We start from the raw sequence: 72,089 nt of genomic DNA on the forward strand, positions 1-72,089 counted from the left end.
CAAATCCTGCGAGAAACTTCATTGTTACAAAACTTTGTAAGCCCCCCTCTTGGCACTCCTCTGTCTCTCTCTCAGAATAGAGGAGCACTGACTTCACTCTCTTCACTCACCACCATCAGAAAAAATCATCTCCTGTTTTGTAGGTCCCTAATTAAACTCATGGGTAACTCTGTGCCAGGCATGTTCTTTGGTCTTGGGTCAAATCTGGGTTGGAACACCTGGAATCTAGTGGAACCCTGTGCAGCATCCAAGGAGGAGTGGAAGGAAGAGGCTGGTAAATTGTGCTAAATACCATGACCCACCTTCCATGCAGCAGCTCCCATCCCTCACTCCCTAGCTTCATGGTAAGCAGCAGGGACTGCTGCTTGGGCTCCTGGCACAGCTTGCTGATGACAGGGTTGGACATAAAGACCTAGTCCTCCAAACTCCAGGGATGTGTGGCTCCTCACTGATCACTGCTTTTGATCAGTTATTTCAGATCGCAGGGGACCAGCTCTGAGGGCAACCATTGTTTCAACTACCATTGGGCAAAGTCAGCAGAGGAATCTTAAAGTCAGTAACTATTCTGGTTTGCTAGAGCTGCCATTATGCAATACCAGGAATGGATTGGCTTTTATAAAGGGGATTTATTTGGTTACAAATTTACAGTTCTGAGGCCATAAAAGTCTCCAAACTAAGTCATTAACAAGAGGATACCTTCACTGAAGAATGGCTGATGGCATCCAGAACAGTCTGTCAGCTGGGAAGGCATGTGCTGGCATCTGCTGGTCCTTTGCTGTGGGTTGTGTTTCAAAATGGCTTTCTCCAAAATGTCTCTGTTGTCTATTTTAGCTCTCTCTCTCTCGGCTCCTCTGCATCCTTGCTTCTTTCTCCCAGGACATTTCTCTCTAAGCATCTGGGGGTCCTCTCTTAGCTTCTCCAGGGCAACTCTGGGCTTCATCTCTTTGCTTAGCGTCTCCAAACATACTTCTGTCTGCATCTTCAAGCATCTCTAAAGCCTCTCTGTCAGTTCCTGCTCCTGTCTCTCTCCTGAGCCTCTTAAAGGATTCCAGTAATCTAATTAAGACCCACCTTGAATGGGCAGGGCCACACCTCCATGGAAATAATCTAATCGAAAGGTTTCACCCACAGTTGGGTGAGTCACATCTCCATGGAAACAACCTAATCAAAAGTCACATCCTAGTCAAAAAAATTAATTAGTCTTCCCCAACAAGATTGCATCAAAGAACATGGCTTTTCTGGGGGGGCATAATAGATCTAAGCTAGCACAGTAACTTTCCTCAAAACTACAGAAAACAATTAAAAGGCTGCATTAACAGGGAAATTACAAAATCAAGAAGCACAGCTTCACATACCATAGAAGAAGCTCCTGGCATCTTTTTTACTACTCCCCCATACCCTCCACAACATGGGGTAGAGCCAGCTCATGCTCCCATTGAGGGTCCCTGGCCTTATTCCAAAAGGAGCAGAGTGGCCCCTGTGCATATACTGAAGTGTACACATGTCTGTGCCAATCCATGAGGGGAGGGGAAGTTTGAGGGAATGAATGAAGGAACTTGTTTCAGACTGACTCTCCCAGAGTTTTTCCTGAGTGCAGAGAAGCAACTTACAGCATCTAGAACAGATTGAGAAACTGTTAAATTGGTGTGGCCTGGGGCAAAGACCTAGCTGTATTAAGTCACACAAGAAAGCACCCAGAAGGGAATGAAAGTCGAATTCAAAGAGAGTAGAGGGGGCCACATCTTAACTGAAGTAACCTATCAAAAGGTCCTATTTACAATGGGTTCACACCCACAGAAATGCTTTACGTTGGGAACATGTTTTTCTGGGGTACATATGTTCCTAACCACAATACTGTCCAATACCAAGGACAAGGTCAGAGTTCTGAAAGCTGCAAGAGAAAACCAATGAGTTGTGTACAAGGGAGTCACAATAAGATTAAATGCTGATTTCTCATCAAAAACCATGGATGCAAGAAGGCAGTTGTTCTAGTTTGCTAATGCTTCCGGAATGCAAAACACCAGACATGGATTGGCTTTTATAAAAGGGGGTTTATTTGGTTACACAGTTAAAGTCTTAAGGCCATAAAGTGTCCAAGGTAACACATCAGCAATCGGGTACCTTCACTGGAGGATGGCCAATGGTGTCCGGAAAACCTCTGTTAGCTGGGAAGGCAAGTGGCTGGCATCTGTTCCAAAGTTCTGGTCTCAAAATGGCTTTCTCCCACGATGTTCCTCTCTAGGCTGCAGTTCCTCAAAAATGTCACTCTTAGCTGCTCTTGGAGTGTTTGTCCTCTCTTAGATTCTCCAGAGCATGAATCTGCTTTCAACAGCTGTCTTCAAACTGTCTCTCATCTGCAGCTCCTGTGCTTTCTTCAAAGTGTCCCTCTTGGCTGTAGCTCCTCTTCAGAAGTTCACTCTCTGCTGCACTGAGTTCCCTCTGTCCATCAGCTCATTTATATGGCTCCAGTGACAACTTAGACCCACCCTGAATGGGCAGACCAACACCTCCATGGAAATTATCCAATCAGAGTCATCACCCACAGCTGGGTGGGGTGCATCTCCAAAGAAACACTCAAAGAATTACAGTCTAATCAACACTGATAACATCTGCCCACACAAGATTACATCAAAGATAATGGCGTTTGGGGGACACAATATATGCAAACTGGCACAGCAGTGGTACAAAATATTTAAAGTGCTGGGGAACAAAACAATTACCAACCAAGAATTTTATATCTGGGAAGATTCTTTCAGAATTGAAGGAGAGTCCCCCCTACATGGGACACAATTCCCAAGAATGAGCCTGGCCCTGGCACCGAGGGATTGAAAACCTTCTAGACCAAAAGGGGAAAAGAAAGGTAACAAAATAAGGTTATAGTGGCTAAGAGATTTCAAATTGAGTTGAGAGGCTCTCCTGGAGGTTACTCTTATGCAAACTCCAGCTAGATATTCCAAATGGCCCCAGTATGCCAAGCCCAAATAAAGAGTAGACCCAAAATACTTGGTCCCTATCTGAGATTCTATAAAAGTTTCACTCACGAAGTTTATCTCCCAGAAACTTAAATCCACCAGAGTGTTCCTATGCCAGACAAGTCCTAAAACCCAGAGGCATTAACCTCTTTAAGAATGACAACCAGATTCAGCCCCCTTCCCCATAATGTCAACACCCATTTTCAATTTGAACAAGTTAGGGTGGTCACTGCCTAGACACCCATGAAAATCAAGAAAGTGATTAAATGAAAGGAAGGGGTTGCAACAGACAAGATAGGTCTTAAACAATTGCAAACATTGAATCTTTATATAAAAAATTTTTTAGATGCTAGGGTATTAGAATAGCTAGAAGGAAATAACTGAAATGGTGAAAAACTGTAACCTATAACACTCTTTGAAATTTGCTTTATAGCTACTCATTAAATTGTACTTTAAAAGTTATCACCTTTCTGTATATATCTTATATTTTGCAATAAGGAAATAACTGAAACTGTGGAACTGTAGCCCATAACATTCTTTGAAATTACCTATATAGCTACTTGTTAAATCATACTTTGAAAGTTATCACTTATGTATAGATGTTAAGTTCCACAATAAAAAATGTATTAAAAAATTTGAAGGAGAGTAAAACATTTCCAGATAAGCAAAATCTGATGGGGTTCATTACCACCAGACCTGCCCTACAAGCATGATTTTTTCCACCTATATTCATAAGAGATATTGGTCTATAATTTTCTTTTCTTTGGTACCTTTATCTGGCTTTGGTGTACGGGTGTATGTTGACATCATAGAATGAATTTAGGAGTGTTCTCTCCTCTTCAATTGGTTGGAAGAGTTTGAGCAGGACTGGTGTTCATTCTTCAAGGAAAGTTTGTTAAAATTTACCTGTGAAGCCATCTGATCCTGGGTTTTTCTTCACTGGGAGGTTTTTGATTACCGATTCAATCTCTTTACTAGTTACTGGTTTGTTGAGATCTTTTTCTTCTTGAGTCAGTGTAGGTAGTTTGTATGTTTCTAGGAATTTGTCCGTTTCCTCTAGGGTTTCTAATTTGTTGGCATACAGTTGTTCATAATATCCTCTTATAGTCTTTTTTTTATGCAGGATTTTTTAAATTGAGATTGTTCACATACCATACAATTATCCAAAGATCCAAAGTGTACAATCAGTTGCCCATGGTACCATCATACAGCTGTGCATCCATCACCACAATTAATTTTTGTTCAATTTTTAGTACATTTTCATTACTCCAGAAAAGAAATGAAGACAGAGAAAAGGAAACAAAAATCCTCCCATACCCCTAACCAACCCCCTCCATTATTGATTCATAGTATTGGTATAGTACATTTGTTACTACTGATGAATGAATGTTAAAATACTACCAACTATAGTATATAGTTTGCAATAGGTATCTTTTTTCCTATATGCCCCTCTATTATTAACTTCTAGTTTTAGTGTCATACATTTGTTATAGTTCATGAGAGAGATTTCTAATATTTGTTCAGTTAATCATGGACATTGTCCACCACAAGATTCACTGTTTTATACATTCCCTTCTTTTAATCTCCAACTTTCCTTCTGGTGCCATATGTGACTCTGAGCTTCCCTTTTCACCACATTTACACATCATTCAGTACTGTTAGTTATTCTCACAACATGCTACCGTCACCTCTGTCCATTTCCAATGTTCACCCTAGTTGAACATTCTGCCCATAATAAGCAACCGCTCCCCATTCTTTAGCCTCATGCTATATCCTGGTAGCTTATATTTCATGTCTATGAGTTTACATAGTTCATATCAGTGAGACCCTGCAATTTTTGTCCTTTGCATTTGAATAGTCTCTGACTCTGCTGTTTCACTCAATGTAATGCCCTCAAGGTTTCTTCATTAACCCGTTTTTTTTTTAAGACAGTTTTGTTCACACACCATCCATTCTGTCCTAAGTAAACAATCGATGGTTCCCTATATGGTCACGTATTTATGTATTCACCATCTCCACTATCTATATAAGGACATTCCATTTCTTCTACAAAGTAGGAGGAAGAGTCAAAGAAGGTAGAGAGACAAGAGAAAAAGAAAAAAGAAAGAGAGAGAGAAAAACAAAACAAAACAAAACATGACAGCTAGGAAGCAACAAAAGGAAAGATAGCATTAAACTAAAGTAGAATAAAGAGTCAGACAACATCACCAATGCCAAGAGTCCCATACCCTTCTCCTATGCAGCACCCCCCCCTTGCATTTAGCTTTAGTATATTGCCTTTGTTGTATTAAAGGAAATATAATACAGTGTTTCTGTTAACTATGGTCTCTAGTTTGCATTGATTGTATTTTTCACCCAATCCCATCCCATTTTTGACACCTTGCAATGTTGACATTCATTTGTTCTACCACATGTAAAAACATATTTGTACCTTTTATCACAATCGTTGAGCACCCTAGGTTTCACTGAGTTATACAGTCCCAGTCTTTATCTTTTCTCTTTCCTTCTGGTTTCCACATGCTCCTAATCTTCCTCTTTCAGCCATATTCACAGTCATCTTTGTTCAGTGTACTTACATTGCTGTGCTACTGTCTCCCAAAATTCTGTTCCAAACCTCTCACTCCTGTCTTTTCCTTTCTGTCTTTAGTGTTTCCTGTAGACCAGGTACCTTGTTCACTAACTCTATCATTGTCTGTTTATCAGAGAATATTTTAAGCTCTCCCTCATATTTGAAGGATAGTTTTGCTGGATAAAGGATTCTTGGTTGGTGGTTTTTCTCTTTCAGTATCTTACATATATCACCCCACTTCCTTCTTGCCTCCATGGTTTCTATTGAGAAGTCCACACATAGTCTTATCAAGCTTCCTTTGTATGTGATGGATCACTTTTCTTTTGCTGCTTTCAGGATTCTCTCTTTATCTTTGATGTTTGATAATCTGATTGTTAAGTGTCTTGGCATAGGTCTATTCAGATCTATTCTGTTTGGGGTATGCTGCACTTCTTGGATCCGTAATTTTATGTCTTTCATAAGAGATGAGAAATTTTCATTGATTATTTCCTCTATTATTGCTTCTGCCCCTTTTTCCTTCTCTTCTCCCTCTGGAATACCCATGACATGTACATTCCTGCATTTTGTTTTGTCTTTCAATTCCTGGAGATGTCACTCATCTTTTTTCATTCTATTCTCTATCTGTTCTTTTGTGTGTAGGCTTTCAGGTGCCTTGTTCTCCAGTTCCTGAGTGTTTTCTTCTGCTTCTTGAGATCTGCTGTTGTTTGTTTCCATTGTGTCTTTCATCTCTTGTGTTGTGCCTTTCATTTCCATATATTCTGCCAGTTGTTTTTTCAAACTTTCAATTTCTGCCTTATGTACACCCAGTGTTTTCACTATACACTTCATCTCTTTTGCCATATCTTCCCTAAACTTTTTGAATTGATTTAGCATTAGGTGTTTAAATTCCTGTATCTCAGTTGAAGTGTAAGTTTGTTCCTTTGGGACATAACTTCATTTTTCTTAGTGTAGATTGTAGTTTTCTGTTGTCTAGGCAACTGGTTTCCTTGGTTACCCCAATCAGGTTTTCCCAGACCAGAACAGGATCAGGTCTTGGAAGGAGGCAACAGTATCCAGTTTCCCTGAGGGTGTCTTAGATGATTCATTCACCTTGTGAGGCCCCCAGTCACTGTGCTGTTCTGCCCAACAGGTGGTGCTGCATGTCAGCCTGTAGCTCCAGACTGGTGTAAGGATGTGTGGCCCATGGCTGTTTTCCCCCAGGCTCTGGGGTCTGGTTCTGAATGGAAGGCAGATAGTAAAGCTTGGTACTACCTATTTCCTCTTAGGGCAGATACGCCCCCTAGGGAGAGGTCATTTGCATTTGAATAGTCTCTGATTCTGCTATCTCCACCCTTGTCTGAGTCTAAGCACTGGGAATTGAAAATGACTGAGGCTTTCTCCACTAAGCCAAAAAAGGGACAGAAAGCCCCCCTTCAGGGCCAGTCTGTGGCCCCCCTCTGTTTCACCCATCATCCAGAGACAGCACCCAGTCCTCTGGGCTCCCTCTTCCTCCCAGAAGGGTCCTCCAGCTCTCCAAGGTCAGTTGTCACAAAAAGTCTCTGTCTGCTTGTTGGGGATTCATAGCTTGTATTGAGCTGTCCATGTTTGTTAATTAAAACCCCAGTTGGAGCTCAGCTGAGCTATATTCGCTTGTTCAGAGAGTGCTGCTCTGTATCACTGCGAGACTGCACAGTTTGGGACATGAGGGGAGGGTGCTCTTGGCTCAGGTCCACAGTTTTTACTTACAGATTTTATGCTGTGATCTCAGGCATTCCTTGGTGTATGATGAGTGGACGGTCATGTTTGTCTCCCCGCCGTTATTCCAGATTATTTACTAGTTGTTCCTGATTGTTTATTAGTTGTTCCAGGGTGACTAACTAGCTTCCACTCCTCTTTATGCTTCCATCTTCTTCCAGAAGCCCCTTATAGTCTTTTTATTTCAATGCAGTTGGTAGTAATGTTCCCCTTTTCCTTTCTGATTTTAGTTATTTGTGCCCTTTCTGCTTTTCTTTTCTTTCTTTCTTTCTTTTTTTTTTGTCAGTCTAGCTAAAGGTTTGTCAATTTTATTGATCTCTTCAATGAACCAACTTTTGATTATGGTAATGGCAGTGCTAATGTTAGCACATTGTGAATGTAATTAACAGCACTGAATTATACATTTGGATGTAGATAAAGGGGAAATTTTAGGTTTAATATGTTACTAGAATGAATTTTTTTAAAAACCATAGGCCTGTGTGATACAAACTGTGAACCCTAATATTAACCATGGATTATAGTTAATAGTAAAATTATAAAATTGTAACAATTGTACTACAATAATGTAAGGTTTTACTATATGATGGTATATGGGAACTCTGTATTTTAGGAGATTTCTGTAAACCTACAACTTCTCTGTTTAAAAAAAAGAAAGGAAAGAAGCCCTGCTGACACCTTGATTTTTTCCCCTGAGAGATCCATTTTAGACTTCTGACCTCCAAATCTATGATAATAAATTTATGTTGTTTTAAATTTATGGTAATTTTTTACAGTAGCAATAGAATAATATGGAAAACTTGCCAAATTTGGTCTTTCTGGCCTCGACTCATAGATTCCTTTAATGCCTTCCTTAAATGCCTTATTTTTAAAACAAAGGAATACAATAATTTATAAGCTTTTATTTATAATCACAACCCAGACAAGCCACTGCAGGTGGATCACTTTGAATGGTCTTAAGCTGTTCACAAATTATTTGGACATTTCTTGGTCCAGAAAGTCCCTTGGAAATGGGCCTTTCTTGGTCCCGGGAATCGTTTTTTTTTTTTTTTTTTTGTTATTTGATTTCCACATATTTTGAAATTTTCCACTTCTGCCCCGTTACTGATTTCTACCTTCATCCCATTGTTCTTGGAGAAAATACATTGTATGAGCTTACTATTTTTTAATTTATTGAGGTTTGGTTTTGTGACCTAACACACATGGTCTCTCTTGGAGAATGACCCTTGAGCACTAGAGAAGAATGTGTATTCTTCTGCTATTTGGTGCAGCATTCTATATGTCTGTTAGCTCTAGTGGTTTATAGTATTGTTCAAGTCTTCTACTTCCTTATTGATCTTCTGTCTAGGTGTTCTATCCATTATTGAACTTGTTATATTGAAGTGTCCTACTATTAATGTAGAGCTGTCCATTTCTCCCTCCAAAATTGTCAATATTTGCTTCATATATTTTGGGGCTCTGCTCTTAGGTGCATATATATCTATAATTTTTATGTCTTTTTGTTGAATTGTCTCCTTTATCTGGTTATCTTTACCAGAGATCTTTATTTCTTTATGCCACTTCGATCCACTGTATAGTGTCTTTTCCTTTCAGTCTGAAGGACTCCCTTTAACATTGCTCGTAGGGCAGGTCTAGTGGTGATGAACTCCTTCAGCTTTTGCTTATCTGGGAGTGTCTTAATCTCTCCCTCATTTTTGAAAGACAGTCTCACTAGATATAAAATGCTTGGTTCACAGTTGTTTTCTTTCAGCACTATAACTATTTAGTTCCACTGCCTTCTTGCCCCTGTGATTTCTAATGAGAAATTGACACTTAATCTTAGTGGGGCTACCTTGAACATAACACACTGCTTTCTTCTTGCAGCTTTCAGAACTCTTTCCTTGTCCTTGGTGTTTGACAGTTTGACTACCATGTGTCTGTGGATGGTTCTCTGTAAGTTTTATCCTATTTGGGATTTGTTGGAATTCTTGAATGTGCTTATTCATGTCTTTTGTTAAAATTGGAACTTCTTTCCTCATTATTTCTTATTATTTTTTATGACAATAGGAATACAGGGCTCTGGCTCTCAGGTTTCTTATTGATGCATTTTGTTCTCTCAAGGGCCATTCCAAACTGAAACCAGAAGGTGAATTCTGGAATTTCCAAAATTTGACTAGGTATCCCAAGCCTAGGAGCGTACAGGGCAGAACAAATTCCTGATGGTATGCATAGGCTGGCACATTGTACATCAACATATTTAGTTATTGTTCTCTGTGGAGTACAGATGCATTGAAGTGTCAAAGTCTGGGGTTGAGAGAGAGAGCAGGTCTTCCTTTGTATCAAAGTAGCAATACTTTCCTTATCTCTGAAAACAGAGTTCTTTATAACCCAGATGGTAGAGTCTTGACTTGTTTTAAATAACAAAAGCTAACAGTTATTTAGTACTCATCATGTACCAGGCAGTATTTTAATTTCATATAAGGTTCATTTAAATCTCACCACAACTCTTTGAGTTAGGTACTATGATCATTACCCCTGTTTTACACATGAAGAAACTGAGGTTCAGAGTGGCTAAGGAGTTTGACCAAAGTTACAGTTAGTAAATGGCAGAGCTATTATTTGAACATTGTCAATCTAGTGTAGTGTCTGAGCTTTTAACTAGTCTACTTTAAAGGTTTAAAGGTTTTTGTAAACCTTTGTAATTTAAAGGTTTAGTCATCTTAAACAAGTATAGATGTCCAGGAATTAAAATATGGGGAGGCATAGAGAATGACTAGATAGAAGACAGGACATTTTTCCACAGTAATGACTACTACAACCTAAGCAAAATAACGATGGCAATTTAATTAAAAATGAAGGGATGTTCTACAGTAACAATTTTTGAAAGGGGAAATTTCCATTTAAATTTGGAATAATATGCTTATGGTAGTTTAGTCATGGTAGCTTTACTGAAGTTGTATAGTCAGGTGAATCAAAAGAAATGATTTCTAACTGTTCTTGCCACTAACTAGCTGAGGACACTTGGTAAAGGCACTAAATTCTCAAGGCCCTAATTTCTTTACCTATGATGAAGTCCTGGACTAGATTTTCTCTAAACTCTCTTTCATCTTTATAATTATATGTAAGAATAAACAGAATTCCTGCTACTGGAGAAAATGGTATATGAAAAAAAAAAAGGATAAATGTTTCCTGGCTATAGGAGAACCAACATTGATGTACCCTTATTTGAAAAGCACTAGGCAAGTGGAAAGTTAGAAGGGACAAGATTTTTTTTTTCTCAGTAAGAGTAAATGACCTGGGCAGTAAGAACTAAGAAAGAATACTCAAAATTACAAAGAAAAGTTTAAAGAACAATCAGCAAAGAGAAGCACATCTACATGGTGCATTGTAATTTAGGGATCCACATAAACTGGAATCCCTAGACGTTTTAACTACTTTTATACAGTGCTGTATGCCATGAGAGATATCCTTAAATGAAGGTGGCTTTTGATTCAAGTCAATTCAACTCAATCTAAATTATTTGAGTATCCCAGTCTATTTACCCTGAAAATAATGAAGACAAAGCTTCAGGCCCTGTGAGTGCTGGGAGCTGCTGGGTATTTGGTGTTCTCAGTGTGAAAGGGAAACCAGGTTACAAAAAGGAAGCATTTCTACATAAATATTTCTGGTAAATTGCCTAAAGAGTTTACAGAGGAAAGGGACCTGAATAGCCAAGTCTCTAGTAATTTGCAGTGATTTCTTTTTTAATTGTGGTAATAAATATAAAGTACAAAATTTTCCATATTAAACATTTTAAATTGTACAAGTCAGTGGCATAAATTACATTTGTGATATTGTGCTACAATCAACACCATCCATTACCAAATCATTTTCATCACCCAAAACAGAATCTCTATATTCATTAAGCAATAACTCTGCATTCCCCTCTCTGTCCCAAATCCCTGGTAACCTCTAATCTACTTTCTGTTAATGAATTTCCTAATTCTAGATATTCCATATAAGTAGAATCACGCAATTTTTTAAATCATATTTTTTATTGTAGAATATAACATATATACATAGAAGTGATAACTTTCCAAGTGCAATTTAATAAGTAGTTACGGATAGCAAATTTCAAAGAATGTTATGGATTACAGTTCCACAGTTTCAGTTATTTCCTTATTGTTAGAAAGAAAGCTGTTCCTGAGAGAGAATCAACGTTCACTTGATTGTGGAGAAGAAAAGAATTTATTCATGATCTTGCAAGAATGGGCACACAATCAAAATATGGTGGCTGGCACTCTGAACAATAGAACACAGCACTATTTATTTCCTAAAGCTAACACCCAAGTCCCTCCCCTGTTTCTCCATTGGCTGGATACTCCAGAGGTTATAGCCTATTCAACAGGCCTAACTAACCCATGCAAATTTGAAACATTTGAAATAAGTCTCCACCCCTGACTATAACTGTTATGCCCATATAAGGCACTGACACCACTCCTATGCTGATGTGGCCTCTCTCCTTTGTTCTTTAATTGCAGAACCAGTTTGAGCTATTTTGATAACAAGTTACAAGGCTATTTCAGGAGTTTTTACACCTGAGTATTCATTTCCCCTATTCCATATCACCTTGTGTGAAAGCTAAACTTAATTTTATTCTCACATTTATTGTGAAATATAACATATATGCAAAAAGGTAATATCTTTCAAAATATGACTTAACAAGTAGTTAAATAGGAAATTTCCAAAAATGTTATGAGATACAGTACCATAGTTTCAGTTATTTCCTTATTGTGAAATATAAATTATCTACAAAAAGGTGATAACTTTCAAATTACAATTTAACAAGGAGCTATAGAACAAATTTCAAAAGATGCTATGGGTTAAACAAGTTACGGTAGTCACTGCCTAGACATACAATTTTTATTCCTTTGTATCTGGCTTACTTCACTCAACATGAGGTCTTCAAGGTTCAACCACATTGTAACATATATTAAAACTTCATTAATATTAATATTCCATTGTACATATATGCCAATTTTCTTCATCTATTCATCTGCTTATGGGCACTGGGTTGTTTCCACCTTTAGGTTATTGTAAATAATGTTGCTATGAACATTGCTATACAAGTATCTGATTCTTTGGGTTATATATTTAATAGTGGAACCACAAGGTCATGTAATTCTATACTTAACTTTTTGAGGAACCTCCAACTTTTCCACAGTAGCTGCACCATTTTAATTCCCACCAGCAATGTACAAAGGTTCCAGTTTCTCCTCATAAACCCATGATATTTTCCATTTTAAAAATAACACCATCCTACTGAGTGTGAAGTGGTATCTCATCATGGTTTTGATTTGTATTTCCCTAATGACTAATATTGTCAAGTATCTTTTCATGCTACTAGACATTTGTATATCTTATTTGGAGAAATGTCTATTCAAGTCCTTTACCCATTTAATAGGGTTGTTTGTCTTTTTGCTCTTGAGTTGTAATAGTTCCTTATACATACTGGATGTTAAACCCTTTCAACTATTTCCTCCCATTCTGTGGGTTGGCTTTTCACTTTCTTGGTAATGTGCTTTGATGTACAAAAGCTTTTAATTTTGATGAAGTCCATTTTATTTTTTCTTTCTTTGCTTATGCTTTTGGTATTATATCTAATAATCCATTGCAAAATATAAAATCCTGAAGATTTCCCACTGTTTTCTTCTAAGAGTTTTATGATTTTAGTTCTTGTATTTATGCCATTGATCCATTTTGAGATTATTTTTGTATATGGAGTGAGGTAGGAGTCCAATTCCATTCTTTTTTACATGGATATAAGTTTTCCCAGCACCCTTTGAAGAGATTATTTTTCTCCCATAAAATGGACTTGTCATTCTTGCCAAAAATCAGTTGGCTATAGGTGTGACTGTTTATCTCTGGACCCTCTAGTTCTGTTTCATTGATCTGTGTACTTGTCCTTATGCCAGTACCACAGTGTTTTGATTACTGTAGCTTTGCAGTAAGTTTTGAAATCAGGAAGTATGAGTCCTCCAACTCTGTTCCTTTTTTTCAAGATTGTTTTTTTCTTTGGGGCCCCATGAAATTGTGTATGAATTTGAAGAATTGGCCTTTCCATATCTGCAGAAAAGGATACTGGAATTTTCATAGGGATTGCATTAAATCTGCAGATCAACCTGGGTAGTATTAACATCATAACAGTATTAAGTCTTTCAATCCAAGAGCACAGCATATCTTTCCATTTATTTAGGTGTTCTTTAATTTCTCTCAGCAATGTTTTACACTTTTCAGGTATAACAAGTCTTTCACCTCCTTGGTTAAATTTACTTCTAGATATTTTATTATTTTACATGCTATTTGTAAATGGAGCTGTTTTCTTGATTTCCTTTTCAGATTGTTCATTGCTCTTGTATAGAAACATTACTGATTTTTCAATGTTGACCTGGTACCCTGCAACATTGCTGAATTTGTTTATTAGCACTAGTCATTTTCTTATGAATTCTCTGGGATTTTCTGTATATAGGATCATGTCATCTGTGAATAGAGATAATTTTACATTTCTTTTTCAATTTGGATGCCTTTTTTCTTTTTCATGACTAATTGCTCTAGCTAGAACGTGCACTACAACATTGAATAGCAGAGATGAAAATGGGCATCTTTGTCCTGTTCTTCATCTTAGAGGGCAGTATTTTGCTATTGAGTATGATGGTAACTGTGGTTTTAAAAAAATTATACTTAATTTTTTAATTTGAGATGCTGCAGCTTTACAGAAAAATCGTAAAGAAAATCCAGAGTTCCCCTTTCACTGTTTGTATTGTAGAGTCTTATGGCTGTTTTTTTTTTTTTAATTTTTATTCTAGTAATATATATACAATCTAAAATTTCACCTTTAACCACATTCAGGTATATAATTCAGTGGTAGTTAATTATATTCATAATGTTTTGTTACCATCACCATTATCCATTAGCAAAATTTTTCCACTACTAGAAAATGTGTACCAGCTAAGCATTAACTCCCCATTCCCTAACCCCATCCCAGCTCCTAGTTTCCCAGCTCCTAGTTTCTAACTAGTTTCAGCTCCTAGTTTCTAACTCAATGAATTTGCTTTTTCTGACTATTTCATTTCAGTAAGATCATATAATCTTTGTGCTTTTTTGGCTGGTATATTTCACTACATGGTGTGTCTTCAGGGTTTATCCGTGTTGTCACATGTATCAGAGGTTCATTCCTTTTTATGCCTTAATAATATCCCATTGTATGTATATAACACATTTCTTTACCCATTCATCTGTTGATATTCACTTAGTTGCTTCCATCTTTTGACAATTGTGAATAATGCTGGTACGAACATAGGTGTGCAAATACCTGTTCAAGTCCCTGCTTTCAATAATTTGATTATATGTCTAGAAGTGGGATAGTTGGGTCACATGCCAGCTCTATACTTAACTACCTGAGAAACAACCAAATTGTTTTCCACGGAGTCTGCACAATTTTACATTACCACCAGCAATGAATGAGTGTTTCTATTCTCTGCCTCCACTCCAATGTTTATTTTCCTTTTTAAAAAGTGTAATCATTCCAGTTTGTGTGCAACGGTATCTTGTGGTTTTGATTTGCATTTCTCTAATGACTAACAACATTGAACATCTTCTCATGTCCTTTTTGGCCACGTGTATATATCCTTGGGCCAAATATCTACCATTGCCCATTTTAAAATTTGTGTGTTTTATTTTGTGATTGAGTTGTATGATTTCTATAAATATTCTGGATATTGAATGCTTATCCTATTTGTGGTTTCAAAACATTTTCTTTGATTCTGTAGGTGTTCCAGTTTGCTAATGCTGCTGAAGTGCAAAACACCAGAAATGGATTGGCTTTTATAAAAGGGGGTTTATTTGGTTACACAGTTACTGTCTTAAGGCCATAAAGTTTCCAAGGTAATGCATCAGCAATTGGGTACCTTCACTGGAGGATGGCCAATGGTGTCCGAAAAACCTCTGTTAGCTGGGAAGGCACGTGGCTGGTGTCTGCTCCAAATTTCTGGTTTCAAAATGGCTTTCTCCCAGGATGTTCCTCTCTAGACTTCAGTTCCTCAAAAATGTAACTCTTAGGTGCTCTTGGGGTGTTTTCCCTCTCTTACCTTCTCCAGAGCAAAAGTGTGCTTTCAACGGCCATCTTCAAACTGTCTCTCATCTGCAGCTCCTCTCTTCTCAGCTCCTGTGTGTTCTTCAAAGTGTCCCTCTTGGCTGTAGCAAGCTCTCTCCTTCTGTCTGAGCTTATATAGTGCTCCAGTAATTTAATTCAGACCCACCCTGCATGGGTGGGGCAACACCTCCATGGAAATTATCCAACCAAAGGTCTTGTTCACAGTTGACTGAATCGCATCTCCATGGAAACACCCAAAGGATTCCAAAATCTAATCAACACTAATACCTCTGCCCACACAAGATTGCATCAAAGATAATGGCATTTTGGGGGACATAATACATCAAACTGGCACAGTAGGTTATCTCTTGATTTTCAAGATGAAGTCTTCTGATACACAAATGTTTTTTACTCTCATTTGTCTATTTTTCCTTTTATTGCTTGTTCTTTTGTTATAAAAGCTTAAGAAACCATTGCTGAACACAAGGTCCTGAAGAACATAAGATGCTTCCTTATGTTTTATTTTAGGATTTTTAAAGTTGTGATTTTTATATTTAGGTCTTTGATACACTTAAGGGGTATGAGGTAGGAGTCTACCTTCATCCTTTTCATTTGAATATCCAATTTTCCTGGCACCGTTTGTTGAAGAGGCTATTCTTTCCCAATCAAGTGGTATTTGCTCCCTTGTCAAAGATTAATTGGCCATAGATGTGAGGGTTTATTTCTGAACTCTCAATTTTATTCCATTGGTCTATATGTTTGTTCTTGTGTCAGTACCATGCTATTTTGATTACTATAATTTTATAGTAAGTTTTAAAATTGGAAAGTATGAGTCTTCCAACTGTGTTCTTTTTCAAGATGTTTTTGACTGTTTGGGGCCCCTTACTCTTCCAAATAAATTTGATGAATAGCTTTTCTATTTCTGCAAAGAGGGTTATTGGAATTTTGATTGGCATTGTGTGTAATCTGTAAATTGCTTTGGGTGGAATTGTCATCATTGCCATATTTAGTATTCCAATCTATGAACATGGAATATTCTTCCTTCTATTTAGGTCTTCTCTGATTTCTTTTAGCAATGTTTTGTAGTTTCTGGATATAGATCCTCAGGTTTATTCCTATATGGTTGATTCTTCTAGTAGCCCTTATAATTGGAATTTTTTTCTTGATTTCCTCTTCAGATTGTTCATTACTAGTGTATAGAAACACAATTGACTTTTGTTTGTTGATTTTGTACCCCACCATTGTGTTAAATTTGTTTATTGGCTCTAATAGCTTTGTTGTGTGTGTGTGTGTGTGTGTGTGTGTGTGTGTGTGTGAGTGTGTGTATTTTTCAGGGTTTTCTATATATAGGAACATGCCATCTGCAAATTGAGAAGTTTTACTTCTCCCTTTCTTTTCTTGCCTAGTTGCTCCGGCCAGAACTTCTAGAACACAGTTGAATAATCTGGTGATAGTGGACATGCTTGTCTTGTTCCTGATCTTAGGGGGAAATCTTTCAGTCTTTCACTATAATTACTGTGTTGTTAGCATGGGTTTTTCATATTTGCTCTTTATCAAATTGATAAAGGGTTTCTTTTCATTCTTAATTTGTTAAGTTTTTTCAAGAAGGGTTGCTGGGTTTTGTCAAATACCTTTTGTGTGTCAGTTGAGCTGACATGCAGTTTTTCTCATTTAGTCTATTAATGTGGTGTATCACATCGATTTATTTTCTCATGTTGAACCACCCTTGCATACTTAGAAAAAGCCCACTTGGTCATCATGTGTAATTCTTTATTGTGCTGTTGGATTTGGTTTGTTAGTATTTTATTGAGGATTTTAAAATCTGTATTCATAAGGGATTTTGGTCTGTAATTTTATTTTCGTGTGGTATCCTGACCCAGCTTTGATATGAGGATGATCTTGGCCTCAAAGAATGAGTTAGGGAGTGTTCTCTCCTATTCAGTTTTTTGGAAGAGTTTGAGCAGGTTTGGTGTTCCTTATTCTTGGGATGTTTGGTAAAATCCTCAGTGAAGCTGTCTGTCCTGGGCTTTTCTTTGTGAGATGTTTTTGATTACTGATTCAATCTCTTTACTTATTGGTCTGTTGTGATCTTCTATTTCTTCTTGAATCTTTGTAGACAGTTTGTGTGTTTCTAGGAGTTTGTTCATTTCCTCTTGGTTATCTAACTTGCTGGCATACAGTTGTTCATTATATCCCCTTATAATCTTTTTTATTTCCATGGGGTCATTAGTAATATCGCACCTTTCATTTTGGACATGTTATTTGCATCCTCTCTCTTTTTTTCTTTGTCAGTCTAGCTAAAGTTTTGTAAATTTTCTTGATCTTTTCAAAGAAACAATTTTGGGTTTTGTGCTGGTTTGGAACTGCTATGTATCTCAGAAAAATGATGTTCTTTTAATCCATTCTTGTGGGTGCAGACCTATTGTTGAGTGGGACCTTTTTTTTTTTTTTTTCTTTATAGTTGTCCCATAGTTTATTTATTTATTTATTTATTTTAAATTTTATTTTGACATAAATTCAAAGTTACAGGAACAGTTGCAAAAACAATACAAACCCCATACACAGAACTCCAGCATACCCTGACCCCCCCTCCCCCGATACCCTGATCCACCAACTTTAACATGCTGTCACATGAGGTGGAAGTTTTTTTTTTTTTTTTTTTAATCATTTTATTGAGATATATTCACATACCACGCAGTCATACAAAACAAATCGTACTTTCGATTGTTTACAGTACCATTACATAGTTGTACATTCATCACCTAAATCAATCCCTGACACCTTCATTAGCACACACACAAAAATAACAAGAATAATAATTAGAGTGAAAAAGAGCAATTGAAGTAAAAAAGAACACTGGGTACCTTTGTCTGTTTGTTTCCTTCCCCTATTTTTCTACTCATCCATCCATAAACTAGACAAAGTGGAGTGTGGTCCTTATGGCTTTCCCAATCCCATTGTCACCCCTCATAAGCTACATTTTTAAACATCTGTCTTCGAGATTCATGGGTTCTGTGTTGTAGTTTTTTTTTTTGTTTTTTTTTTTTTAATCATCATTTTATTGAGATATATTCACATACCACGCAGTCATACAAAACAAATTGTACTTTCGATTGTTTACAGTACCATTACATAGTTGTACATTCATCACCTAAATCAATCCCTGACACCTTCATTAGCCCACACACAAAAATAACAAGAATAATAATTAGAGTGAAAAAGAGCAATTGAAGTAAAAAAGAACACTGGGTACCTTTCTCTGTTTGTTTCCTTCCCCTACTTTTCTACACATCCATCCATAAACTAGACAAAGTGGAGTTTGGTCCTTATGGCATTCCCAATCCCATTGTCACCCCTCATAAGCTACATTTTTATGCAACTGTCTTCGAGATTCATGGGTTCTGGGTTGTAGTTTAATAGTTTCAGGTATCCACCACCAGCTACCCCAATTCTTTAGAACCTAAAAAGGGTTGTCTAAAGTGTGCGTAAGAGTGCCCACCAGAGTGATCTCTCGGCTCGTTTTGGAATCTCTCTGCCACTGAAGCTTATTTCATTTCCTTTCACATCCCCCTTTTGGTCAAGAAGATGTTCTCCATCCCACGATGCCGGGTCTACATTCCTCTCCGGGAGTCATATTCCACGTTGCCAGGGAGATTCACTCCCCTGGGTGTCTGGTCCCACGTAGGGGGGAGGGCAGTGATTTCACCTTTCAAGTTGGCTTAGCCAGAGAGAGAGGGCCACATCTGAGCAACAAAGAGGCATTCGGGAGGAGACTCTTAGGCACAAATATAGGGAGGCCTAGCCTCTCCTTTGCAGCAACCGTCTTCCCAAGGGTAAAACTTATGGTAGAGGGCTCAACCCATCAAACCACCAGTCCCCTATGTCTGTGGTCATGTTAGCAACCATGGAGGTGGGGTAGGCGAATACCCCTGCATTCTCTACAGGCTCCTCAAGGGGGCACTACATCATTTTTTTTTCCTTGTTTTTCTTTCTTTCTTTTTTTTTTTTTTAACTTTCCCTTCTTTTTTAAATCAACTGTATCAAAAAAAAAAGTTAAAAAGAAAACAAACATACAATAAAAGAACATTTCAAAGAGACCATAACAAGGGAGTAAGAAAAAGACAACTAACCTAAGATAACTGCTTAACTTCCAACATGTTCCTACTTTACCCCAAGAAAGTTACATAATATAGCAACCTTTCTGTGAACTTGTTCCTACTATATCCATCAGAAATTAACAGACCATAGTCATTTCTGGGCATCCCCAGAACGTTAAAAAGCTTATCTGTTCTTCTTGGATTATTGTTCCCCCTTCCTTAATTACTCTCTACTGCTAGTTCCCCTACATTCTACATTATAAACCATTTGTTTTACATTTTTGAAAGTTCACATTAGTGGTAGCATATAATATTTCTCTTTTTGTGCCTGGCTTATTTCACTCAGCATTATCTCTTCAAGGTTCATCCATGTTGTCATATGTTTCACAAGATCGTTCCTTCTTACTGACGCGTAGTATTCGATCGTGTGTATATACCACATTTTATTTATCCACTCATCTGTTGAAGGACATTTGGGTTGTTTCCATTTCTTGGCAATTGCGAATAATGCTGCTATGAACATTGGCGTGCAGATATCTGTTCGTGTCACTGCTTTCCGATCTTCCGGGTATATACTGAGAAGTGCAATCGCCGGATCGAATGGTAGCTCTATATCTAGTTTTCTAAGGAACTGCCAGACTGACTTCCAGAGTGGCTGAACCATTATACAGTCCCACCAACAGTGAATAAGAGTCCCAATTTCTCCACATCCCCTCCAGCATTTGTAGTTTCCTGTTTGTTTAATGGCAGCCATTCTAACCGGTGTTAGATGGTATCTCATTGTGGTTTTAATTTGCATCTCTCTAATAGCTAGTGAAGCTGAACATTTTTTTCATGTGTTTCTTGGCCATTTGTATTTCCTCCTCAGAGAACTGTCTTTTCATATCTTTTGCCCATTTTATAATTGGGCTGTCTGTACTATTGTCATTGAGTTGTAGGATTTCTTTGTATATGCAAGATATCAGTCTTTTGTCAGATACATGGTTTCCAAAAATTTTTTCCCATTGAGTTGGCTGCCTCTTTACCTTTTTGAGAAATTCCTTTGAGGTGCAGAAACTTCTAAGCTTGAGGAGTTCCCATTTATCTATTTTCTCTTTTGTTGCTTGTGCTTTGGGTGTAAAGTCTAGGAAGTGGCCGCCTAATACAAGGTCTTGAAGATGTTTTCCTACATTATCTTCTAGGAGTTTTATGGTACTTTCTTTTATATTGAGATCTTTCGTCCATTTTGAGTTAATTTTTGTGTAGGGGGTGAGGTAGGGGTCCTCTTTCATTCTTTTGGATATGGATATCCAACTCTCCCAGCCCCATTTGTTGAAAAGACCATTATGGCTCAGTTCAGTGACTTTGGGGGCCTTATCAAAGATCGGTCAGCCATAGATCTGAGGGTCTATCTCTGAATTCTCAATTCGATTCTGTTGATCTATATGTCTATCTTTGTGCCAGTACCATGCTGTTTTGGCAACTGTGGCTTTATAATAAGCTTCAAAGTCAGGGAGTGTAAGTCCTCCCACTTCGTTTTTCTTTTTTAGAGTGTCTTTAGCAATTCGAGGCATCTTCCCTTTCCAAATAAATTTGATAACTAGCTTTTCCAAGTCTGCAAAGTAGGTTGTTGGAATTTTGATTGGGATTGCATTGAATCTGTAGATGAGTTTGGGTAGAATTGACATCTTAATGACATTTAGCCTTCCTATCCATGAACATGGAATATTTTTCCATCTTTTAAGGTCCCCTTCTATTTCTTTTAGTAGAGTTATGTAGTTTTCTTTGTATAGGTCTTTTACATCTTTGGTTAAGTTTATTCCTAGGTACTTGATTTTTTTAGTTGCTATTGAAAATGGTATCTTTTTCTTGAGTGTCTCTTCAGTTTGTTCATTTCTAGCATATAGAAGCATTACTGACTTATGTGCATTAATCTTGTATCCTGCTACTTTGCTAAATTTGTTTATTAGCTCTAGTAGCTGTATCGTCGATTTCTCAGGGTTTTCTAGATATAAGATCATATCGTCTGCAAACAATGACAGTTTTACTTCTTCTTTTCCAATTTGGATGCCTTTTATTTCTTTGTCTTGCCGGATTGCCCTGGCTAGCACTTACAACACAATGTTGAATAACAGTGGTGACAGCGGGCATCCTTGTCTTGTTCCTGATCTTAGAGGGAAGGCTTTCAGTCTCTCACCATTGAGTACTATGCTGGCTGTGGGTTTTTCATATATGCTCTTTATCATGTTGAGGAAGTTTCCTTCAATTCCTACCTTTTGAAGTGTTTTTATCAAAGACGGATGTTGGATTTTGTCAAATGCTTTTTCAGCATCTATTGAGATGATCAATTGATTTTTCCCTTTCGAGTTTTTAATGTGTTGTAATACATTGATTGTTTTTCTTATGTTGAACCATCCTTGCATACCTGGAATGAACCCCACTTGGTCATGGTGTATCATTTTTTTAATGTGTCTTTGGATTCGAATTGCAAGTATTTTGTTGAGGATTTTTGCATCTATATTCATTAGGGAGATTGGCCGGTAGTTTTCCTTTTTTGTAGCATCTTTGCCTGGTTTTGGTATTAGATTGATGTTAGCTTCATAAAATGAGTTAGGTAGTGTTCCATTTTCTTCAATGTTTTGAAAGACTTTGAGTAAGATTGGTGTCAGTTCTTTCTGGAAAGTTTGGTAGAATTCCCCTGTGAAGCCATCTGGCCCTGGGCATTTATTTGTGGGAAGATTTTTGATGACTGATTGGATCTCTTTGCTTGTGATGGGTTGGTTGAGTTCTTCTATTTCTTCTCTGGTCAGTCTAGGTTGTTCATATGTTTCCAGGAAATTGTCCATTTCTTCTACATTGTCCAGTTTATTGCCATACAGTTGTTCATAATATCCTCTTATAATTTTTTTAATTTCTTCAGGATCTGCAGTTATGTCACCTTTTTCATTCATTATTTTGTTTATATGGGTCTTCTCTCTTTTTGATTTTGTCAGTCTAGCTAGGGGCTTGTCAATCTTGTTGATCTTCTCAAAGAACCAACTTTTGTTGATATTTATCCTCTCTATTGTTTTTTTGTTCTCTATGTCATTTATTTATGCTTTAATCCTTGTTATTTCTTTTCTTGTACTTGGTTTAGGATTGGTTTGCTGTTCATTTTCTAGCTTCTTCAGTTGATCCATTAGTTCTTTGATTTTGGCTCTTTCTTCCTTTTTAATATATGCGTTTAGTGCTATAAATTTCCCCCTTAGCACTGCTTTTGCTGCATCCCATAGGTTTTGGTATGTTGTATTCTCATTTTCGTTCGTCTCTATATATTTAGCAATTTCTCTTGCTATTTCTTCTTTAACCCACTGATTGTTTAGGAGTGTGTTGTTTAACCTCCAGGTATTTGTGAATTTTCTAAGTCTCTGATGGTTATTGACTTCTAATTGTATTCCATTGTGGTCAGAGAATGTGCTTTGAATAATTTCAATCTTTTTAAATTTATTGAGGCTTGTTTTATGTCCCAGCATATGATCTATTCTGGAGAAAGTTCCGTGAGCACTAGAAAAGTATGTGTATCCTGGTGATTTGGGATGTAATGTCCTGTATATGTCTGTTAAATCTAATTCATTTATCAGATTGTTTAGGTTTTCAATTTCCTTATTGGTCTTCTGTCTGGTTGATCTATCTATAGGAGAGAGTGATGTGTTGAAGTCTCCTACAATTATTGTGGAAACATCAATTGCTTCCTTTAGTTTTGCCAGTGTTTCTCTCATGTATTTTGTGGCACCTTGATTGGGTGCATAGACATTTACGATTGTTATTTCTTCTTGCTGAATTGCCCCTTTTATTAGTATGTAGTGGCCTTCTTTGTCTCTCAAAACATCCCTGCATTTGAAGTCTATTTTATCTGAGATTAATATTGCTACACCTGCTTTCTTTTGGCTGTAGCTTGCATGAAATATTTTTTTCCATCCTTTCACTTTCAGTTTCTTTGTGTCCCTGTGTCTAAGATGAGTCTCTTGTATGCAACATATTGATGGTTCATTTTTTTTGATCCATTCTGCTAATCTATATCTTTTAATTGGGGAGTTTAATCCATTTACATTCAACATTATAACCGTGAAGGCATTTCTTGAATCGGCCATCTTATCCTTTGGTTTATGTTTGCCATATTTTTCCCTCTCTCTATTAATATCCTTTATTGTACCCATACAGAATCTCTTTAGTACTGAACCTTTCTCCAAGTCTCTCTGTCCTGTCTTTGTTTCTCTGTCTCTAGGGCTCCCTTTAGTATCTCCAGTAGGGCAGGTCACTTGTTAGCAAATTCTCTCAGCATTTGTTTGTGTGTGAAAAATTTAAGCTCTCCCTCAAATTTGAAGGAGAGCTTTGCTGGATAAAGTATTCTTGGCTGGAAATTTTTCTCACTCAGAATTTTAAATATATCGTGCCACTGCCTTCTTGCTTCCATGGTGGCTGCTGAGTAGTCACTACTTAGTCTTATGCTGTTTCCTTTGTATGTGGTGAATTGCTTTTCTCTTGCTGCTTTCAGAACTTGCTCCTTCTCTTCTGTGTTTGACAGTGTGATCAGTATATGTCTTGGAGTGGGTTTATTTGGATTTATTCTATTTGGAGTTCGCTGAGCATTTATGATTTGTGTATTTATGTTGTTTAGAAGATTTGGGAAGTTTTCCCCAACAATTTCTTTGAATACTCTTCCTAGACCTTTACCCTTTTCTTCCCCTTCTGGGACACCAATGAGTCTTATATTTGGACGTTTCATATTATCTATCATATCCCTGAGGTCCATTTCGATTTTTTCAATTTTTTTCCCCATTCTTTCTTTTATGCTTTCATTTTACATTCTGTCATCTTCCAGGTCACTGATTCGTTGTTCAACTTCCTCTAGTCTTGTACTATGAGTGTCCAGAATCTTTTTAATTTGGTCAACAGTTTCTTTAATTTCCATAAGATCATCCATTTTTTTATTTAGTCTTGCAATGTCTTCTTTATGCTCTTCTAGAGTCTTCTTGATTTCCTTCATATCCCGTACTATGGTCTCCTTGTTCATCTTTAGTTCTTTGAGTAGCTGCTCTAGGTGCTGTGTCTCTTCTGGTATTTTGATTTGGGTGCTTGGGCTTGGGTTATCCATATCGTCTGGTTTTTTCATATGCTTTATAATTTTCTGTTGTTTTTGGCCTCGTGGCATTTGCTGAACTTGATAGGGTTCTTTTAGGGTTTGTAGACCTATTGAAGTCCTTATCTCTATTTTGTCAGATCTACAGCTTCGTGGAGTACACTTTCTCTAACTAACCAGCAGGTGGCGTCCACGAGCCACCTGTTCTCCACAAGCCAGTTCTCCCCTGCTTAGCCTTTTTGGTGAGTGGGGGAGTGAGTCTTGTGGGGCCCAATTGGTGTACCAAGCTTGCGTGTGTAGTTGGTGTTGCCTGCCCTGTATGTGGGGTGTGTTTCTGGGCAGTCAGGGAGGGGGGGTGGCCCTAACAATCAAATCTCCCTGGTGATCCTAGAGTTTTAAAGCTGGTGCAATAGTCTAATCCTTCAGTTCAGTCCTGCCACAGTTTGTCTCTGCCACTGACCCACAAGTCCTTGGTATTGGCGTATGGCTCCTGAGACTTGCAAGTGGGCCCCTCTTCCAGGCTGTGCACCCCGGGTCCTCTGTTGAGGGGTGACTGTGCTATGTCACAGGTGAGTGCCGTCCCCTCAGGGCAGTTCTGGGCTGCTGGGCTGTGTAGGGAGGCTCCCAGTCTGCTGAAATGATGGCTGAATGGGGCTTTATCAATTCACACTGCTCTACCTTCCCAACTCTGGGACTACCAGCTGAGGTTGCAGGGAAGGCTAATGTCCACACCCAGTTTTGTGGTGTGTGCCTGTTATTTGAAGCACTTCCGTCACACTGGGTTGTCTGGGGCAGTTCTGGGCTATGGGGCTGGCGATGGGCAGGAGTGTTTCCTGTCCACCAGGATGATGGCTGTGGGCGGACACCCCCCTTTTCTTGGGAAGTTGTGGTGTTTAGTGAATTTTCTCAGCCACTGAATTATTGCCTTTTGTCTCAGAGCTCTCTTAGTTCTGCTCTTGACTTGAAGTGCCCAAATTGAAAGTCTTTGAAGCTTTCTGTATTGGGCTTCTTAGAGTAATTGTTTTAGAAAAAGAAAAAAGGATTAAAAAAAAAAAAAAAAAAAAGGGTCCTCCTCAGAGATCTAATGGGTTATTGAAATGCTAAGAGACAAAGCAAGCAGGGCCATTAAGGAAAGGTCCACAGGGCAGAGAGATCGGCTTTTCTTCGGGATTTGCATATGCGCCTCAAGGCCTGAGCTCCGCCCTTCCCCTTTCTGTGTTCACCAGAACTCTAAAAATCCTCTGCTTTTATTTTGGAGTTTTTCGTGTTGTTTTTTTTTTTCTATGCCTGTCTCCTCTCTGCTGGGCTGGCTGCTCACAGATTCTCTGGTGTCTGGTCTCTGTCTATCTATGGTTGGAGTCTGGATCAGTAGAATGAGTTTCCGATAAGAGCAGCCACTGCAGTTCTCCCTTCTCCTTCCCGGAGCTGACAGCCCCTCCTCCCACGGGACTGAGCCTGGCAGGGAGGGGCGCGGGTCCCCTGGCCGCAAAAACTTACAGATTTCGCCGATCTCAGCAGTTCGACATTTTCATGAGTGTTGTATGAAGTATGCCCAAAGACAGATTGCTCTGTGGTGTCTAGTCCACGCAGTTCCTGGCTTTCTACCTACTTTCCTGGAGGAGTAACTAAAACATACAGCTCACCAGTCTTCCATCTTGCCTGAGTGGGACCTTTTGATTTGGTTTTTCCATGGAGATATTACACAGTCCATTCTGGGTTGGTCTTAATCCTTTACTGGAGTCCTTTATGAGAACCCATGGAGAGAGAGAGCTTAGAGAGTAAATGCCCCAGGAGAAGAAAGGACCCAGAGAAACTGAGAGTGCCATTTTGAAACCAGGACCCAGGAGAAAAGGACAAGCAGAAATTGCCATGTGCCTTCCTGGGTGACAGAAGAACCCTGGATGCCAGCAGCCTTTCCTCATACAAGATGTCTTCCTCTTGATGCCTTAATTTGGACATTTTCATGGCCTTAGAACTGTAAATTTGTAATCTAATAAAACCCCATTGAAAAAGTCAACCTATTTCTGGTATATTGCATTTCAGCAGCTTTAGCAAATCCAAACAGGTTTCTTTTATTCTCCATTGTTTTTAAATCCCCAAATTCCTTTTTCTCTGCTATAAGTTTTGTTTTTTCCTTCCTTCTGCTTACTTTGGGTTTAGTTAGCTCTTCTCTTTCTGGATCCCTCAGTTGAGATTAGGTCTCTAATGTGAGATCTTTCTCCTTTTTTAATGTAAGAATTTAGAACTATAAATTTCCCCCTCAGCACTGCCTTTGCTGCATCTCATAAGTTTTGGAATATTGTTTTTTCATTTTTGTTTTCCGCAAGGTATTTCCTAATTTCCCGTTTTTTCTTCTTTGACCCGTTGGTTATTTAAGAGTGCATTGTCTCATTTCCACATATTTGTGAATTTTCCAGTTCTCCATCTGCTACTTATTTCTAGCTTCATTCCATTGTGGTTAGAGAAAATACATTGTATGATTTTAGTAATTTTATTTTTACTGAGACTTATTTTATGACTTAACATATAGTCTATCATGGAGAATGATCCAAGTGAATTTGAGAATTATGGTTGTTTTGGTTTTTTTTCTGCTGCTGTGGGGTGGAGTGTTTTATGTATGTCTTGTTAGAATTTGTTGGTTCATAATATTTTGCAAGCTCTCTGTTTCCTTATTTTCTGCCTAAATGTTTCTTCCATTACTGAAATGGTGTACTGAAGTCTCCAAGTGTTTTATTGAACTTTCTTCTTTAATTCTATCAATGTTATTTCATATATTTATGGACTTTTTGTTAGATGAACATATGTTTTTAATTGTTATATTTTCTTGAATTATTTGCCCTTTAATCAATACATAATATTCTTCTTTAACTCTTGTAAAAGTTTTTTTTTGTTTGTTTGTTTTTTTTACTTGAAGTCTATTTTTCCTGATATTAGGTTTGTTATGCAGGTTTCCTTTATTACTATTTCATACACTATTTTTACATCCTTTCACTTTCAACCTATTCATGTCTTTGTATGTAAGGTAAGTCACTTGTAGACAGCATAATAGTGGATCGCACTATTTATTCCATCTATCAATTTCTCCCATTTGTTAGAGAATTTAGTCTGCTTACATTTAAAATTAATACCAATAAGGCAGGATTTGCTTCAGCCTTTTGTCTTTTGTTTTCTCTGTATCTTATACCTTTTGTGTACCTTATTTTGTCCTGCTTTCTTTTGTGTTTACTTTTTCTGCTTTCTTTTGTGTTTAATTCATCTTTTATAGTGAATCATTTTGATTCCATTTTCATTTCCTTTACTGTATATTTTAAAAATATTTTCTTTTTGGTTATCATGTGGTTTACATTTCACATTCTAAATCTACAACAGTTTAGTTTGAATTCATATCAACTTAACTTCAACAGCAACATAATCTCTTCTCCCACACCCTTTCATCCCATCTTTATGTTTTTCTTGTCATAAATAACATGTTTATAATCTGTGTGCCTAATAACATAGATTTATGGTGGTTTTTATGCACTTAGATTTTAGATCATGTAAGAAATAAAAAGTGGAGTTAAAACTAACAATACAATAATACTAGCATTTATATTTACCTATGTATTTATCTTTATTATGGATCTTTATTTCTCTGCACAGCTTTAAGTTACTGTCTAGTGTCCTTTCCTTTCATCCTGAATGTCCCTCTCTAGCAGATCTAGTGGTAATGAATTCCCTCAGCTTTTGTTAACCTGGGAATGTCTTGGTTTCTCCCCAATTTTTGAAGGATATTTTTGCCAGATATAGAATTCTTGGTTGCGAGATTCTCCTTTCAGTACTTTAAATATGTCATCCCACTGCCTCTGGCCTTCATGGTTTCTGATGAGAAACCAGCCTTCAGTCTTACTGAGGATCACTTGTACATGGTGAGTTGCTTCTCTTTTCCATCTCTTAGAATTCTCTTTGTGTTCGGCATGTAACAATTTGAACACAACAAATCACAGTGTGGATCTCTTTGAGTTTATCCTAATTGGTTCAGTTTTATTGAGATATACTCAGTTTTATCTGAATATATCTGAGATATAGTCACATATCATACAGTCATCTGTGATGTACAATCAGCTGTTCACAGTGCCATCATATAGTTGTGCATTCTAATTGGAGTTTGTTGAGCTTCCAGGATGTGTATATTCATATCTTTTTTACGTTTGAAAATTTTTGACCATTATTTTTTCAAATATTCTTTCTGCCCTTTTCTCTTTCTCTTCTTCTGGGACTCCCATAATTTGCATGTTGGTAAAGTTCTTGGTGTCCAACAGGTCTCTTGGGTTCTGCACATGTTTTTCATTCTTTTTCTTTCTGCTCATCAGACTGAACAATTTCAATTATACTATCTTCAAGTTCACTGATTCTTTCTTCTGTCTGTTCAAATCTGCTGTTGCACCTCCCTAGTCAATTTGTAATTTCAGTTCTTGTACTTTTCAGCTTGTGCTTGTTTGGAGCTGTTACATACCCCAGAAAAGGCCATACTCTTTTAATTTATTCCTGCAGGTGCAAACCTGTTGTGGGTGGGATCTCTTGGTTAGGTTCTTTCAATTGAGATATGACCCAGCCCATTCAATGTGGGTCTTAATGCTTTTACTGGAGTCCTTTATCAGAGGATAAAAGACAGAAAAATCCCAAAGAACAGAAAGAAAAAGCTCCTAGAGGAGCTGAGAAAGGAAACCACTGAAGTCGGAAGCTGAAAGCAATGAAACTAGGAAAGAAGGACCAGCAGACACCAGCCATGTGCCCTCCCATACGACAGAGGTGTCCCAGATGCCAACAGCCTTTCTTCAGAGAAGGTATCATCCTGTTGATGCCTTAATTCAGACATTTTCACAGCCTTAGAACTGTAAATTGTAAGTTCTAATCCCCATTGTAAAAGCCAACCAAATTTTGGTATATTGCATTCCAGCAGCTTTAGCAAACTGAAACATAGCTCTAGAAATTTTTAATTCCTTTTTATAATTTCTCTTTATCAAATAATTTCTCCTTTTGTTTATTTATCATTTTCCTGAATTCCCTTAGTTCTTTGTTCATGTTTTCCTTTAGCTCATTGAACTTATTGAGGATTTCTGACATCTTTTGGTAGTAATTCCAATGTCTGAACTTCCTCAGGAATGGCTTCTGTCACTCTATTTTGCTCCTTTGAATAAGCCACCTTTTCCTGTTTCTTTTTGTGCCTTCTGATTTCTCATTGTAATTTAGATTTGAATATTTGAATAACTCTGGAAGTCAGTTCTCCCCTTTCTCTAGGGTTTTTGTTTTTGTTGTTGTTGTTTTGTTTTGTTTTTGCTTTTTGTTTTATTGAAGCCTATGGTATTTTATGTGTTCAGGATTTTTTTCCAAACTACTTATGCAAAGATTATATTCTTTAACATGTGAAGTCATTGAAGTCTCTGTTCCTTTTGCTTTTAGTAAGCTTGTGGAAATATGGAGATTTCTTTGGATGGAGGAGCTAAGAAAACAAACAAAATAATGGAAAATACACCTCTCCCAGTCTTTGTAGATTGCTTTTGTGCTGGGACTCTCCTTGAGCACTCAGCCAACTTTGCCCCGAGTCTAAAGAAGAATCCGAGGTGGAAGCTTTGGGTCCTCTGAGCTTGCATTTAGCCCTCAGCCCTGTGAATGTGCATGGGCTTTATACATTTCTCCATATATATGTATACTTCAAATACCCCACTTTGCCAGGTACTTCTCTGCATTCTTTCCTCCCAGGCTCAGAGCTCTATTGTTTATCTTATCTGCACACATTTTGCCTCAAGTGGCTGTGCTTTGATTTTCTTAGAGTGTTTTAGTGGTCATGTCAACTGCTTCTCCATCTAGAGTGAGTTCCAGGACAGGTGAGACAGAGAAGAGCATCAGTCCTTCAGGATGCCACATGGCAGGGTGGAATAGACATATATACACCCCAGTCTGTGACTAATGTTGGCTCTTTTCCCTCTGGACCTGAGTCCAGGTATGTGCACTGGAGCCTAAGCTGCTTCAGCGTCAAACCAGGGGATGGACGGGAGAAAGGCTAAAGAGTCATGAGGTGTTCCTACCATTTCTAAGTTATCTGTTCTTCATTCAGCATTCATTTGGTTGCTGTAAACCTTTACCTGTTTTCTGGGGTTCTGTGAAAGTTGGTTCTTCAGTTTCTGCTTGTTTTTCAATGTTTCTTTGGGGGGATGGGATTTTGGAATTTCTTACTGTGCAGTCTTGCTGACATCTTGTTTTGATTTCTTTTTGCATTTTACATAGTCACTTTTAAAAATCTAATTTTGTATTCACATATTCCATTATTTTTCCTAAGGGACTTCCTCCCCCCATTATATGAGTCAGCTCCAAAAACCTGGATCTGCTATGTCTATGAGTTATGCCCATAACCAATCAAGGTACAAAGATGAATAGTCCTTGTCCTCAAGGAGCTCATGGACTCGTGGGAAGAAGAGTCCAGACCTATAAAACAGAATTAAGTGGTAGTCCAGTAGTACAAAGTTTAATAGGAGTCCATAAAATAATGATTAATAATAATGATAAATAATATTATTATTATTAATTTGTTTTCTGGTGATGCTAGGCTGAGAAAAACACTCTAGGAGGCATGAAGAAATGCTGAACCTCTGCGAAGCAGCCCATAGTCTGGTGCTTCTTAAACCAGTGCCTTACTTACCTTTTTGACTGTGATATACATTGTAGCAGACAGTAATGTTCATCACATTACTAAATGCTCCCTTTTATTTCTCAGCCTCCCTTGCAGTTACGTTGGAGTCATGTGCCTATCCTGGTCAATGAGCTTTTAGAGGAAGTGATTGTGTTGTTTTCGATGTAAGGTTTTGCACCCACTTTAGATACGATTATATGCCAGAACGCAAAGAACTTCAAGATGGAGTAGTTGTAAGATGGAAACACACTAGATCCCTGAAGGTCTGGAGGACTCCACCAAGAACACCAATCTCACCCACATCAGACTTTATGGGAGTGACATATGAAATACTTTCATGTTAAATTACTGAACTAAAGGGAGGAGGATTTACCACATTTTAGCCTAGTCTAGAATATCCAGACTAATTCACACAGTAATAAATGCATTTCACATTTTGATATACTACATGTCTATATATAATTGAATTAAAAATTTTAAAATATCACTTATCTTTCCTATTTCTGACATACTCTGATTTTTCTACTTAGTTTCAGAAATGGTTATCATACTAAAATAATTTCAAATCTTTCTTGGTCTCACCTAGTGTGGAAAAAAAAAAGTCTAATCTGACACAGAACTGGTGTGCTATGAAAAACTTTCAGGTATGTTCAATTATTTAGAAAAACAATTAGAAGTTTAACAATAAATGCAATGGTACGTTGATAAAAGAAATGGATAACACAGAAACATGATTCCATTTCATGATTCTATTTCATCTTATAAAATTATTGCATTTTGGGTTTTTGCCCTGTATTTCGATTTAATGCACATTTATCTGAAAATGTTTTCGGATGTTCTGCAAAACAGGTGGATCTCGGGTATGAGACGAAAACACTGCTGCTCTAAAAGTTTGCTCTTTCATAACTTCAAAAGAACTCCATTAAGAACGCATGGATTTGTTGCCCACAGGTCTTCGAAGGTCCGTGACACCAAAACAATCTTCATTTACTTCTCTTGTCAATCGCGGAGAGGACTGAAGTCTAGTTAACAAATTATCATGCTTTATTACGATGCCTTCTTGAAGTCTTGGAGGCTTTGAACATAGACCACCACCTATCAGAAATAAGCCGCTTCTCCCGAGTTAGCCCAGCAGAAGACCCAACCTCGCCGGCTTTAAACCGGACTCTGTACGAAGCTCTCGCGAGAGCTTTCCGCCCGCCGCGAGCCTTCGGAGCACCCGTTCCCGTCTGCAATTCCTGCGCGGCCACATGCTGTCTTTTCTCTGCCGGCTCCCTCTGCAACCACGGCGCGGGCCGGAACTTTTGTCCTTAGGAACGGGTTTACAAAGCTGCGTGCTGCCGACCGGCAACGACGAGAACAGGGTGCCATCCTCTTCCTCTTGCCGTCGCCGCCGCGGAGAGCCAAGCTGATCAGATAGAGGAACACGGTTACTCGGCTGGCTGGGTCTATGGTCGCTCCGTGGGCCGCTCCGCCGGCTGGTGTTTTTTTATCAGGGCAAGCTGTGTTCCATGGCTGGGAACTTCTGGCAGAGCTCCCACTAGTAAGTGTTCTCCGTTTTCCCGCCCGGGGCCGGTTCTTGGAGGGCGGTGAGGACGGGGCCTGCAATTCCTCTCAACCTGGTCCGGGTTCTCGGCTTCTAGCGCCGCGGGGTCTTCCCAGAGGGTAGCGGCGGCCGGAAGCGGGATTAGCTTTTCTGAATCTACTCCCTTTTCCCCGCCCTCTGACCGGGTTTTGGAGTAAGATCTGTGAGGTGGAATGATGGGGGAAGGAGGTTCCGTCTCCGGGGAAGCAAGGTTAGGCGTGCAATTTAAGATTCTTGGATTAGCTAGGCCTGTGGGGGTGGGATGTGATGGGATGAGCACCGGTGTGGAAAGTGTGTCTCAGTTCTGGACTGTGAATCTGGTCCTCGGGACAGTTGTGGTTCGCCTTTGCCTGGGAACTCGTCAGAGGATCGGCGAGTCATTTACCCTCTACCTTAGTGGATTTAATAATACTCCAAGGAGGGGAGAGAGTCCAGCTTGTTTTTTTCTCACTAATCGATACCTGCCTCTATTTTATGCCTAAATGGAATTTTATGCTGGTGAGGTGTAGGGCAGATGCTCTCGAATTGTATCCATTTCATTAATCTGTGTCTTATATTTTGTTTTATAAATGTATTTTCCAGTGATTTTGTTTGCTGCCTTGTTCAGCCCTTTTCATGAAAATGTTTTGTTTCTGTCAGTGACCTTGGGAAGAGCTAGAGTAATATTAAAAACACTTCTTTCTAAATACATTTGTTTAAGCAGGCAGGAAGGGGGTGATGGGCTTATTAAACATTAATTAGACTTTCCACTGTGTAAGTGAAAGATGAACAGAACCTGATAAAGAAGATTATGTCTTAGAGTAAATAATTTTTATTACTAAGAGAGCATTAGTAATTGTAATTTTAACTTAGATTCCGTGAATAGCATCAGTTCTTATTGTTCATTTTTTTTGGAGGGGGGCTTTACAGAAGGGAAAAAAAAGGAACGATGGGCTTGGAAAGCTGTTTTTAGAAAAGTGGGTCTTTCTCTTGTTAGAAAGTGAATCTCTGGACATGAATCACAGAGCTTCATTTCACTACTGTTTGTTGCCATTTTTATTTTGTGGTGTTTTCTACTCACTGAAATAAATGCTTGGGCAAGTTTAAAATATAGAAAGTTTAGGTAGCTATTCTTGTAAACTTTGAAAAAAGCTGGAAGAACTGTTGGTTGTCAAGTTAGAATGGTTTTTCAACTTAAAAAAAGAGCCTGCCCCCTCCTGTTAAGCATTCTCAATATTTTATTTACTGTTGTTATTATTAAAATATATATTTCTTTACTTCTCAAATGTAAAATTGTAATATGAAATGTGCCTTTTTTGTAAACTACCTCCCAATTCAATGTTCATGGAGGAAGGGGCCATTTGACCTCAATCAACTCCCTTGAGAATCATGGAGTCCCTGATCTGCAAAAGGTGACAAGTATGAAAGACAAGACAATGAAGTCTTGAAAAACAGACAAGATTATGACAAGTCACTGCTTTAGGTGCATAGCAAAAATTTTGGTTAAAGAGAAAAGTTGACATGCATCTCTGAAATCAGCATGGCAATATTTTTTTTTAGTAGCACATGAAATAATGCTGAATCTTACAGTAAATGGAATTCTAAATTTGATGAATTGCAGTATTTATAAATCTTCTTGGTTTTTCCTCTTTACCAAGTGCTGTGGGGAAAACTTGAAAAATATTTGCTTGTGAAGTTTATTTTATAGAGACTTCGAGGAGATGAAATGAATGATAATTTCAGGCCAGAGCAAATCACAATCTACTCCAGAAAGTTGAAGTAGAACAAAACAATCTCTGAACAAAATGCAGTAAAACTGGCACTAAATAAATATTTGCTGGTTTATCAAATGAATGAATGAACAGGTAACAAAAATAAAAACTTCAAAACCAAATCTGGTTACTTTATTGTATCAAAAAGGAAACTGAAAATACAGTTACATTTTATACAGAAAATAACATAATGAGATCAGTATATATCCATATCTATGAGACATAGCCAAAGCTGAAATTATAAGAAAATTATAATTACATGAAAATTAATATCCTGAATAAAAGTCAAATACTCTATTTAAGGATATTAAAGAGGAAACTGAAGTAAACTTAAGGAAAACAGAAGAAATACTTAATAAAGTTAACACACACTAGTGTATTAAAAGGGGAAAAAAGGTCAAATTTTAAGAGCTAGTTCCTTTAGAGGGAAAACTAAAACACTAGACCATAAATTGTTGGTAGTTAGATTAAAGATAAAAGGGATGTTACAGAAATACAAAATGACGTTTAATAAAATTTAACATTTATTCTTGACTAAAGCTCTTACTAAAACAAATAGGGAAGCTTCCTTAATATGATTAAAACATAGTAAAGCATCAGCAAGAAATAGTTTAATGGTGAAACATTAGCAAAATTAGAGTGCCAATTCAGCATCGTTCTGCAAATGCTAATCAATGTAGTTAATAGGAGAATGGGATTAAAATGACAAAATTATCATTATTTAGAGATAAAATTAATTTAATTGGAAAACTGAGTTAATTGAAAATTATTAGAAACTATTTAAGTTGATCAGTTACAAGATAACTAAACTCAAAGGCTTTCTACTAAAATATAGAAAAATGTCACAATAGCAACAGAAAATATAAAATATTTAAGAATAAACTTAGTAAATGTTCAAGACCTATAGCAAGTTTGAACTCTAATATTGTAAGATGTCATTTCCCCCATATACATCTTCAGATTTAATACAATCCCAAAGAAAATTTTGATACAGTTTTCTTTTTTGGGGGGACTTACATAATGATTTTAAAGTTCAGGTCTTAGAATAATAACTGCAATGGTGTAGCCAGAAATTTTCTGAAAAACAGTAGCAAAGAAGTATTTTCCCTACTAGATTTTAATTATTTAATTTTATATGTTTTGAAATTTAGGATGGCACAGAAATAGGAAGAACAAAGGAAAAAGTAGGAAGTTGTGAAAAAAGATCCACATATGATGGAATTATGTCAGGAGATGCTTTGATGGCATTTGGATAACCATTTGACAAAACATTTAGCTGGATCCCTACTTTACACTGTTATCAAAATAACTTCCAGATCACAAATTGAAAGAAAAAAGCTTTAAGGGTATAGAAAATATGGGTGAATATGTATATCTGTATCTATCTATATCTATCTATCTATCTGTATATATATACACACACACATTTTTTTTTTTCTTTAATCATTTTGCATCAGTGAAGGTTTCCCAAGCATGATGAACATAACTTCATCAAAGTAAAAGTTGGGTAAACTTGAATAAATAAGTGATTCAAATTTCTGTATTGCAACTAATATTGAAAGGTCATGATAAAGTTGAGAATGTTTGCAGGATGTTTGATAAATAATTTATGTTCTATAATATACAAATTTTAATAAGAAGAATCTGTATTACGAAAATGGTCATATTAGAATTACAGTGTACCAAATAAATAAATTTGGCCCATAAAGCATGGAAGGATGTTTAACCTCAGAAGTAAACTAAGAAAAAAAATCCTGTAGAGGTACAACTTGTTGCCTTTAAATTGTAAAGTATGTAAAAGATTGACAGTAATCCATAGAGTTAAATATTTTAAGACATGCTGATGAATTATTAATAGGAATAGAAATCAAAACTTTTTTGAAGGGCAAATTGATAGTGTGTATCAAAGTTAATTGCAAAAGTGGCCCATCAGTTCAACCTCTGGGAGTTTGTTTCCAGTAGATTATTAATGAAATGTGCAAGGATGAATGGTAAAGACAGTCATTAAAGCATTATTTGTAATAGTGAAAAATGATAACCTATGTGCCATCAGAAAGGGATTAGTTAAATAAATAATGTCCCATTTGTAATGCTTTTAAATGCAATTTAAAAGGATACTGAATAAATAATTCTTTGACATAAAAACACTTCCCATACATACTGAATGACAAAAGAGGTTGTAAAGTAGTTTTGGGGGTCGTGTCAGCTTCATATCTGCAGTTAAAAATAGTACATTGACTAGAGGCAGGAGGAGGCTATCGTGTAATAAATTCCAAAGCAGCTCTTAACAAGATTGTAATTTGTGAAGTAGGGAAATTAAATACCTTGGTTGATCATGAACAACTGAAAAAATATATACTTCATCAAATCTCAGGCACCATCACTTGTAAGATGCATCAGTATTTTATGTACCACTAAGAAAGAATAAACATGTTGCCAATTAAAATGCTAAGACATAATTGATTGAAAGATGCATCTTGATAGTTGAGTCTTGGTTCTACTTAGTATAAACTGGTAACAGAGAGAGACCTAGGAGGAAAAGAGAGAAGATTAGACCTGAATTTTTTTCAGGGCATATTTTTACTTATTAGTGAGATAATTCTCAGTGTTGGAGTTTCAATTTTACCTCTTGTACATTGTACCTTTCAGAATATGAACAACCCTGTACAGTCTCAGAATGTTATCTGACTTTAATTGACTTTTTTTTGAGCATGTCTTAACATTTTTGCCTGCAGTTTGCAATGGATTTTGGATAAACAAGATCTGTTGAAGGAGCGCCAAAAGGACTTAAAGTTTCTCTCAGAAGAAGAATATTGGAAATTACAAATATTTTTTACAAATGGTAAACTTTTTCTTCAATTGGTTTAAATGGTACAGTTGGTTACCTCAGAATTAAAAATTTTTATATACTAATTTGTTATGAACTGTTTTAGTCCATACTTAGCATTTTAATTTATACACGAGTTAACATTTTAATTTAAACATGTATTCTTTTTTACAACTCTAATTTATTTGTCTTTCAATAAGTCATCTAAATAAACTTTTTAATGAATCTTACATGTTAGAGGCACTCAAGACAATTTGAAAGTGTTAATCTCCCTAAGTTTTTATAATATATTATTAATCCCAATTTAATGTTTGGCTAAAGCAAAGTACTTAGAGGATAAATGAGTCTTTGGATATTAATCGTCCTATATTGGCCATACCTAACTTTGCTTTGGAGGGATGAGATTTGAGAGCCAGATGATCCTGCCCCTGTCACGTGGTAAGCTTTATCACATGATCTTTTGACCTTCAGTTTACTCTTCTGCAAACCTAATTCTCCATTGTTTTGAGGCTTGATTATGTTTTTTTTTAAAATAAACTTTATAGAGTGGTAATTACAACTAGTTTGATAGATGTCTAATGTTTTTTATCTTTATTATAAAGATAATATGAAAAAAACATTAAAAATAATTAGAAGATGGGAAGTAATTATCATTCAGCCTCTTTAATGCAAGAATAATTTTCACTAGGGAAAATTTCTATTTTTTTTTGTTTATGTGGACTCAAACCTTTTTTAACAAATTTGCAAATTCCAGTGCTGGACTGCTGTGATCCAAGTAGAGCTTTGTAGCATGTGTAGGTTTTTCCCGTTTTAGAAAAATGAATTTAGCCACATGGAAATTATTGCTTAATGTTACTATTATAATGATACCAGAAGAAACATTTAAAACTTTGTTTTTGTTTTAGTTATCCAAGCATTAGGTGAGCATCTTAAATTAAGACAACAAGTTATTGCCACTGCTACAGTCTATTTCAAGAGATTTTATGCCAGGTAAGGCTGCTTTATTTTGAGAATATGTTGTACCTACTTGAAACTCTTATCCAATGTTGATTAACCTTAGTATAAATGAATCATGTTTGTGACAGAGTTATCTTGACTTTTTTCCAGTGAGTTTTCTATATGAATGACATTTAATTTTGTTTTATAATATTTTAGGTATTCTTTGAAAAGTATAGATCCTGTATTAATGGCTCCTACGTGTGTATTTTTGGCATCCAAAGTAGAGGTATGAAATAATTTTCTGTTCTTCATCAAAGTATAGTCAATGTGTATTGGTTAATATGTTTCAGTTTTCACATTTCCCTTGGTAAAAATACTAATAGAGGGTGATTTATGCAAAATACTGAAATTAGTACCAAATCAAAGAAACTATATATATATATCTTATGTATTCATTTAATAAATATTTATATAGCACTTACTATGTACCAAATAGTATTCTAAGTCCTTTTGTAAATATTAACTGATGTAATCTTCTTAACAAATTATGAGATATGTAATAGTATTGCCCCTATTTTACAAATGAGAAAACTGAGGCACAGAGAGGTTAAGAAACTTGCCCAAGATCAAGCAACTGATAAATGGTAGAGCCAGTATTTGAACCCTGAGAGTCTGGCTCCTGATCCCCATGCTTTGCTCTGCTGCCTCTAAGACTTTTTGTTTGACACTAAGTAATATTCAGTAAGTTCCATAGCTTCTCTGTTGTAACCTGAGAATGTCTCTCCTCCGTATGCTTTGTGTGTCGTACTGTCCTCCCTCCCTGCCTCCTGATGATTAAGTTTGGGTGGCGAGGATAGAGAAATTAAATGAGTGAGAGAAGAGGTGGAAATTTGTGGCTCAGACTGAATATCTGCTCAATATATTTAACCTTTCCAGTGTTTTTTAGAGAGCTCAGATAAAATCCAGACAGTAATAGCAGCTTTTGGCTGTTTTTCATCAACTAATCCATGAAATCTTTCGTGTTCTGAAACCTTTATATTATGTCTATATTTGGGGGCATTGTCATTAGAATAGCAACTGTGTTCTTGAATATTGCCCGTGATTTTAACCAAGTGAGTTTACATTCCTTTTGGTATCCATTTTGATTTAGTTTTGCTTTAGCCATTATTTAGCATTATCCATGACATCCTTCCTACCTGTTACCTAAGTAATGAGAGTTCACTGTACCAGAAATAATATTATGAAAAACTTTTAGAATTTAAGGTTTTTTGATTGTAGGTGGTAGTTTAAGGAAGGAGAACCAGCTTGTTAAGTTCTTCAAAGGAAAGGAAAGGATTTTATAAAAGGCCTTTATTATAGGGTGGTTTTTCCAAATATTATATACTTTTGTATATGTGAAACCAACCAGTATGGGATATCAGGACAAAATCTTTATAAACTTATACTCGTCCAAGAAAATAAATTCTTGGGGATTTAAATTTATCTTGTTCGTCAAATATCTTTTTTTTTAATATACATTATTTTATTGTGAAATATAACATATACAGAAAAGTGATAACTTTCAGAGTACAATTAAGTAGTTAGAGAGCAAATTGCAAAGAATGTTATGGGTTACAGTTCCACAATTTCAGTTATTTCCTTACTGTGAAATAAAATGTATACACAGAAAGGTGATAACTTTCAAAGTGCGATTTAACAAGTAGTTATATAGGTAATTTCAAAGAATGTTACAGGTTACAGTTCACAGTTCCAGTTATTTCCGTATTGTGAAATAATAACATATACAGAAAGATGATAACTTTCAAAGTACAATTTAATGAATAGCTATAGAGCAACTTTCAAAGAATGTTATGGGTTACATTTCCACCATTTCAGTTACTACCTTCTAGTTATTCTAATACCATAGCAACTAAAAAAATAATAAATTAAATTAAAAAACCACATTTATATAAAGATTCAGTATTCATAATCTTTTGTTAAATCCTACTTGTCTGTTGCTGTCCCGTCCTCTCATTTAATCACTTTCTTGATCTTCAGGGGATATCTAGGCAGTGACCACTGGCTGTGACTTGTTCATATTGAAAAGGGGTGTCGACATTATGGGAAAGGGGGATGCATCTGGTTGATGTTCTTGAAGAGCCTGTTCCATCTGGGTTTGGGGACTTAGCTGGCATAGGAACACTTTGGAGGATTTAAGTTTCTGAAAAGTAAACTTGGTGAGTGAAACTTTTATAGAGTCTCAGATAGGGACTAGGGTATTCTTTAGGTTTGCAGGACTACTGTGTTTAAATATCTTTTGTTTGATCATTAACTGCGTAGAACTTTGTTATATGATTTACTTAGTGGAAATTTTCACTTAAGGATTTTGGTTAAGAAAGAAGTATTAGTGGAAAAGTAATCCATCAGATTAGTTTTAGCATTTTAAAATCTGTAACTATGACCAGAACTTTCTGTTTTTTGTCCAGTTATATGGGAATTGTATAGAAATGGTGCTTAAGGCAATGTCTCAGGCATTTACTTTTTAGTTTCAGTTATGGTTGAACAGTTAAACGGAGTGTAAATATATACAAGCACATACATGCATACACAAAAGGATGTAGGTTGAAGGTAATTGACTATACTGGATATTGAGTTTAGTTTCTTTGGTTGAGTAAGGAACTAATCTTGATTTTTTTGTTTTACAATGAAGTGAAGACTTTTGGAATCTTATAAGGTTAATCTGAAATTAAATGAGACAGTATTTGTAAGGTGGGTCACCTGATGAATGTTATTTTTATAATGTGGTATATTAAGTTAAAAGGGAAAATGGGAACTGACATTGGCATCTTACACTATATCATTCTTGTCTCCTTGTTCTGAAAAGGATAATAATTGCTTGGATAGTCTTTGTATAGTTATATTAAAGTTTATCTTTTCCAGATATTCACCTGTTTTATTGTGCCTGTTTTTCTCCAGATTCCACTGAATAGGAAGCATACTTGATATTTATTCTTGCAATTAAGTGTAAAATCTAAAAAGTCTTCATGTTAAAATTTGTCTTAAACTGTAGTAATTTTAAGGAAGGGTGATAACATTTAGAGGTTTGTTTAAGCACTTGAGAACTCAAGTAGGTAGAAGATGAGCAGAGTATAAACATAGTGGGAACGTAGGAAATACTTTTTTTTTAATAGACCCTAGATACCCGTATGTTCATTTGGTTATTATGTATGTGATCTCATCCACTTTTCTTTCTCTAGGAATTTGGAGTAGTCTCAAATACAAGATTGATTTCTGCTGCTACTTCTGTATGTAAGTACAAAAAGTATGTCCTGCTCTAAATATGTCTAAATACTAACACATTTATACTTGGAATGTCCAAGATTAAATTTAACTCTTTCCAGTATCCATTTACTCTCCTTTCCCAGGACCACCTTCATTTCCCTCAAAAATTGATTCTCAAGAAAGCTGTATTGGTCATAGATGTTTTTCAGATAATGAGACCTGTGAGAGTTTATTTGGGTTTATTTTAAATATCTCCAGCACACCTTTGTGGTTAGTATGCTTCACTAAAAATAAAGTCAAAATTTGGAATTTTTTTTTGTTTTTTGTTTTTTTGACCATATACAGTATTATCACTAAGATATTACTTTTAATATTAAAAATGGATAGTAATCATAAATTCAGAAAATCATCTCAGTGGCTCTTAATTTTCCAATAAGGGTAGAGATTCATCTCCTAATTTTATTGTATTGTATTGCTTCCTAATGACTAACCATTATGTCATTCTTATGGGTGGAGTCAAGTATTTCTTTAGCAACTGTAATGTGTATCTTTGCTAGAGAATTATGTATTTTCCCTCCATATTGAAAAACATGGCACAGAAAAAAATACTGACCATATAGTCAGAGTTGATTTTTAGCCCCTTTTGTGTCTCTAAGCAGCTCCATAACCTTGAGCAAGTTGCTTTATCTCTTTATCTAAAAAAGTTGAAGGCTTAGCTGCCTGTGAGTCATGGCACTAAAGGAGATAACATTGGAGAGTAGTAATTATAAAGTATTGTACACAAAATATTAACATTATGCTATGCGCTATCTTCATAAGTCAAGCAAACAGTTATCACTTAACTAAAGACAATTCAGACTATCTTTTTTTTAAACTTCTGTGATCTACCTAAGGGAGGCAGAGGAATGCGTTTTGTGTTTTTAAGATTGTGAGCCATACTGACTAATCTTCATATTTATGGATCATTCCCTTTTTTTAGAAGAATGTAATTATCTAATTCATTGTTTAAAATTCTCTGTTCTATTTCATATCTTATTCTATTAAGGATAGTAGATTAGTAATCAGTTGTACTATAAAATTTAATATATCAGCATACATCACATTGATGAAGTATTGAATTACCCTCTGGAGATTCCAGTTATTGAAAACTGTAAAATGGCTGGAAGAAGATCTACCAGGATGTTAGCAGTACTCATCTCTGGGTTGTAGATTATAAGTGCCTTATTTTCTTCTTAAGTCTCTGCTTTACAAATTTTTTGAAGGTGTATATTAAAAAAAATAAGATACCTTATACCAGAGTTTGTCCATTTATATTTTTCATGGCAAGGCTTAAAAGTACATTAATAAACGTGTTTGGTTATCAGTAATAGGAAAGTTTTATAGTAAACTATTGTGTTATTAGATAAATTTTATAGTGTATTGTATAGGCCTGAACTCCCTGGGTTTCAAATGTTAGTTCCATTGCTTTCTATTTGACAAATTGAGCAAAATTCTTAACCTCTCTGTGCCTTAGTTTTCTCATAAGCAAGATGAGGATATTAAATATATATGTCATAGAGTTGTGAGGATTAAATCAGTTAAAGTGTGTAAAGCTCTTAGAATATCATGTTGCTCAGGAAATTTTAGAGGCTATTATCATCATCATCATCAACCATTTAATTATCCCTGGAAGATACCATATTGGATACACTCGTGGATATAAAGATAAATCATTTGAGGAATTTAAGGACAAGAAAATAAGTCATAATAAAAATATTAATACAGAAGAAAATAAATGGTATAAGAGTTACAGATAATGCTGGAATGTTTTGACTGGTAAAAGATTACTTGTTAGATGAATCCAGAAAGGCTAAATAGATTCTGGTCAAGAAGGACAGATAGAATTTGAACCTCAGAAAATGCAAGGAAAGGCAGTATAGGAACGTTGAACTGAACAGCGGGTAAAGATAATGAGTTACATTAAGTGAATGGTGAGAAAGGAAATAGTGGAAAAGCATTCTTACCTGGCTAAAGCTAGATAATAGAGGACCTTCAGTGCTAGATGAAGAAATAATGCAATTTGTTGTCTTGTCAATGGTGGTACCTTTGAAAACTATATTAAACATGAAGGTGATGCCAGAATTGTGCATTAGGAAGGTGAATCTGGCAGAGTTATGTAAGAATGACTGGAGAAGAGTATGAGTAGAAGTAGATAAATTTTGATGTTATCCAAGTAATCCAGGTGAGTGCTAATGAAGGCTTAAACTAATATATTGACAGGAGGTAAGGGGAACAAGCTGGATTTAGTCAGCAGGTCTGGGAAAAGAAAGCTCTCTAAGGAGAGTCAAAATCAGTTTTTGAGGGAAATGAAGGTGGTACTGGGAAAGGAGAATATATGGATCTTGGAAAGAGTTAAATTTAATCTTGGACATTCCAAGTGTAAATAGTAGAACATCCATATAAAAATGTGAGACCAATGATATAGAAATTTGAGATTTAATAAGTTTTTTAAAAGAGGTAGAGTTGCAGTGTCTTGTGTTGCATAGAAGAAGGTGAGAACGACAAAAAAAGACCTTGTTTTAGTGACCTTTGAGAGAAAATAAGTATCATTAGACACTATGGGGGGTGGGAGTAGAAGCCAGATTGCAAGGAATTAAGAAGTAAGTAGATGCTGAGAAACGGAGAAGCTAACTTGAAACAACCTGAGTGAGGAGGGTAAGGCGAACGTTGCTGACCTAAGTAACTTTCGAAATAGATTTGGTAAGACTAAAGACAAAAAGAACTGCATATAAGCATGATACCCTGGCTGATAAAGTTGCTTTCCACAGAGGTATGTGATAACAGTTCTAATACTGCTAATCATGTATACTGGAATTGAACTGTTAAGTAAGTGGGATGGTGGGAATTTAAAGATAAGCAAGGAGAGGAATCTAGAATGATCCATGTGGTAATGGACTAGAGTTGGAGGTGTTAGTATTAACTCATATTCAGCTTAATATCAAGAGGTGATTACCTGCAGAAATATTAATAGGTCTGTATATGTATACAAGTCATATAGACACATGTATTTCTTTGGTCTGTCAGCTACAAGCAGTGACATCCTTACCTACAAGTAGTAACAATGAGCATATTTAGTGCCCAGAGCTTGGTTTCTGATACCGTACAAGATGGGCCTGGAGTACCAGAAAGTAAGGAAGTATAAAAAAAAAGTCTGCTTTGATGGGGATATATTAATGAGACACGTGAGCAAGTTCCCAGTGGCCAATGCTGGAAAAATTTGAGCAGTAAAACAAAGTAGTATTAAATTGTAACCCAAATTAAAGTATAATATAAATATATGAGTCCATATTGATGTAAACAAATGATTAATAAATAATTGTGGGAGAAGAAACAAATCTCTCTGCGGAAGAGTTTCAAATAATTTATGTAGACACTATGCCCTGAAGTAGAGGGAGCATAAATCCATTCCTTGAGTGTGGGCTGCACATAGTGACTTCTTCCAAAGTACTATATGGAAAGGGAGGGAGAAGAGTAACTTGAGAGTGGAGAAACGTGATAAACTACTTCAGACAAGTCATCAAAATCAGTCATTAATCATACTAATAATGTGGATCCTTGGTATCATGTGTTGAAAATGGCACTTTACCTCTGTGATCTTCCTTTCCAAAAATTTATAACCCCAGTCTGATTATGAGAAAAATATCAGATATATTCCAGTAGAGAGACAGCCTACAATATACCTGTCCACCACGCTTCAAAACTGTGTCAAGGTCATCAAAACCAAGGAAAGTCTGAAGTATTGTCACAGCCAAGAGGAGCCTAACAAGAGCTGACAACTAAAAGTAATGTGTTAATGGTGGAACCGAAAAGGGATGTTAAGTAAAAACTAAGGAAATCTAAGTGCTATGGACTTTAATTTATAATTTATCTTTATTGGTTCACTAATTGTAACCAACACACCACACTAACGTAAGATGTTAATAGTAGGAGAAACTGGGTGGGGCTGTGATATATGAAAACTACACTATCTTCCTAATTTTGCTCCAAATATAAAATGGTTCTAAAAATAAAGTCTGCTTTTTAAAAAAGAAGAGGAATTGAATTAGTTTGAGGTTCTTTTTTTTTTTTAATTTGAGCATTAGTAAGTGATGGGACAGATTTACTGGAGAATGAAAGAGTAAGCTGAAAAAAAATATTGGGGAGTATTAATTGAGTAGATGGAATCAAATGCCTAAGTGTTAAGGGAAGCTATGGCGAGGAGGGATGCATTTTCCTCCTAGTCATAAGAAAAAGATTAGAAAATAGAAAATTAAATTGCAGAGCAATTTTAGGGTAGAGAAGGAGAAAAGCTGATAGCATCATATAAATCTAATCTCAGCAGTTAGGTGGTGTTAGGGATGTAGATCTGTTTTATGTATAAGAATATTAATTTTACCGTGTTTGGTTAGAATTATATAAGTACCTGTTTTACTTGTTTACACAATGTTTACATCAAAAGGATTTGTAAAACTCAGAAACCTTAATAGGAATGTTTGGAAAATTAATTAAAGGAAAGAGGAAAGGAAAGGTTAAGTGAAGTATAAATTTCCTAATGCCCAGTTTAGGTGGTTCTAGGTTTCAAATATTGGAAGATGTTACCTATCTAAATTAGCTGTTAAGATATTTAGGATACTCAATTTACCTAACAAATCTTTTTGAAAACAATTAGTATAAATGAAATTTCCTTTTAATCTCAGTGAGATCACCTGGACATTGTACAAAAGAAAGGGCTCAAGTTGTAGATTCTTTAGAACTTGCCAGTATTCACTTGATTGAAGTAAATGTTGCATCATAATGGCTTGAATACAGTTTTCTCAAATAGTACTTAAATATATAATACATTTTTGAGGATCTTTGAGGAGGTGGGGGATTGATGTTACTTTTTTTTTCATTAATATTTTCTTAAGAAGCAAGAATAATAGTAATTATGTAAGTGAGTAGAGTGAGTGTTCGGTGTGTGTGTATGAGAGAGAGAAGGCAAGAGATAAAAGTCCTAGAGACTTGTACACATACTCATGCTTTTATTAAAATATGTTTTTCATTAAATAATAGCTATTCATTGTAAAAAGTTTAGAAAGCACAGATTAGTAGAAAAAATCATCCTTAAATCTCAGAGGTAACCACTGGTAACATTTTTTTGGTGTATTATCCTTCCAGTAATAAATATCTTTGTAAACACATTACAGTCTGTGTTCTTTCCAAGCTAAATCACTGGAGAATAGACCAGTGCCTTACTAGAGCTGGAAAGATTTTAGAGATGATAAAAATCAGTGATTAAAAAAAAAAAAATTAATCATTTTATTTATTTTTTAAGCATCAAATTCTTTCTTAATATATGAAATATAAAATTGAGGCTGTCTAATTGTAATATAGGTGGGGCCTAGAACTTCCTACACCTGGTATCCCCCCTGCCCTCCTCCCCTTCCCTGAAAAATAAAGACAAAAAACTGGCTCTCTAACATCTCCAAGAGCCCCTATTGAAATGATTTAGCCCTTACTCTAATTTTCTACTCTATGTTAAAGGATTTTTTGCTTTATTCACTTGCCCATTTTCTCAGTTTGTTTTTTTTTTTCCTGCAGTAAAAACTAGATTTTCATATGCCTTTCCAAAGGAATTTCCTTACAGGATGAACCATGTAAGTATATTGTATGAAACAAAACTACCTGTCATTGCTATACGAAAACTAGCTCCATTTTATATTAGAATAAACTGAATAATCTCACAGAAATTGCCATTTCAGATACTTCAAGAATATAGACATCAGTTCAAAGTTAAAACTAAATAGCTTGTACCATTTAAAAAAAAAACTTCTTAACAGTGGTTATCAACCCTAGCTGCCGGTTAAATCACCTTGGCAACTTTTTAATAATTTTGATTTCAGGGTGTCTCCAGTCCAATTAAGTCAGAATTTTTTGATCGGGACCCAGGCATTGCTATTTTCTGAACGTTCCCAGTTGATACTGATGTGTTGCCAGAGTTGAGAACTACTATAATGGAACAACTTGAAGACCGTATTTTAAAAATTGATATTTTATGAGATAGATTTCTGTTGACATTTTAATAGGCATGCCCTTATTCTCCTACCTTGCAAGAGATTTGTTCCTTCTATTTAAATTGTATTTTTCAAATTACATTTTTGGTTTTCTTTGTATTTACTGATTTATAATATATCAAGAATAGCATTTACGTGGAGATGACTGATTTTTTTATTCACTGAGTAGAGAGAGTATTGGAAATCTGAAGTTTATACAGGTTATTTTAAATAAAAATAATAAGAATGCTTATAAAGCAAATTCCAAATCCTGATAGGGTTTGGAATGCTTTATAATTATAATTGCGTATATTACATGATAGTAAAAAGTAATTTTTATTGTATACATTTATTCTAATGTAAGCTATTTTTATTGATTTTTTTAAGTTATAGTAAAAATTTGTGATAAATTACTACAACATATCTAAATTTTATGTTAGACTAAGCAGATTCATCTAATTTGGGTTCATTTTGACATTTGATTGATAATCTTTCTTTTTTTCCCTAACAGATATTAGAATGTGAATTCTATCTTTTAGAACTAATGGTAAGTATACTTCTTTTCTGTGATTAATAGAGTAAAACTTATTTTCAAATAATAAAGTCAGAAACTATTTAAAGAAGTGATCTGTAGGGAGATCTGTTTTAAAACCATTCAAGTGGTACATTGTGGTAAAATAATAGTAGCCCAGTAGCCCATCACCTGTGTCCTCACTGAAGCCTGTAAAATAATTCAGGTGTCCTACTTATGATGGGGAAACTTTTCTGTTCTATAGTAAATAACTGTAATAAAAGGATTAAGAGGAAACCAGTCAGGACATTAAACCACTGTAAATTATTTGCACAATTTGTGTATGTGTGCGGTGTGATTTAAAGATAGATTATGTCTTTGGCAGAATTCTGCTCCTTCAGTTGGGAATTATGGATTTATAGGCTAATAAGAGGTTTCAGTGTGTTGCAGATGTGACACTTTGAGTCTCTAAGGGAATGGATGCTGACTGACTGCCAACCGATTTACCAAGGTATATTCCAGAGAGAGCACTGCCTTCACTATTATAGTAGAGTTTAGGGCTATCATACTGCTTGTGTCAGAGATTAAAAGGGAAGCAAGCATGAGTTAGAAAAATTCATTTTGAAATACACAATTACAAATTAGTTGGGTAATGATATCATTTTTGTGTTGTAATAAATCTGTTTTTATACATACACATTTTTTAAACTGTTTCTAGGATTGTTGCTTGATAGTGTATCATCCTTATAGACCTTTGCTCCAGTATGTGCAGGACATGGGCCAAGAAGACATGTTGCTTCCCCTTGCATGGTAATTAGAACAGAAGTTATTAATAGTGTAATGTGTTATTAGGTAGGAGGGTTGAACTAAATATGAAGCTTTGTATTTTTAAAGTCATTAAACTAGTGCCCCAAGGTATTTTATGCTGAGCAAAATATCTGCTTGTTAAGTAGTACATTTAAGTGGTATAAATGCTAAAATGATAAAGATCTTAAATTATCTCTTGGATAAATATTTCTATTAAAATTTAATTTTTTATGGAAAACAGGCTTTTCATGGAAATTACGACAAATTGTTTTTAAAATAATCAGAATTTTTCTGTTGGTATTCAGCATACATATAGATTCATTGTGTAATTTCTGGTTTTCTGATTTCTTTCCAATTCTTGAAAAATTAGAAAAATGTGTTTATTTTGTATTATGTTTTCTTGTGAAGTTTTAAAATCCAAAATATATTTGGCTATAATTTTATTCATTAAAATATGCTTATTCATTATCACATTCATGTATCCATCTTTTTGCCTTGATATTTTCACCTTTTATATCTGTACTTCAGTAAAATAAAGATGGGCAATCTGGCGCTCTCTGGGGAGAAATGAAGAATCATATGAGGTAGTTCTGCCTTTAGTAATATTATTTATATTTCTATAGGAGAATAGTGAATGATACCTACAGAACGGATCTTTGCCTACTGTATCCTCCTTTTATGATAGCTTTAGGTATGTAAATATGGTGTACGTTTATTAATTAAGTTGTTATAAACCTATTTAGGTCATCCTAAAATAAATTTCACCCTATTGTACTTTATGTTTTTATGTTCCATGAAGTAATAGACTAATCCTTGCATGTGAACTTTCAATAATATGAACTGCAACTGTCACAATTCAGGATTATTGTCCCCCCACCCCCCTTTTTTGGTAAGTTTTTTTAAAAAATCTTTTAAAATAATTTTAATCCTTGTCTGAATGGAACATTTTTGTTTGTTTAGGGGTAAAAGTTCAGAATTAAACTGCTAATGTTCATTTTGACTCATTTAAAATGACTGGGCCTACCTTTTATTTCCTGAGCCTGAGTCCCCAGAGGTTGAGTAAAGGAGCCTTGATGCCTTGATCAGGGAGAAGTTAGCCACAGTTCTACTGTGTGTGGAAAACAGTGCTGTAAAGGGTTTTGGAAAACAGTGCTATAAAGGGTTTGAACATAGTCTTTGGGCTCAGATGGTCCTAGGTTTAAACTTTGCCCCTTTACAATTGTGGGAAAGTTATCTAACCTTTCTGAGTTTGTTTCCGTAATTGTAAAATGAGGAATACTAGTAACTCTTATAGAGTTGTTGCAAGAATTAAATGAGATGTCTTACAAAGCACCAAATAATGCCTGGTATATATTAGGCACTTGTTAGTTTCTGTTCCCTTTCTTCTATTGATTTCTATGATTCCAGTCTTTTGATTTTCCCCCCGTCCTTTTACTTATTTTCATTGGTTTCTTTTTTTTTTTTTCCCTTAAGTGTTGATATTCCTCAGCCTTCTTACATCAGAGATGGCACATAAGTTATACTTAATTTGTAGTACCTAAGGGCTTCTAGTAGGCACTATATTTGGAAGGATACTCAGGCAGTGTCTGGGTCAGTGGGAAGGAATGCTGGGATCTTTGTGGGTAGGAGGGAGGGAATAGCAGGACATGTGCCACATCTTTGCCATCCCTGTTGTTTGTGTTCTTCTGGGTAGTCTCATGGTAGCCCAGGGCTTCTACTATTTCTTAAGTGGTGAAACATTTAAATTCTTTGATCTAGCCAGAATCTTGCTTCTGAGCTCCAGTTCTTTATATCCATCTCCATTTTAGATAACTCCACGATATTTCACCAGTACCTCAGGCTCAGATGGTCAGGACTGAGCTCATCATTTTGCCTCCAAAATATTGTCCTTTTAGTGGTTTTGCTAGCTTGATGAACTGAAATAGTCAGTTACCTTAGTTGAAAACTTGGGAGCCTCATTCATCTCCCTCAACATCTATATCTAGTTGATTACCAATACCTATTATACTTTCCTCTCAAATGTCTTTTATAGCTATCCCTTTTGCAGTATCATAGCCATCATCTCATTTCTATCCAGGTTACCCAGCAGTCTCCTGACTAATTGGCCTCTAGCATCCCTGTGCTCAGAGTAAATCTATCCTCCACACTCTTAAGCTAGGTTAGTGGTTCTCAATCAGGAATAATTTTGCCCCTCAGGGAACATTTGGCAATGTCTGGAGATGATTTTGGTTGTCACAACTGGGGAGTTGAGGGGCAGGCAGTGCTACTAGCATCTAGTGGGTAGACACCAGGGATGCTGTTAAACATCCTGCAGGGCACAAGACAGTCTCCCACAGCAAGGACATGGTCCAGCCCAAAATGTAGTAGTGCCAAGGCTGAGAAACCCTGAGCTAGAGTGGGCTTTTAAAAATGCAGAATTTGTCCCCCAGTTAAAGCCTTTCAATGCTCCTCCCAATTTCTGGATACAGTTCACAGCCTCTCTCTATCACTTGGATACTATTCTCTCTTCCTATATCCCCACCCTCAACTTTCTCACCTTTTCTTAAGGCTTGGCTCAGATACCATGTCTTTAATGACAACAGCCTCCCCGCTCCGTCCAACATCACCCAAGTCTGGATTTAGGATTCCTGCTCCATCTCTAATTTACTTTATTTATGCCCCTGTCACAGCCTTTCCCAACTGTATTTAATTACATAATTTCAGTCCTTTGGCCTCTCAGTCCCTCCTGGACCCAAGCCTTACTCTATAGCTTTGTTTGACCTGAGGCAACCAGTGTGTCGGTTCACATTTTAGTCACTGTTGGCCTAGAATGTTATCTTAGCCAACTCATATGGGTAACTGGACCATAGAATATTAACTCTTAATTCTTTACAAGCTGGGATAGGATCAGAGAAGCCAGGCTACTCAGCAGCAATTGCTTTAGGCAAAATTGTGAAGTAGATGGTTGTCTTTTGGGCTCTTTTACTGTCTTTGTTAATTATTCACTATTAGTATAAAATGCATTACATTGTTTTCTAACTTGTACTTGATGACAACATAGACTTCTATACCAGTGTGCCCAGTCTTCATGTAACTTGATTATATGCTAATAACTTAAAGGAAAAATAGACTTCTATACCAGTGTGCCCAGTCTTCATGTAACTTGATTATATGCTAATAACTTAAAGGAAAAAAGGCAGGGGAAACACTTTTAATTGAAATACCAAAACAAAGTCAGTATTACTGAAACTTATCAGCATATTGATTGACTTTGTTTTGTCACACTGACTTCTGCATGCAATTTGACCACTACTTTGTATTGGTGTTAAGAGATGACTCCCCAGCTCTAATCTCCTCCCTGGACTTTTACTTTTCTAATATGCCCTTGCCTCTCAAGGCAACCATACTATGAATGGCATACAGTGAGGAGCAGGAACTGTCAAGACTAATGTAGTATAGTAATTTTTTTCTAATTACATCAGATTCAATAACAAGATGGTCAGTGGCAACTATTATATGAAGCAGTATAATTTTATAGAAGAATATTGGAAAATACACATGAAAATTATACGTGAAAATCTTATTTTTAAGTTCTAAATCAATATATTCCGTGTTTTCAATTAAACGTGGGCAATTGCCTCTCATTTTCTTCCCAGCTTGCCTACATGTAGCCTGTGTTGTACAGCAGAAAGATGCCAGACAGTGGTTTGCTGAGCTTTCTGTGGATATGGAGAAGGTATTCTTTAAAATTCCTTCATTTGGGTGAAAACATGGGAATGTATAACATAGTGAATCTTCGGGTGGATGGTGACTGATTAACAATGCAAATATAAAAAAGTTATTTTATGAACTAGAACAAATGTATGACACTGTTACAAGGAAAAGAGTAGTTAAAGAGAATCAAAATAACATCTTGTGTCACTCCCTTCTAGTAACAATTGAGAACAGAGGAGTATGCTCTGTAGTGGCATTCTCCTTCATGAGTAGAACCTCTATTCCTAGCACTTCACTGGTTTCCTTGGTATGCGGTAGGATGGTCATAATGACTTCAGAGATACAGTAATTTTGTTTGATTTAAGATATCCGCAGATAGGAGATCAATTACAGAAATGAAAAGGATGGACAGGGCATACATGTTGAAAGATGAGAGGCTAGGCAGAAAAGCCTAAATAGTGGTGTAGTGAAAAGTACCACTTTCAAATTTATTAGGATTGTCTAATCTAACTTGAATACTTACAAAGGTTATATCTTTTCATTGTTTTTTAGGAATGTCTAGTATGTGATTGTGTTCTTTATGTATTAATTGTTGATTCTTTTTGTCACTGAGAATGTTTCAAATATTTTCTTCTAGATTTTGGAAATAATCAGGGTTATTTTAAAACTGTATGAGCAGTGGAAGAATTTTGATGAGAGAAAAGAGATGGCAACTATTCTTAGTAAGATGCCGAAACCAAAACCACCTCCAAACAGGTACTTTGTAGACTTGATTTCATTTAATTATATATTTCATACTTTATAAGAAATATTCTTTCTTATGTTTTGTTATATTCTTAAAATTCTCTCCAAAACTTCATGATTCATAATTATTTTAATTTATGTCTCATTAAAAAAATAAAATTATCTCATTATCTGTTGAGTAAATTTTCCTAGTGAAATGACGGGTCTATTACAGGTATCCCTCAACATATGGCCATATAATGCACAGAAATTTAGATGGAACAAAATTTGGGAAGTTTATTTGAAATCCAGGAATAAAGAATTCGATAGTAGTCGCGTGTTATTTTGACTCGGTCATTTTTTTTTTTTTCTCACTACTGGCTATTAACCTGTTTTTATAAATTTCAGTAGCAGTTTTCAAAAATTTTAGGTGATTTATCTGATATTTTAAAGGTAAAGAACTTTGGCTTTTGAGTGACCCTAAGCTCCATGGCTATTATTTCTATTATATCTGCTTAGTTCAGTGGTTCTCAACCCTCACCCTTATAAGACTCCCACCCGTATAAAAACCACACATGACTGGGCCTTACTTTAAGAAAAGGGTTTAATTGGTGCAATGAAGAACCCAGGCATCAGTAGTTCTAAAAGTTCCCTGGGTGATTCTGAAGGGCAGTCATGGTTAAGAACTTAGCATAGTGAGTGAGCCTAGTCACACTAGTTGGATTTGCCTGGCATTTAAATCTCAGTGTTATTTTGTTTTTTTTCTACTCAACCTGGATTATGCAAAAGCTCTGATGCAGCAATAAGGATATTGTTTCATTGTGAAAAACAGTGCTCCCTTCTCCCTCAAAACCAACTTCTAGTGCTCATAGAGAAAGTGGAAAGCAGAGAGCAAGAAGAGTAACAATTTGTAGCCAGAAAAGAGTTTAGGATAAATTCTGGAGTGGAGTGTTAAAATCACCAGTTGTTGTGTCATATTCTATGAGAGAAAAAGTAAATTCCTCAATCTTAAAATTAATGCTTTAGTCACTGCAAAAATTGCCCCAATAAGGAGACGATAAAAATTCTAAAAGTTGAGGAGGTAGGTAGCCTGTATTGTGAGAACATGTCCTGGAACTATTTGACGTCTGTCAAAAAAGATCTGGAAACTTGTACTCACTTTTTCTTGAAGTAACAAGTTGCAAAGGCCAATGAAACCCTGAAAGTTGGTTCTAGAATTAGAAGATCTGCTATTCTATGCATGCTATGAAGCATGCAGAGGTAGTATCAGCTGTTCACACTGTCATGAAGGTAATAATTTTATAACTGAAGAAGCTCATTGAAGAACAATGGTTGTATAGGCAGGAAAGAACACTAAGAAAAACAAGTTGAGTTATCAAGGTGCAAAAGCATAAAATGTAACGTATGTTATGTGTCCCACATCCGTACAACATGATAAACACAGTAGATCAATATCCTGACTTTGATATTGGCCAACGTTAGAAGTTCAGTATTGTTTCTCATTTAAGGAAACATTAAGAAATCTTCAGATGACATAAAATTCCACTCAATAAATTCATGGAAGAATATAGTGAATGCTTTTAAGAGGTTTCCTTCCTTAGACAAGAAGTGAAGAAAATTACACATTTTGCACACCAAGTGATGGTAAAGATTTCCATGGACATGGCTGAAAGTGATGGATAATTCATAGCACAGCATGATTGGGCACTGAGAAAGACCCTTTAAGAATTGGTTTAATAAAAGGTGAAGATTTGGAAATTAGAATTAGAAAAAGCTAAGTAGAACCTACATGAATTTAGAAACATTGTCAGTATAAATGCCCTAAAGGTCATTTGAGAAAGAAATCTGTTTTTTACCAAGGACATAGCTTACTTGCTGTATAACTTAATCTTATCTTAATAATCTTCATCCATACATTGCATGTACTTTATAGCTTCCAACATTATCATTTATCATTCAACTTTTACCACCATAGCTTCAGTTTTAGAGTCCCGGCAAATTCAGATTATATAGTGATGATAAAATACAAAAATAGCCTATTCTAGTAGTCAAGTTTATTTGAATATAGTTATAAATTAATTTAATTTAATGTCTTGGATCATTAAAGTTTAAGCCATTGGTTAGAATTTTAGTTAAACTACTGCATTTTACAGAGGTCTCCTCAAATGTCTCTCAGAAATGGCAAGGGTTTGCTACACCTCCCTGAGAATGTAATTTGATCTTGACTCGTTTTAAATGCCACCTTAGGGGCATATTATGGGATACTTAATCCATTACATACAGAGAAATGATAGGAAGATTTTAAAAACCTAGATTTATGCAAATATCATGGATTACTGACTTATCTAATAAACAGTAGTACTGATTTTTCCCACATTATTCTATAAATTCAGTAGCATGTTATATAGTTTTTGTAAAAGACCTTAATATCATATAAGTTTATGGGGTCCAGTTGTTAAAGTCTAAATAAAAGCCTTTGAATAAGAAACAAATATAGATTGGGGGGTGGGGTGGAGGTCAAGCTACAGAGGGAAGTAAAGAAATGCTACCCATCTTAATCATTTATCTAGAAAACTAAATTTTTATAACGTTAAGATAGATTTGTAGATTGTTGCAGTTAATGTTACAGTTTGGAAAAAAAAATAGTAATTGACTTATCCAAGGAGCTGTTTACGGCAGTCATTCAAACAGCTACCTTTGGATGCATTTTTTGCAGAAATTCCCTGAATGATTCTCCACTAGTGGCAGGGCCTGAAGCTGCAAGATGATGATGGACAGGATAAGGCAATAATCCTATTGCCACAGTTACTGGTATTTTCAGTTTTTAGTTATATTTATTTTAAGTATTCAGCATTTTCCAGGAAATTACTGTATTTCTTTCTGGCTTAAAACGGTTGCTGTATTTACATATGATTTTACTATGCCTTTGGACAACAATTTTTTTGGAAGAACACTTCTTGATTTTCATAATTAGTCAACAGGAATAGGATTTTATATGTAGGATTTAATTTTATAGGAAATTTGTTCAAAAGAAGCTCTGATCTCTTATGTTGAGTGATACCTGTAATGACAATGAAATCCAATAACCTGATTTAAGTTTTTTGAGTATATATGGACACTAACTTCCAGAATGTTTGTTATATGTGAAGGCACAAACTTCCATAAGAATAAAAACATAAAACCAAATGTTAGTCTTCTGGATTTTAATTTTTTCACATCTCTGTCTTACAATCAGAAATGTCTTTGTCTTGTAGAATTGTGCCACAGAGTAACTAACTTAAAAATTAGTACGTTTATCAGGCTGTTGAAAATGAATCTTGTAACTGGTGTGAACTCTCTTTCTTCCCCACTTAAACAGTGAAGGAGAGCAGGGTCCAAATGGAAGTCAGAACTCTAGTTACAGCCAATCCTGAAACATTCCGAAGAATTCCATAGTGGATCACTTGGAAAAAAAAACCATTGGACAGATTTCAGTAATGTCTTCAGTGGAACACAAATGAAAATGAATAGCTTGTTTCTGTCAAGCGTATTGGAAGTGATTTTATTTTTGCAAAATATTTTTTTCTTTGCTTAAATTGATTCTAATACATTGATTAAAATCTCTTGATTATAAAACTTTGGAAAGGTTCTAAGGGGACCTACAGACAGACATACATGGACATTTCAAAATTAATAGCTTTTTGATTAGTATACTTTTTTTAAATTTGGATAATAGAAGTTATAGCTTTTTATTATAATTAATCCAAGAAACACAAAGCATAATTTGTTTAAAATTCTCTTTGGTCACCGAAGGACCAAAAAAGAACATAAAAAGTCAAATATATGAGGGTTTTTTTTTCCCTCCTTAATTTAAACTTTTAAACTATAGTTTAAGGAATCAAATCTTACAAAATCCTGGAAGATTTTGATAATGATGTTGATAATTTCAGGGAAATTAATCAAGTACCTATTGATTTAAAAGTGTATTTTATTCAGTAGTTTTGATATCTTGCATGGAAGATACTAGCCCAGTTTAGCAGAAAAGTGCAATATGTATAGCATACTTTTGACATTTAAAAAGTTATATTCTGTAACCATTTTGAAATGCTGGGCAAACTTAAAAAAGAAAAAGATCCTACTTGAAGTTATTTGCAATTGATTCACAGTTTAATCAGGCATTTTGAAAGTTAATTTGATAAAACACCATAATATGGTTGAAATTTGGTAAAATTTTAATGTTAATTTTACTCTACTGTGAAAAGTTTTTATAAGGTATACACACCCTAGTTTATTTTTGTGTTTTAGTATGGATTTACAAATTTACTACAGATATCCTGAGCCAGGAACGTAATCAGGTTTCAGGCCAGTTTGATACTGGCTGTTCTTAATTCTGATATTAGTGTAGGACTTCAGACTAAATATTATGTCAGTGGGACTGTGCTGTCTGTGCAACTCGATAAATTAATCATTTTCTTCAGACTTGAAGGAGAGTGATAAAATTTGGAGACATAGGATGTTGATGTACGCTTTAAGGATTAAAATTTTTTTATAAATCAGTTGTGAGTAATGGATTTTTAAGTTAAATGTTGACTTCCTAGTATAAAACTATAAGAATAAAAGTAAGTTCTCCAGATATATTGACTAGTGTCTTGAATTTATCTTTCTGATTCTGCCTTATTTTGTTTTCTGAGAGTCCCTCCTTTAGATAAGCATCAAAGTAATGCTTTCTATAGTATGTCAAAGGGATAATTTCAAATGATTTATAAGCACACTTTAGAGTCCTGCTTCCTTTGGAGAGTATCAGATAAGCTGGGAAGGGAGACTAGGTTTGGAGTCAGTACCAATGACAGATATAGGGCTTCTAGGCTTAGGGAAGGATAAGAAATAAGAAAAAAAGCTCTCCTGGGATCTGAAGGAATTAAGGTTTGGCTTGGGTTGGAAAGGCAGAGTGATTATATAGCACAATCATTGTCTTAACTCTAATTTTCCCTTTAATCTTATCTATTTTCTTTTTTGAGACCATACAAAAGTAGATGAAATAGTGTAATGAGCCTCCGCATACCTATCACCCGGTTTTAAAAATTATCAATTCATGAACAATCTCATTTCATCTGAACTGCCACCAACTTTCCCCAATTTGCATAGTATTTTGAAACAAATGCCAGACATCATTTCATCCGTAAATATTTTAGTACATATCCCTAAAAGATAATGGCTCTTTTTAGACCATAATAAAAGTATTATTGTACCTGAAAAAGACTTAGTTAAAAATAATTTCTTTATCAAATATTAGTGTTCAGATTTTTGCAAATATCATAAAAAAGTGATAAATTTAGGGCTACACATTGCAGTTCATCAACATATCCTTTAATCTTTTTAAATTCATGGATCACTCCATCTCATTTTAAAAATTCTCCTCACAACTTATATTTGAAGAAACTGGATCACTTGTCTAGTAATGGTCTCCCATCATCTGATTTCTACTGATTGCATTGTTGAGGTGTTCATTTAACATAATTCTTTCTCTTCTATATATACTGTAAATTGTAATTAAATCAGGAAGCTTTTATCAGGTTCAGACTCTTTTTTTTTTTTTTTTCCTAGACTACTGTATAAGGTGGTGGTATAATTTTCCATCAAAAGGCATATAATTTCTGGTTGTGTTCTGTGATTTAGCAGCCATCGATACGTATTGTTTTTTAAAAAGTCAAATATTAGCATTAGGCTTCCCTGTGATAGCCACTAGCCACATAGCTATTGAACAATTGAAATGTGGCTAGTCTGAGTAGAGATGTGCTATAAATGTAAGAATACACATTTGATTTCAAATACTTAGTACAAAATGAAAGAATGTAAAATATCTCATTAATGTTTGTATTGTTTACATTTTAAATGACAATATTTTGGATACATGGGATTAAATAAAACATTATTAAAAGTAATTTCACTGGTTTCTTTTTCCTTTTATTTTGCAATTTTATTGAGATATATTCACACAACATACAAACCATCCAAAGTATAGAATCAGTGGCTCACAGTATCATCACATAGTTGTGCATACATTGCCATGATCAGTTTTAGAACATTTTCATTACTCCAGAAAAGAAACAAGAATAAAAAAACCCCAATCCTCCCATATCCCTTATTCACCCCCCCACCCCATTATCGACCCATAGTGTTGGTATGTGGTACATTTGTTACTGTTGAAAGAATATTAAAGTATTACTGTTAACTCTACATAGTTTGCAATACGTAAATTTTTTCCCATATACCCCTCTGTTATTAACTCCTTGTAATAGTGTATGTTTGTTCTAGTTCATGGAAGAACTTCTTAATATTTTAAAATATTTGTGCATTTAATTATAGAATCCATCACAGGATTCACTGTTACATTGTCCCATGTTTTAATCTTTTTACTGTTTAAAAAGAAAATTTTAAGTTGTATATGTGGTATGCATTATAATTGTATTGGACAGTGCTGTTACAAGGCATCATAAGGAAAATAAACTCCTGCCCCATTCTCCCTACTTCTTATTCCTGTTCCTCAATGGCAACCATTTTCAACTGTCATCTTTCTGCCCTTCTGTAATTCCATGTGACAAGCTTATAATTACGGCATTTAGTTGAGCACTTGCAATATGCCAAGTGTTCTGGTTTGCTAATGCTGCCAGAATGCAAAACACCAGAGTTGGATTGGCTTTTATAAAAGGGGGTTTACTTGGTTACACAGTTATAGTCTTAAGGTCATAAGTGTCCAAGGTAACACATCAGCAATTGGGTACCTTCACTGGAGATGGCCAATGGTGTCTGGAAAACCTCTGTTAGCTGGGAAGGCCTGGCATCTGCTCCAAAGTTCTGGTTTCAAAATGGCTTTCTCCCAGGACATTCCTCTCTAGGCTGCAGTTCCTCAAAAATGTCACTCTTAGTTGCACTTGGGATATTTGTCCTCTCTCAGCTTCTCCAGAGCAAGAGTCTGCTTTCAACGCCGTCTTCAAACTGTCTCTCATCTGCAGCTCCTGTGCTTTCTTCAAAGTGTCCCTCTTGGCTGTAGCTCCTCTTCACAATGTCCCTCACAGCTGCACTGAGTTCCCTCTGCCTGTCAGCTCATTTATATGGCTCCACTGATCAAGGCCCACCCTGAAAGGGTGGGGCCATGCCTCCACGGAAATTATCCAGTCAGAGTCATCACCCACAGCTGGGTGGGGCGCATTCCAAAGAAACACTCAAGGAATTACAATCTAATCAACACTGATAACGTCTGCCCACACAAGATTACATCAAAGATAATGGCGTTTGGGGGACACAATATATTCAAACTGGCACACCAAGTATGTTCTAAGCTCTCTACATCTATGAGGCCAATTAATCTTTTTAGCAGTTTCACTTTAGAGATGAGGAAACTCGGGAACAGAAAGGTTAAGTAACTTAGCCAATCAGAGACCAATTTAAATGATAGAGCTAGAATTATATTGAGCAGTTGAATTCCAGGGCCCTTGCTCTTAAAACGTCACTATATTGCCCCCTCTGCTTATGCACCCATTTTTTTTTTTTTTCCAAATGTAAATATTAACAGATTAAGATTCTGTTTTCTCACACACCTCCCTCTACCCCACCCCCTCACCTTGGTCCTACACTGGGACTTCTACTCCCATCACATTCCCCAATTTAGTTGCGTACCTTTTATTAAATTCATATTCAGTATGTATATATTAATTATACATTGGTAATACTGTATTCTGTAGTATACTTTGATTACATTTCCTTTTTTATTGAATATTTTTGGTTTTCTGGAAGTAGTAATTGCCCTGATTATTCTTCGCCCTGTTTACTCTGTATTTTTTTATTAATTTATCCCCAGAATTATGTATGTCATTTTTCATTTATTCCTCAAATCACTCATTTACAGGGAGATACTTCCTAAGGTCCTTCATCCTCTAGTCTGGACTGACTACTTTCTAGGCCAAGGAGTACATCTGTTGTGGTAGGATTGATCATACTGAGATTTCCTTTTGTTTTTTTCTTGCACTGATATCCAAGATAGGGGGAAATCCTTGGCTTTTTTGTTTGCTTGTTATGCCTTTGTTTTGATGAAGCACATCCTCTAGTAGCTTCTTGAGAAAAAGTGCGTTGGAGGTAAATATTTTAAGATTTGTATATCATGAAAACTGTGCTGTTGCTCTTGAGCAATAGTTTGGTTAAACAGAATTTTCATTGCTCCATTGCCTTAGTTTTCAATGTTGCTACTTAAAAGTCCAGTGCCATTTTGATTCTCAGTTCTTAGTATGTGATCTGTAATTTTTAACCTTGAAGACTTACAAATTTTGTCTTTATTTACAATATTTTGTAGTTTCACTCTGGTGTGGGGCTTTATTCACTCTTTGTGCTGGGTACTTAGCCTTTTCAATTTGAAAATACACATTGCTCCTTTCTGTAATATTTTCTTATATAATTTCTGTGATTCTTTTCTATTTTCTCTGTTTGGAAGTCCTTTTTATCAAATGCTGAACTACTTGTTTAATCCTCTACTTTCTTCTTTCCTATCCTCATCTTATTGTCTTTATGAATTACTCAGTGTTAATCTTACAGTTCTTCTAATGAATTATTATATTTCTGCTACTTGCAATTTCTTATCTCTATAGGATCCTTTTTCTTTTAAGTAGCTATCTTGCTCTTGTTTGATAGTGCAATACCGTTCACATCATTCTAAGGACATTGTTATTTTAAAATTTTCTTTGTTCCCTGCATTAACACTATTCCCTTGAAGTTCTTTTTTTTCTATTCAGTTTGGTCATAGCCCTTCAAATTAGAATCTAACCTTAATTGTGTCAGGATCCTTCATACTTGAGAGGGACAGAAGAAGGTAACTGAAAGGTGTTTGTGCATAGGTATGGCTGTTGAATTGTTAGGCTTCACTGTAGGGTAAGAGAGCAACGAGGCTTTTTCATTAGTCATTCCCTTCCCCCTTCATCGTCAACATCATTTTCTGAAGGTTTTTCTTTGGGGTGAGTCAGTTTCTCCAGAAAGGGATCTGCTGGTTTCCTATCTGGGTGCGATGAACTGGGTTGTCAGAGTTCTTGGAGCCAAGTGAAGGCAAGGGGCTAGGAATTTCATTGTTCAGTATTCAGAGTTTCACTTCATCTTCCTGTTTTCAGGAAGATGTTGGAAGTTTCACCTGCTGTCTTTACCCATTAATGTTAAATTAATGCAGACAGCAACCCAAAATATCAACAGCCTATAAATAGGTACTATTTGGTACTGATTCTCATAATCATCATCATCATAGGATGGTATTACAGATTTGACATTATCTGATTTAATCTTCAAAACAATACTATGAGGTAGGAACTATGATCCCCATTGACTGCACTTAAATCAGATTCTACAATCATAATACTTTAACATTTATTTCCTCTTTCCTTCTTATCCTTCGTTCTGGAGACACTTGTAAGCACTGAAAAGTGGTGTTGACAAAATTACATTTTTCCATTAATTGTTGTTCTCTTACACATTGAAAAACATTTTTTATTCAAATAGTGGGCACTTTAATAAATATTCACTTTTTATAGTTTTGTACCAAGTAGTGCAGTGGCAAGACACAGAACAGTGCAACCATCTTAGAAATTAATCAGCTATAACTTTTGACTTGCTAATCTACATTTATCATATAGATTTTTTTTCTCCTAGTTTCTTTTTTTACTTATTATTATTTTAATGATTTTTTATTGTGAACTTTAACATATATATAACAGTCGTAACTTTCAAACTACAATTTAACAAGAGAGCAAAAATAAAAGAATGTCATGGGTCACAGTTCCACAACTTCAGTTATTTCCATTATTGTAAAATATAACATACATACAGAAATGTGTTAACTTTTGATGTACAGCTCAACAAGCAGTTATAAAGGTAATTTCAAAAATTGTTATGGGTTACAATTGCACAGTTTCAGGTCTTTCCTGTATATTGGGTATATACAGAAAGGTGAAGACTTTGAAAGCACAATTCAACAAGTAGCTATAGAGAAAATTTCAAAGAATGTTATAGGTTACAGTTCCACCACGTCATTTACCTCCTTCCAGCTATTCCACCAACCCAGCATATAAAGTTTCAGTATTCACAGACCTTTGTTAAATCTTGTTTGCTGCTACCCCTTCCTCTCAATCTCTTTCTCCATCTTCAGGGGTGTCTAGGCAGTAACCATCCTAACTTGTTCATATTGAAAGGGGGTGTGACGGTATGCGGAAGGGGGCTGCATCTGATTGTTTTTCATAAAGAGGCTGTTGCCTCTGGGTTTTAGGACTTGTCTGGTGTAGGAACACTGGTGGATTTAAGTTTCTGAGAGAGAAAACTTAGTAAGTGAATCTTTTATACAATCTCAGGTAGGCACCTAGGTATTTGGGGAATACTTTTTGGTAAGGGCATGGCATACTGTGACTATTTGGGATGTCTAGCTGGAGCTTGCATAGGAGAAACTTCCAGGATAGCCTCTTGCCTCTATTTGGGATCTCTCAGCCACTGTGACCTCAGCTTGTTACCTTTCTTTTATCCCCCTTTTGGTCAAGTTCTCATTCTCAATCCCTCGCTGCCAGTGCCAGGCTCATTCCTGGGAGTCATGTTCCACATCACCAGGGAGATTCATTCCCCTAGGAGTCATGTCCCTTGTGTGTGTGTTTGGGGGGGGGGGGAGTGAGGTAAATGAATTTGTTTGCTAAGTTGGACTTAGACAGAGAAAGGCCACATCTGAGCAACCAAAGAGGCTCCCTGGAGGTGACTCTTAGGCATAATTATAGGAGGGCTCAGCCTCCCATTTACAATCCTAAGCTTTACAAGAGAAAACCTCAAGTTGAGGGCTTGATTTATTATGTAGTGGGTTCTTAATTTCACTTAATACATATTCTATCCCAAGATAAATGGTCAGTTTCTTACATTATCTCCACTTCGTTGTACAATCATCATTACTGTCAACTTTAAACAATTATCATAACATAATACATCCCAGAGCTCTTATCAGCTACTAATTATTCATCTTTAGTGTAGTGTTGGTAAGATAGTCCTATTAAATATAGTCTATAATATGTAATGGGTAGTTTTTACATATACCACTCTGTTTTTAACCCTCTGGACCGGTGTCATACCTTATAAGTATATCATGCTAATACTTATTTAGGTTTGTGGTGCTTCTCTGTGGGTTACATGCCTTTAAACAACTATTTATGAACATGTTCACCTTCAGTGTGTCACTGATACTTATAATCCCATTAGTGAACCATAGTCACACCTGATCATTCCCACACCATTACATTCATCCTCATTATCATATCTGTACATATCAGATTATCATTCCTCCTTCACTAGCTTCTGTCTGTCTCTAGGTCCCTTATAGTCTACACTATAAGAAACTTCTTTCACATTTTTCATGGAGTTCACATTAGTGGTAACATACAATATCGCTCCTTTTGTGTCTTGCTTATTTCACGCAGCATTATGTCTTCAGGGTTCATCCATGTTGTCCTATGTTTCATGACCTCATTCCTTCTTACTACCACATAGTATTCCATCATGTGTAGATACACACTTGTTTATCCACTCATCTGTTGAAGGACATTTGGATTGTTTCCATCTCTTGGCAACTGTGAATAATGCCACTGTGAATATTGGTGTGCAAATATCTGTGTCACTTCTTTCAGATCTTCTGGATATATACTCAGAAGTGAAATTGCTGGATCTTAGGGTAACTCAATATCTACTTTTCTAAGGAAATATCAGACTGTCCTCCAGAGTGGCTGTACCATTATACAGTCCCACCAGCAATGAATAAGAGTTCCAATTTCTCCACATGAACTCCAGCATTTGTACTTTCCTGTTTGTTTAATGGCAGCCATTCTTATTGGTGTGAGATGATATCTCACTGTGATTTTGATCTGCTGGTCACAACACTGCCATAAGCCTTTGAATACTGTTAATTATATTTATTGTTCAAATTTCACCTATTTCTCTTGGTCCCAGATTCTTGGTTTTTTAAAGATCAAGTCTGCATATAAATCCTCTGGTCTAGTTCATAGCCTCTTTGATGAGTAAAAGCTCTATATACACAAATGGTCACACATTGTGTTTAAATAACACAAGCAACCTGGCCTTTCGGAATATTTTTGAACTATACTAAACTACGTAGCATTTGATTCCTAGAATCCCAACCCTTATATTTCCTTGGCAAGTCACATACATTATCTCAATCCACAATATCCTGTGGAAGTAGACAGGGTAGCATGGTAGCATGGTAGTCTCATGTATGCAACATATTGGTGGCTCATATCTTTTAATTCATTCTGCCAATCTATATCTTTTAATTAGGGAGTTTAATCCAGTTACATTCAGTGTTATTACTGTGAATCATTGAATCAGCCATCCTATCCTTTGGCTTATGTTTGTCAGATATATTTTTCCCCTCTCTCTCTTAATGTCCTTTAACATATCCATACTGAATGTCTTTAGTTCTGAACCTTTCTCCATATCTTTCTCCCCTTTCTTTGTTTCTCTGTCAGGGCTCCCTTTAGTATCTCAAGTAGGGCAAGTCTCTTGTTAGCAAATTCTCTCAGCATTTGTCTGTGAAAAATTTAAGCTCTCCCTCAAATTTGAAGAAAAACTTTGCTGGATAAAGAATTCTTGGTTGGTAATTTTTCTCTTTCAGAATTTTAAATATGTCATGCCACGGCCTTCTTACTTGCATGGTGGCAACTGAGTAGTCACTGTTTAGTCTTATACTGTTTCCTTTGTAAGTGGTGAATTGTTTCTCTCTTGCTGCTTTCAGAACTTGCTCCTTCTCTTCAGCATTTGACAATCTGATCAGAATATGTCTTGGAATGAGTTTATTTGGATTTATTCTATTTGGAGTTTGCTGGGCATCTATAATTTGTGTATTTATGTTGTTTAGAAGGTTTGGGAACTTTTCCCCAACAACTTCTTTGAATACTCTTCCTAGTCCTTTACGCTTCTCTTCCCCTTCTGGAACACCAATGATTATTTTTTTTTTTTTTCAAAGTTATATGAAGAGTTGCAAAAACAATACTAGCCCCATACATGGAATTCCATCATACCCTGACCCCCCTACCCCGATAGCTCAAGCAACCAGCTTTAACATGCTGTCACATCGTTATTTCTTTCCCTCCCTCCCTATCATTCGTCATCTATTGCTGTCTTCTGAACATATGAGAGCTAGCTGCACACATCCTTGAACAAACACTATAATTCACGTATACACTTCCATGAACAAGAACATTCTTTTATGCAATCCCATTAAGCGCAGCTAAGAAGTACAAGAGATTCAACAATGATACACAGCTTACATTCTGTATTTCCTTTTCCTTATGTCTCACCTGTGTCCCTTTGAGCCACCTGTCCTCTATCCTCCAGACCCATCCAAGTTCATCCTTAGCATTCAATTGTCATCTAGTTAGACTATCTTTTTTTTTTTTTTTTCAGTTGTGGAAACATATACACAGCCTAAATCTTCCCGTTCCACCCCCTCCCTAGTCTTCCATTAGTGGGATTAATCACATTTAGAATGTTGTAATGCTCTTTCCCACCATCCATTACTAGAAATTTCCCTTCACCTCAAACAGCAACCCTACACTCATTTCTTAACTCCCCATTGCCCCTTCCCCCATTTCTCTTAACCCAAACTCTACTTTTCATCTCTATGGTTATATTCTCTGATAATATCTTTGTGTTTACTGTGGGGCTTAAAATTAACCTCTTAAATCCATATCAATCTTGTTTTTCTTTGATACCACCTTCACTTCAATAGGACACATAAACTATGTTCCTATACTCCTTCATTCCCCCACCTTTATATAGTTGTCTAAAATTACATATTTTACATTGAGTTCAAAACCACTGATTTGTCCTTAGAGTTTGTGTATTATATATCATGTAGGAAGTAAATAGTGGAATTACAGTTCAAAAATTATTGACTTCTATTTGTATTCCATTGTGGTTGGAGAATGTGCTTTGAGTATATTCAAATTTTTTTTTTTTTTTTTAATTTCTTGAGGCTTGTTTTATGTCCCAGCTTATGGACCCTTCTGGAGAAAGATCTGTGATCACTAGAGAAAAGTGAGTGTCCTGGTGATTTGGGATGTAAGGTACTATATATGTCTGTTAAAATTCTCTATATCTCTTTCTCCTTTCCCTGTCTCTCCGCTGGCAGGGCTCCCCTCAGAATCTGAAGTAGGGCAGGTCTTTCATCGGCAAAGTCTCTCAGCATTTGTTTGTGAAAAATTTAAGCTCTCCCTCAAATTTGAAGGAGAGTTTTGCTGGATAAAGTATTCTTGGTTGGAAATTTTTCTCCCTCAGAATTTTAAATATGTCATGCCACTGCCTTCTCGCTTCCATGGTGGCCGCTGAGTAGTCACTACTTAGTCTTATGTTGTTTCCTTTGTATGTGGTAAATTGCTTTTCTCTTGCTGCTTTCAGAACTTGCTCCTTCTCTTCAGTATTTGAGAGTCTGATCAGAATATGTCTCGAGTGGGTTTATTTGGATTTATTCTATTTAGAGTTCTCTGGGCATTTATGCTTTGTGTATTTATACTGTGTAGAAGGTTGGGGAAGTTTCCCCAAACAATTTCTTTGAATACTCTTTCTAGACCTTTACCCTTCTCTTCCCCTTCTGGGACACCAATGAGTCTTAAGTTTGGACATTTTACTTTATCTATCATATCCCTGAGATCCGTTTTGATTTTTTTCAATGTTTTTCTCCATTCTTTCTTTTGTTCTTTAATTTTCTGTTCTGCGGGCTTCTAGGACACTGAGATGTTGTTCAGCTTACTCTAGTCTTGTATTGTGAATATCCAGAGTCTTTAATTTGGCCAACAGTTTCTTTTATTTCCATAAGATCTTCTATTTTTTAATTTACTCTTGCAATGTCTTCTTCATGCTCTTCAAGGGTCTTCTTTATGTCACTTATATTCTGGGCCATGGTCTTCTTGATGTCCTTTAAATCCTTTGCCATGTTTTCATTCCTCGATTGTAGTTCTTTGATTAATTTTGCGAGGTACAGTGTATCTTCCGATATTTTGATTTGTGTGTTTGGAGTTGGAGTCTCCGTATCTTCTGGTTTTATCATATGCATTAAGATTTTCTGTTGTTTTTGGCCTCTTGGCATTTGTTTTGCTTGATAGGGTTCTTTCAAGTTGTAAAGAAAAAGGGATATCGATCTAATTTTTCAGGAACACAGTTTGGCAACGTACACTTTCTCTAACTAACCAGCAGATGGCATCTGTGAGTCACCTGTACCCCTCAAGTCAGTTCTCCACCTTGTCCCCGTGGTGTGTGGGGAAATGATTCTTGTGGGTTCAGTTGGAGAACTCAGTTTGGGTGTGTTGCTGGAGCCATCCGCCCTGAATGTGGGGCATGTGTACGGGTGGCCAGGGAGTAAGGGCAGTTTTAATGTTCAAATCCCCCAGGATCCCAGAGATTCAAGGCTGCCACAAGAGTCTAAGCCTTCGTTTCATTTCAGCCCCAGACCCTCTCTGTCGCTGATCCACAAACTACCGGACTTGGCGTAGCATCCCTGGGTTCTCCGAGCAGATCCCCCCTCCCAGCCACGCTCCTCTAGGAGCTCAGCTGAGGGAATGCCGTGCTATGTCACCAGTGCACGCCATCCCTCAAGGGAAGTCCCGGGCCACCCGGCCGTGCGGCAGCGCACTCTCAGCCTGAGGCAAAAATGGCTGAACGGGGCATCTCAGCCCCCTCCTCCTCGCAGAGTTCCTCCTTCCCAGCTCCGGGACAATTGGTGGGGCTCTGGGCTGTGGGCACGGCCCCGGGCAGGAGTTTATCCAGCCCTCCGGAGGGCCAGCTGCTAGCCACGGGGTTTCTTTCTGCTTCCGGCTCTCCCCTCTGTTCCCCCGGACTCAAGGGTATCTGCTGCGGGCTATCTTCCTGGCCAGACACCAAGAGGCTGGCCCAGCCCCCTTGCTGTGTTTTACTGTGTGGTTCCCACAAACGCCACTGGAGCCGCTCCTGGGTTTTCCCTTTTTTTTTTTTTTTTTAATTTTAAAAGAGCCAGCCGGTCTCCAAACGCTGAACCCTGGCTTCCCCAGCCCACCATGCAGCTGCGGCTCTTCCAGCCAGCTTACTCACTCGTTTCAGAATGCCAACTCCCGGTTTCACCAAGTATACAGCCCCTCTGGAGCTAGGAGCCCTCGTCCAACTGGCGCATTGCTGTAACTGGTATTCTAGGTCACTTCATGGTTTTTAGCTAGTGTTTCTCACGGAGGTGTTTTTTTCGCCCTGTCTCAGCTAGCCGCCATCTTAGTTTCTCCACCAATGATTCTTATATCTGTGCATTTTATATTGTCCATCAAATCCCTGAGATCCATTTTGATTTTTTTATTTTTTCCCCATTCTTTCTTTTGTTCTTTCACTCTCCATTCTTTCTTCTTTGAGGTCACTGATTCACTGCCCAGCTTCCTCCAATCTAGTACTGTGAGTGTCCAGAATCTTTTAAATTTGATCGACAGTCTTTCATTTCCATAAGATGGCCTATTTTTTTTTATTTACCCTTGCAAATTCTTCTTTTTTCTCTTCTAGGGTCTTCTTCATGTCCTTTATATCCTGTGCAATGATTGGTTGTTTGTAATTAGTTCTTTGATTAACTGCTCCAAGTATTGTGTCTCCTCTGATCTTTTTATTTGGGTGTTTGGGTTTGGGTTATCCATATCTTCTGGTTTCTTCATATGCTTTAAAATTTTCTGCTGTTTTTGGCCTCTTGGTATTTGCTTATGTTGGTAGGGTTCTTTTAGGATATGTAGGCTTATATGAACAATTATCTCTAATTTGTCAGAGCTACAGCTTGGTGGAGTACATTTTCTCTGTCTCACCAGCAGATGGCATCTGCAAGCCACTATTCCTCTCAAGCCAGTTATCCCCAACTTTGTCTTTGTGGTGAGTGGGGGTCTGAATCTTGTGGGGGTCCAATTGGTGCACCAAATTTCCATGTACAGTTGGTGCTGCCTGCCCTGAATGCAGGGGTTGTGTCTGAGTGTTTAGGAAGGGAGGGTGGCTTTAATGATCAAATATCCCAGGTGTTCCTGGAGACTTATAGCTGTTGCAGGGGCCTAAACTTTTGGTTCAGTCTCCTCACAGTCTGTCTCTGCCACAGACCCCCAAGTCCCTGGTATTGGTGCATGGTCCCTGGGACTTCCGTGCAGGTACCGCCTCTAAGGGCCTCCTCAGGGGGAAAGACGGCACAATGTTACACGTGAGCTCAGTCTGCAAGGGAAACACTGGGCCACTACATCACTCAGGGTCATTCCCAGCCCACTGAACAGACAGCTGTATGGGGCCTGACAATTTTCCCCCTTTTAGCGTACCTCCACCTTCCTAGGTCCGGGACAATTAGCTGCAGATGTGCAAAAGGCTATTACCCATGTCAGGTACTGTGGCATGCCTGCAGTTTTTGGGAAGCACTCCCATGGTGCTGGGCTGGACAGCATAGCTCTGGCCTGTGGCACCCTGCAGGGGCATTCCCAGCCTGCTGAGAAGATGGCTGTATGGGGTATGGCAATTTCCCCCTTTTCATGGACCTCCACTTTTCTAGGTCCGGGACAATTAGCTGCGGGTGTGCAAAAGGCTATCATCCATGCCAGCTACTGAGGCATGTGCATGTGTTGCAGGAAGGACTTCCCATCATACTGGGTTGTGCAGCTCTCACTGTTGGATCCGCAGCTGCTTTTGGGTTTTTAAACTAATCCATCTGCGAATGCCAACCCCCGGTTTCTCCCGACCATGACGTTGTTGCTGGTTCTACAGAAGGCTCACTCACTCATTTCAGAACACAGACTCTCAGTTTCACCAAGTCCACAGTCCCTGTGGATTTAGAAGACCTTGCCCAGCTGGTGCGTTGCTGGAACTGGTATTCTGGAGCACTTTCTGTCTTTTATCTACTATCTTTCACGGAGACTTTTTTTGCCCTGTCTCTCCTAATCCGACATCCTCCTCCCCCTCCTTCATTTTTTTAAAATTCACTTTAATGAGATATATTCACATATCATGCCGTGATACAAAACAAAGCGTACATTAAATTGTTCACAGTACCATTACATAGTTGTGCATTCATCACCAAAATCAATCCCTGACACATTCATTACCACACACAGAAAAATAACAAGAATAATAATTAAAGTGAAAAAGAGCAATTAAAGTAAAAAAGAACACTGGGTGCCTTTGTTTGTTTGTTTGTTTGTTTCCTTCCCCCATTTTTCTACTCATCCATCCATACACTGGACAAAGGGGAGTGTGGTCCATATGGCTTTCCCAATCACATTGTCACCCCGCATAAGCTCCATTTTTATACAATCATCTTCAAGATTCATGGGTTCTGGGTTGTAGTTTGATAGTTTCAGGTATCTACCGCCAGCTACCCCAATTCATTAGAACTTAAAAAGGGTTGTCTACATTGTGAGTAAGAGTGCCCACCAGAGTGACCTCTTGGCTCCTTCTGGAATCTCTCTGCCACTGAAGCTTATTTCATTTCCTTTCACATCCGCCTTTTGGTCAAGACGATGTTCTCCATCCCATGATGCCAGATCTACATTCCTCTGGGAGTCATATTCCACATTGCCAGGGAGATTCACTCCCCCGGGTGTCTGATCCCATGCAGTGGGGAGGGCAGTGATTTCACCTGCCAAGTTGGCTTAGCTAGAGAGAGAGGGCCACATCTG

General features: G+C 36.5%; 1 protein-coding gene across 2 annotated transcripts; it reads left to right on the forward strand.

Annotated features, from left to right (window-relative positions):
• The first annotated feature begins 32,454 nt into the window (after positions 1-32,454).
• On the forward strand, positions 32,455-58,003 carry CCNC (cyclin C). Of its 2 annotated transcripts, none has more exons than XM_037843488.1 (12): positions 32,455-32,787; positions 37,316-37,422; positions 38,313-38,397; positions 38,563-38,632; positions 41,583-41,634; positions 47,206-47,261; positions 48,169-48,204; positions 48,887-48,978; positions 49,599-49,666; positions 52,611-52,690; positions 53,306-53,424; positions 56,750-58,003. In XM_037843488.1, the coding sequence occupies exons 1-12, from the start codon at positions 32,756-32,758 to the stop codon at positions 56,802-56,804; spliced, it is 852 nt and encodes a 283-aa protein (XP_037699416.1). In that variant the 5' UTR covers positions 32,455-32,755; the 3' UTR covers positions 56,805-58,003. The 2 variants fall into 2 exon arrangements, with proteins under 2 accessions (XP_037699416.1, XP_037699417.1); XM_037843489.1 differs by lacking the exon at positions 56,750-58,003 and adding an exon at positions 56,108-56,732.
• Positions 58,004-72,089: the final 14,086 nt, after the last annotated feature.

The sequence above is a fragment of the Choloepus didactylus genome, chromosome 7, assembly GCF_015220235.1.
Source record: "Choloepus didactylus isolate mChoDid1 chromosome 7, mChoDid1.pri, whole genome shotgun sequence".
NCBI classification, from domain to species: domain Eukaryota; kingdom Metazoa; phylum Chordata; class Mammalia; order Pilosa; family Megalonychidae; genus Choloepus; species Choloepus didactylus.

Coding starts and splice junctions, on each gene's coding strand:
- CCNC (XM_037843488.1), top strand. CDS start 32,756: ATGGCTGGGAACTTCTGGCAGAGCTCCCACTA. Junction 38,633..41,582: donor TTTTGGCATCCAAAGTAGAG/GTATGAAATAAT, acceptor TTCTTTCTCTAG/GAATTTGGAGTAGTCTCAAA. Junction 53,425..56,749: donor CCAAAACCACCTCCAAACAG/GTACTTTGTAGA, acceptor CCACTTAAACAG/TGAAGGAGAGCAGGGTCCAA.